The sequence below is a fragment of the Meles meles genome, chromosome 20 (genome assembly GCF_922984935.1).
Source record: "Meles meles chromosome 20, mMelMel3.1 paternal haplotype, whole genome shotgun sequence".
Lineage (NCBI taxonomy): Eukaryota > Metazoa > Chordata > Mammalia > Carnivora > Mustelidae > Meles > Meles meles.
In genome coordinates, this window is record NC_060085.1 from 5,130,397 (window position 1) to 5,199,224 (window position 68,828).

General features: G+C 50.6%; 4 protein-coding genes and 1 non-coding gene across 21 annotated transcripts in view; 2 read left to right on the forward strand and 3 right to left on the reverse strand.

Moving 5' to 3' along the window:
* The first annotated feature begins 750 nt into the window (after positions 1 to 750).
* On the forward strand, positions 751 to 4,439 carry ZNF414 (zinc finger protein 414). Of its 4 annotated transcripts, XM_045989747.1 has the most exons (9): positions 751 to 869; positions 1,565 to 1,877; positions 2,190 to 2,297; positions 2,389 to 2,494; positions 3,045 to 3,388; positions 3,469 to 3,519; positions 3,822 to 3,869; positions 3,975 to 4,148; positions 4,263 to 4,431. In XM_045989747.1, the coding sequence occupies exons 1-9, from the start codon at positions 867 to 869 to the stop codon at positions 4,334 to 4,336; spliced, it is 1,221 nt and encodes a 406-aa protein (XP_045845703.1). In that variant the 5' UTR covers positions 751 to 866; the 3' UTR covers positions 4,337 to 4,431. The 4 variants fall into 4 exon arrangements, with proteins under 4 accessions (XP_045845703.1, XP_045845700.1, XP_045845704.1 ...); XM_045989744.1 differs by having other exon boundaries at positions 3,975 to 4,439; XM_045989748.1 differs by lacking the exon at positions 3,822 to 3,869 and having other exon boundaries at positions 4,263 to 4,427.
* Positions 4,440 to 7,223: 2,784 nt separating this feature from the next.
* On the forward strand, positions 7,224 to 16,274 carry PRAM1 (PML-RARA regulated adaptor molecule 1). Of its 4 annotated transcripts, none has more exons than XM_045992239.1 (10): positions 7,224 to 9,156; positions 11,009 to 12,332; positions 12,417 to 12,480; positions 12,557 to 12,633; positions 15,147 to 15,201; positions 15,307 to 15,415; positions 15,556 to 15,718; positions 15,799 to 15,832; positions 15,925 to 16,010; positions 16,089 to 16,274. In XM_045992239.1, the coding sequence occupies exons 1-9, from the start codon at positions 9,154 to 9,156 to the stop codon at positions 15,965 to 15,967; spliced, it is 1,872 nt and encodes a 623-aa protein (XP_045848195.1). In that variant the 5' UTR covers positions 7,224 to 9,153; the 3' UTR covers positions 15,968 to 16,010; positions 16,089 to 16,274. The 4 variants fall into 4 exon arrangements, with proteins under 4 accessions (XP_045848195.1, XP_045848193.1, XP_045848194.1 ...); XM_045992237.1 differs by having other exon boundaries at positions 15,925 to 15,959; positions 16,086 to 16,274; XM_045992238.1 differs by having other exon boundaries at positions 15,925 to 15,959.
* Positions 16,275 to 17,266: 992 nt separating this feature from the next.
* On the reverse strand, positions 17,267 to 59,229 carry HNRNPM (heterogeneous nuclear ribonucleoprotein M). Of its 10 annotated transcripts, XM_045991893.1 has the most exons (18): positions 59,076 to 59,229; positions 49,956 to 50,125; positions 41,926 to 41,978; positions 41,006 to 41,013; positions 40,827 to 40,920; positions 39,670 to 39,708; positions 39,517 to 39,552; positions 37,920 to 38,073; positions 37,063 to 37,112; positions 36,143 to 36,203; positions 31,987 to 32,088; positions 30,645 to 30,689; positions 30,131 to 30,208; positions 26,083 to 26,181; positions 22,785 to 22,838; positions 20,001 to 20,803; positions 19,318 to 19,369; positions 17,267 to 17,692 (listed from the first exon to the last, which is right to left on the reverse strand). In XM_045991893.1, the coding sequence occupies exons 1-18, from the start codon at positions 59,186 to 59,188 to the stop codon at positions 17,529 to 17,531; spliced, it is 2,175 nt and encodes a 724-aa protein (XP_045847849.1). In that variant the 5' UTR covers positions 59,189 to 59,229; the 3' UTR covers positions 17,267 to 17,528. The 10 variants fall into 10 exon arrangements, with proteins under 10 accessions (XP_045847849.1, XP_045847854.1, XP_045847845.1 ...); XM_045991898.1 differs by lacking the exon at positions 26,083 to 26,181; XM_045991889.1 differs by having other exon boundaries at positions 39,517 to 39,708.
* Positions 52,992 to 53,064, reverse strand: TRNAK-CUU. Its single transcript has one exon. It is a non-coding gene; the product is annotated as a tRNA-Lys (tRNA).
* Positions 59,230 to 63,136: 3,907 nt separating the features above from the next.
* The window catches only part of MARCHF2 (membrane associated ring-CH-type finger 2), a 12,028-nt gene continuing 6,336 nt past the window's right edge, over positions 63,137 to 68,828 (reverse strand). For both annotated transcript variants that reach the window (XM_045992143.1, XM_045992142.1), the window contains exons 3-5: positions 67,142 to 67,337; positions 65,541 to 65,750; positions 63,137 to 63,735 (exon numbers count right to left, since the gene is read on the reverse strand). In XM_045992143.1, coding sequence (XP_045848099.1) covers positions 63,577 to 63,735; positions 65,541 to 65,750; positions 67,142 to 67,337 — 565 coding nt within the window. In that variant the 3' untranslated portion in view covers positions 63,137 to 63,576. The remainder of the gene's footprint in view (positions 63,736 to 65,540; positions 65,751 to 67,141; positions 67,338 to 68,828) is intronic.

The window sequence follows — 68,828 nt, forward strand, 5'->3', positions numbered from 1 at the left end:
CCTCGGGACATTTGTACAGCTAACGACTTCCCAGAGTCGCCTGACCTTCCATTTGCTCACATCTTCCCGACAAGCTCAAAAGTCAACTCACAGAGAGACTTCCCTCCTTCCTGTGTGTGCCTGTGTGTGTGTGTGTGTGTGTGTGTGTGTGTGTGTGTGTGTTTCCTTTGTAGCAGTTAAAACACTAAGGTGGTTTTCTGGATTTGTTGACTCATTGTCTGTTTCCCCATTTTAAAACGTGAGCAAGTCCCTGAGGGCAAGAATGTTTTTCCTGTCCTCTGAGTCCCCCAACGCCTAGCACACAGTAGGCGCTCAAGGAATGTAGGGTGGATAGGTGACTTATTCCACGCCTGTCCACCCAGGGGTCTCCCTCCTCAGGTTACACCTGTCCGGAGGACAAGCAGCTTGCTTCCTGCCCCTGGCTATCACAGGGAGCCCATTCCAACTGCAGAACTCAGTGCACTGCAAATTTTGACGATCACTGCCAATTTCTCTCGAGGCGGCCCAATCAACACTTCCTCTTCAAAAAGGAGAGCAGCTAAGAGCTGGTGACGGAACCGGATAAAGATACCCATTTTGCAGATGAGGACAAGGGCCCGGAAGGATTTTTCAACAAGATCTCTGAGCACAGAGTATTTAACAGCTGTGCTTGCAAACCCCCAGCACCGCCTCCTCCAGGAGGACTCAGTCCTCAGGCCCCGCCCCCCAGGAGGTGCTGTGCGTAGGCCCCGCCCCCGCTCTCGCGATAGCTGGGAGGCGGAAAATGGCGTCGACGTGAGCACGAGCTCGCGGCCGCCCAGGGAGTCGCCGCAGCCTCAGCCGGAGCCGCAGGAGCCGCAGGAACAAGAGGCTGAGCCGGGTCGAGGATGGTGAGCGCGGCGTCGGGGGTGCGGGCGTGGCGAACCAGCGAGTGCTGGCAGGGCGCGGCCCTGTCGCACGCGCTCCGTCCGGCCGACCCCGCCCCCACATCCGGGCCCTCGCCCGTCGCTGGCTGTCACTTGGGGAACACCCCACCCCCGGCTTCCTGGCCCCGCTCCGACTGGGCCACGCCTACAGAGCCCAGGCTCCGCCCCTGTTCCTTCTGCATCCGAGACCCTAGCGCCTCCGGGTTTGGCTGCCCACCTGCAGCCGGGCGGCCGTATGTATATCCGTTCGCAAACAGCCCGCTTGATCCTTTCTGGCCCTTCCACGGTGTTCCTAGGAGCGCCCTGTTCGGAGCCCGGTCTTTGTAACCTGCGCCCCGCCCGCACCCCGTAGGCCACGGCCCTGCCCCCAAGTTAGGGACGAGGGATTGCTGCCTTCACAGGAGTAGTTCCTGACAGATAGCCCCTTGTGCAGCTGGGACACCTCCCAGAGGATGGAACACAGGAGGCTCAGTCCACCCTTACCCCCTACCCGCCCCTGATGGTGACTCCTTAGGGTGGGGGGCTGACCGGGTGATTTCTCAAGGGCGTTCGCTGCTTCAGGAATGTCCACAGGTCTTGGCGGGGTGGGAGGGGTTCCCATGGCTGGCCCAGGCCGACCTGGGCCCAGAGGGGTTCTCCCTGCCTTTTCCTTCCATTAGGAGGAACCCTCGGGGCCCAGCCCGGACATGCCGGCCACTGCAGAGCCCAGCTTCAGTGAGACTGACAAGGAGGTGTTGTCCCCCGTCGCCGCAGCAGCCACTTCCTCTTCCATGGGGGAGGAGCCAGGCCCTGAACGGGCATCCACACCCCCACCCCCAGCGTGGGACCGAGGAGGGCCTGGAGGGACCCAGCAGGGTGCTCCCTCAGCCCCAGACAGTGTTCAGCCCGGTCCTGGATCCAGCCTTGGCCCGACCAGCACAGTCTCTGGGACCAGCGAGGACCTGAGGCCTCCCAGACGACGCCAACAACCAGGTGATCTGTGATGGAGCCTTCTGGGGGCTCACAGGCCTTGGAACAATTGAGATGAATACAGATTAGCTCCAAACTTGGGCCCCATCTAGAGGGAGTCACATTTACTGAGCACCAAGCGTAAGCCAGGCTGTGGCTACAATGATGAGCCAGCCAACCCAGCCCCTGCCCTCTGGCAGCTCCGCCTGGTGGGGGAAACAGATGGTAAAGGCCCTGGTGAGAAACCAGTAGGGTAATTCCAGCCTCTCTGGGGCAGAACTGGACATGTAGCCAGGGGAAGAGTGGGTGACACCCCCCTTTCTGTGCATCCTGCAGGGAAGCAAATACCCTGCTCCAGCCCTGGCTGCTGTCTCAGTTTCCCCAGTGTTCGCGACCTGGCACAGCATCTGCGTACCCACTGCCCACCCACACAGTCCCTGGAAGGTAGGGCCAGAGTAGGGGGTGGGAGGCAGGCAGAGCCTTCAGGCCGGCCTTGGCCATCCCTCTCCACTCCTCTGTCCTTCATCCCTGCCAGGCAAGCTCTTCCGCTGTTCCGCCCTGAGCTGCACCGAGACCTTCCCCAGCATGCAGGAACTGGTGGCACATGGCAAACTGCACTACAAACCCAACCGCTACTTCAAGTGAGGCACTGACTATCCCGACTTCCCCCGCTGCTCGGTGATCCGGCGCCTGGCAGCTCCTCCCACCCCTGATTTGACTGCCGCTACCTGGGAACCAGGCCTTTCTCCCTTCCTAGTCCGGGGTGGGGGGGGTGAGTCTGGCAGTGGGTGTGGCCTCGGGCAAGCAAGCCCTGCCCTTACGTGCCCCAAAAGGGACTGGTTACTGGAGCGAGTCCTAGACACTCGAAGGGCGGAGCTCGGAAAGGGCGGGGCATGTCGTGTGTGTCTCCGTCCCGTCCCTCCTGACCTTCCTAGAAGAAAACTGGCCACCTGAGTCAAAATTAAGACTTCCTTCCTCGTTTTCCCAGGGCAAGGACCCGGAGGGGTCCGGAAGGGTCGCGGCCACGTTGGGGGGCGCTTAGAGCAAGCTTCTCCCCCACGCAAGTGGGGGTTCTGTGATTTGGGCCTTAGGCTCCCTTACCACCCTCGCGCGGCGCCTCCCCAGGTAGCATCGGATAGGCCCTACCCTCGCCCCCCAGGAGACCCAGCCCAGCCCTATGCCTGCCCGCAGGTGTGAGAACTGCCTCCTGCGCTTCCGCACACACCGCTCACTCTTCAAGCACCTGCATGTTTGCGCCGAGCATGCGCAGAGCCCAGCCCCGCCGGCACCCCCCGCCCTGGACAAGGAACCACCGGCGCCTGAGCGTCCTCCGGAGTCCGACACTGCGTCGGCGCCGGGCCTGCAGTTCCCGCTGCTCGAGCCCTTCACGACCCCCGCCCCTGCCCCCACCGGGCCCTTCCTGCCCTACTTGAACCCCGCGCCCTTTGGCCTAAGTCCCCCACGCCTGCGCCCCTTCCTGGCCGCGGCGCCCGGGCCGCCCGCCTCCAGCGCCGCAGTCTGGAAAAAGAGCCAAGGTGAGTGTGGGAACAGCGCCGCCTGAAGGGTGAGCTGGGCTCACCCAGACTTCTGACCTTGACCCGCCCGTTTATCTCAGGTGCCAGCGGCAGCCCGCGAAGACCCCAGGGCGGCTCGGACGCGCCTTCAGGTGCGTGCAGGTGACCACTGGGGAGGGGTGGAGGGGATTTTTCTGTCCTGCGCCCTGCGGGCCCAGGGGATGCAGAGAGGCAGCGTTGCCCGCCCCTTCCCAGGTGCCCAGAGCTGGCACCCCTGAAATACAAAATTTTTGCCTTAAAAATTATTAGCCCCTGAGCCTTCATCTGCGCCGGCGTTTCCGTGTAAAACCCGCGCCCGCTTCACAAGTCCTTCGCCCTGCGGTGGTTCCAGGGATGGGAGTGGGGGGATCCGGATAAGTCAAGTTTAGTGCCCCCCCCCCCCGCCCAATTACAGGAGGGAACACGCTCGGGAGCAATGGATCAGCCAGGCCCGACCAGCCAGGTGCCCGGGGGCTGATGGGGAGGCGGGGAAAGGTCTGACCCGCACTCGTCCACGTCTACCGCCCTTGGGGGTGGCCGGGACTGACGGGGTCCCGCCTGCCCGCAGGGCACGCGGCCCCGAGCCGCATCGTGTGGGAGCACACGCGCGGCCGCTACTCGTGCATGCAGTGCGCCTTCTCCACGGCCTCGCGGCCCGCCATGACACTGCATCTGGAGGACCACCGCCCCGTCGCCCCCGCGGCCCCGGGGCCCGGGCAGCCGCGCCCCGACGCGCGGGCGGGTAAGGCGGAGGAGCGCTCGAGTGGGGAGGGCGGGGCCCCCGAGGCGAGGGGCGGGGCCCCCGAGGCGAGGGGCGGGGCCGAGGCTCAGGCGACCCCTCCTCTGCCCCACCCAGACCCGGTCCCGCTTGCACCCAAGGTGTCTCCGCTGCTGTCAGAGGGGGAGTGTCCGGTTTTCTCGCCGTTCTGAATCCCGCCGCGGGGGGGAGGGGGGAGTTGGACTGTAGGATGGGGGTAGTTTTGTAATTAATGGGGCAGGGGATGGGGAACAATAAAGGAGGCGCGATGAGCCAGCCCGTGCTGTGTCTGGGTCCCTTGCCCCTCCGATGCATAGCCGGCCAGTCTAGCAGTCATGGGGTGCTCACACCCCGAGAGGCGACAAGCCTCCCCTCAACCTCACTATTATTACCCCTCACCTTGACACTGGGACCCAGGTCTCCAGTTCCGTGCTGCCCTCTCCAGCTGTAGCTGGGACTGCCGGTGCCCCTTGTCCCACCGTTTCCGGCAACCAGATGGGATGGAAACCTCGCTTTTAATAAGTCTCAGGACAGGCTGGGAGGTTGGTCCTGAGAAAGCTGGCCTGCTGGAGCCACCCCCCACCCGCATTCCTGAAGCCAGTTCACACTCACAGGTAACCACGTTGAGGGGATGGTGCCAGGGTTCCCAGGCCTGGGCACTGTCAGCCTGGGGGCTCTGGTTTGGTCTTCATTCCTGTCCTCCAGACCCTCATCCTGGCTGCCTGCTTTCACTTCTGCCCCCGTGTCAGCTCTGAGGAACAGGGTGGGTCAAAGCCGGCCCTAGGGATCCTGGACTTCCTCCCTCCTCACCCCTCCCTTCTCTGCCTTCCAGCCACTAGGATCTCCTCTTCCCTTCATGGGAAACCGGTCCTGGGTCAGGCTTCAAAATCTGGGGCCACACTGCTGTCCCAGCCCTGCTGTCACCAACACCCAGTGAGCCAAGCCTCCTGAATGTGCAAGTCTTACGCATGTTGTTGGCAGCCGCCCCTCAGGAGCTGGTTTTACTTCCTGCATCTTGCTCCCGTCCAGCCCAGGGTCCTTTAGCTTAGGCCCCTGACCCTCTTCCCCCACCCCCAACCCCGGTACCTGAAGCAACCCCTCCTGTCCTTACCCCCCAAGTCTGAACACCACTGAAAAAAAGGTTTCTTCTCATGCCTGCCTGGTAGCCTTCAGCGGCTCCCCGTGGCTCTCTGGATGAAGGCCTTGTTCTCATACCCACAAGGTTCCATCCTGAATCTCCCCACCCACTCCATCCCTCTCCTCTTCCTGGGGAACACAGACCTTCTCTGAGCAAGAACTCACTAGCCTCCTTGCAGTTCAACAGCTCCAAACTCTAGAGGCCCTTCTGCTTCTCCTGAAGCGGGACGCTGATCCGAGTGCCCTTAGGATCAGCCCACCTGCACCCAGGGGCCTGCCTGCCCACCCGCCTGTGTGCGGGTTGGGCGTTCAGGGCTGCGGTGTCATTGATGGGGGGTAGCGGGGACTCCGCTGGCTCAGGCCAGGGGTCTGTTCTGCCAGCACCTCTAGGCCCACGCTGAGGCAAGTATTACTCGGCACCTGCTGTGGGACCAGCTGGGCCGTCAGGGGACCTTGGGGCTCCAGCCCCCTGAGCTCTCCTCTTCCCAGTTGGAAGCTTTGGAGCCAGGACTTTGTGACCCTGGAGAAGACACAACCTCCCTGGCATCTCACTTTGCTAGTCCTTAAGATGGGTGTCAGGATGCTTCTTACCCCTGGAGTCCTTGTGAAGATTCCAACGGGGACTGGGGAGGGAGGATGGGGGCTTGGGAAATGGTTGTGATTCACATCCCTGTGGCGGCCAATCCCATGGCTGCCTAGGACACGCCCAATGGAGAACCCAGGGAGGGAGGGAGGTGGGGTCAAGGGGCCCATTTTACAGCTAGAGAAGGTGAGGCTTGGAGGGTAAGATGACTGAGCCAGGCCCAGCTCAGTTCCCTTACTGACTCCGTACCACCCTAGAAGTTGAGGGTGGTTCCCATAAGATGGTGTCTATAAGAAAACCCAGGGAGTGAGGTCCAAAGGGCACCTTCCCCTTTTCCCACATCTGCAGGGACAGGGTTCAGGGTTCCCTCTCCCCCAGGACCCCAATCTGTCTCAAGGTAGCTGTGCCACTTCTCAGTCTCCCAGGACCTTTCCAGACAGTCCCAAGGCCAATATCTTGGTCCAGGTACCCGCCCCCACCCCCCGGTCACCCATGTAAAGGCAACAGCCCCTCCCTGGGGACAGTGTTCCCCGACACCCCAGCACCCTACACTGAGTGCCCAGAGGCCTAGGCAGCTGGATCATGACGTGGCCTGTGCACCCTGCTCACTTCAAAAGCAACTTCCTACCCTTGCCCCCTCCCAACTCCTCTCCAACTTTTTCAGCTCAACTGGGAAATCTCCCAGTGTCTCTCCTGGGCTTCTGGAGCCCCTGCCCTCCTCTGGCGATCGGATCCCTGGGAGGGCCCTCCCCACCCGCCGGCGGAGTCTTCTTACGGCCCCAGCTCTGCCCAGCAGAGGGCGCCCTGGAGCGTCGGTCTTGAAAGGAGATGGAAGGACAAGGGCAGTCACCCACTTTGCCACGCTGGGCCGGGGCGGGGAGGGGGTGGGTAGGTTGGTAAGAGACTGCAGGTTTACACTGAAGAGCGAGCCTCTCCAGGCAGCTTACGTCAGCTGGGTCTGGCCAGGAGCCTGCGCACCGGCTGGCAGGCGTCCAGCACCAGCCCCATCACCACCAGACTGGGGGAGGGGAGTAAGGTTCATGGGTGCACGTCCTAGAGCCCTGCCTTGGACCTGGATGCGAGCACCCCCATCCCAGGCCCCCAGCTCCTCCGTGTGCCCCTCAACGCCCAGGATTGGCTGCCCACATGCTCAGTCCTCCTTGACTGCGTGCACTTGGACCACATGTGGCTGAACGTGGAGACCACATCGTGTCTGTCCGGGGACCACAACCACGGCGGCCAGGTGCATGACCCTGCTCTTGTGCAAGGACCGGACACGCCTGCTCTGGCTCCCCACCCCCACCCCCCCATGTTTCCGAACCCAGGGACCCCACCTTAGCCCAGAGGTCCACAGGCTTAATGAGCCGACACCTTCCCATGCCCACCCCCCACCACTGAAACCCAGGAGCAGATCGTGGGCCGCGGTCACTTCGGGCTTCAGCTTCCTCAGCTCCATCTGTGGAGCCTCCTGTCCAAGTTCATGGCGGTGCTTTGTAGACCGGGCCAGAGCCACCTGGAAAGCTCCAAACACAAAGGGGAGTGAGGGGGAAACACCTCTTCGGGGCCATGGGGGAATAGGGTTTGCCAGGGCGGGACCCTCCAAACTGTGAGTTCCAGGCTGTGGGTATGCACATGGCAGGGGCCTGGCTTTGGAGCCTGGGAAGTCACCAGCTTGTCACCAGCATTCAGTCCTTTAGCTTATCTTGATTGGGCACCTGCTGATGCTTCTGGCCAATGATTGCCTGTTTCATTCATTTCCCTCACTCGCTGAACACTGGGAGGGTCACGCAGCCTGCGACCAGCCTGTGCTGGCTGGTCCCGGAGACCCCAGGACCCTCATCATCCCTGGTCTCCCAGGACTCCTGTTCCAAGGGGGACCCACCTCTAGGAATGTGACCCAGGGTGCATGCCTACCAGTACGGGGATAGGATGGGCAGGCACTGAGGCTCCAAGCTGTGCATCTTAAAAGTGGACACAGACAGGCAGAGTCCTTTCCGATGGCACAACCTGTGGTTTCCTTGGCATGGAGGTAATGGACGGGTCCGGCTGGGAATACGCTGTCCTCAAGACAAACTGGATCCTTCTACACCCTTGCTACTCCAGGGCATCACCTGGGAGGTCTAGAAATCTGAGGCTCCACCATGGGCCTGAGGCAAAACCTGCACTTCAGTGGGGTCTTAGGGTGACTCGTGGACACAGGAGAATCAGCCCTCAGTGCTTAATCCCCAGGCTCAGGGCTCCTGGCGGGCTCAGTCAGAGGAGTGTGAGACTTGACCTCGAGGTTGTGAGTTCAAGGCCCAAGTTGGGTCTGGAGGGGCACTTCAATAAGCTTTTAAAAAAAGAAATCCCCACGCTCAGGCCAATTAAGTCAGAATCTCCAGGAGCTTCCTTCCGTCTCTTTGTAAACTCCTAAAGCTATGTCCATGTAGAGCTAAACTTGAGAACCAGGGCTCTGCACTCTCCCATTGTCTGTGTGTCCAAAGTCCCTGACCTCCCGCAGACCAAGCCCTGTGGAGAGGGCCCGCCTCCCGCTGGCTGGGCCACACACCCCCACAGGGCTGGTTTTGCCCACTCCCTCGGCCCCCCTTCACTGCTCTCCCTGCTGCCTCCGTTCTTCTCCCTGCCCTCAGCCTCCCTCCCTCCTCAAGGGGGCAAGGCCTTAGCTAAAACCCACGCAACCCACCCACCCCCCAAATCTGCCACCCCAGCCGGGCCCTCTGCCCCCCACAACTGTCCATGACCCATGTGACATGCGCACCTCAAATAGGGAAGTCCTGCTCAGAGCTGAGAACCCAGCAGTGGGGAAGTGTGGAAATGAGGCAGGCGGGTGAGGCAACGAGAGCAGGCAGAAGGGCCCACCCACCACGCTCTCTCAACTCCCGAGTCTCCGGGCCCAGAGCTCCCCCTCCCAAGGAGGCCCTCACGGCCACGCACAGCCACGCACGGAGTCCTCTCTGGAGACCACAAGTCTGCCAGCCCCCAGAACCACAGAGTCAAGCAACCGGTGACTGTGTTGGGCATGTGCTGATACATGAAGCACGGAGACCACGGAGACAGCAGCAGGCAGGACAGGAACCCAAGCGTGCGAGGCAGGATCTGGGGACAGGCAGAGGCTGTCTCCGCCTCCTTTCCTTCCTCCTCTGCCCTCCCAACACGGCCAGCATCCCCCACCCCCGTGGGGCCCATGGAGCAGAAGCCACAGTCACTTCCTGAAGACAGCAGCCCAGCTCAGGTCCCACTTGCCCTGTGGCCCATCACCCGCCTGCAGCCATGGTGAGTGAACCCCCAACCCTAGGCGCCCCCACCCCACCCCGGGAAACGGCAGAGACCATCACAAAGACCCAGAGGTGGGAAGCAGCCAGGATGTACCACTGGGACAGCGGGGGCCCCAAGGGGCCCGTGGCCCAGGCTGGGGCTGGGACTAGCCCAGACTCCTCTTTGCCCAGGTCAGCATGAATAGCAACCTGGGGATGGGCCAGGGTGAACAGAGGGGCTTCCTGCAGGTGACAAACTGGGTCATGTACCTGCCGCCCACCCCCACTCCAGCAGTCACCAAGACATAAGCCGCTGACCCTGATTTCTCTAGTCCTGTGCGTGACCCGGGAATCCTTCCCCCAACCCACCTGGAGGCAGGGTCTTCAGTAGAGGCATTTCAGGCCCCAGGTGGGAATCGCTACCCTTCCTTGTTCTCTGGATGGGGAAAATGAGGCACGGCCAGGAGCACAGTCTCCGTGGTTCTGCCCTAAGCACCCCCACCCCAGTCTCCTAGGGTCCAGGTGAAGCCAGGCCTGGAGGCCTGCAGCGGGGCCCCCTCTGGTCAGAGCAGGCCCGGCCTACCGGTGTACCCCACCTGTGTCGGGACGGAGAGCATGGGGCTGGTGGAGACGGTGTCTGGGACGTGAGGTGTGCCGCCGATGGGGCACGGGCCCGAGCGGGCCGCTGCTCGGGCCGGCCTGCTGCTTCTCCTGGGTGCCGTCCACTGTGAGTGCCCTGACCACCAGCAGAGGGTATCTGGAGCTGGGACTCTGACCCCACGTGCTTCCAGGTCTCTTGTCTCTCCACATCTCTCTACACGAGTCTATGACAATCAGACTCGGCGTGGCCCAGAGCGCGCCTGCGTACCCTGTGTATTTCAGTGAGTACCTACTGAGCGCCAGCAGCGCGCCGGGCTCCGGGAGGACAGCAACGAGGGAGCCCAGTCACCGGCCTTCCACAGGGGCTGGGGGGCAGAGAGAACAAAAACCAAAAAGCCAAGGCACACCAGTGAAACACCGTAAAATAAACCGTATGACACACAGTGGCAGGCACTGAGAGAAAAATGTAGGTCGGGGAGAACGGAGAGTTCTCCGAAGGGGAAATCGATTTTTTTAAATGAGGGTGGTCTGTGAGGAAGGCGCCTCCAGTAAGAAAATATCCGCAGAGACCTGGAGGTGGAAGAGGCAAGAAGCAGGCTATGGGGAGAAGTGTCCCAGGCAAGGGGCAGGACAAAGGCCCCAGAAGAGGGGTTGGGGCTAGTGGGGAAGGGAGCAGGGGCGAGGCAGAGGACAGGCTGAGGTCACCTGGTAAGGGAGATGAAGCGACAGTTGAGGGCCTTCCGGAGGTCTTTAGCTTTTACTGTGGGGAAACGAGGCAGCACGGCCAGATTCGGAACAGAGGCGGTTCCTCCGGCCGCTGTGGGAGAGGGTCCTGGCCAGAGATGGGGGTGCGGGGGGGGCAGGGCGGAGGCAGGACACCAGGGAGGAGCCTGTGTTCCTCCAGCCAGCGCGACAGTGGCACACGCAGTGAGGAACGGCTGGATTCTGGGTATGTGTTGAAATTAGAACAGAAGGCACTAGGGGTGTGGAGCGCAGAAGCACAGGACATCTCAAGGACACTCGGAAGACATCACCAACCGAGGGGGAGGGCGATGGGAGCAGCAGGCTATGGCGGAGCACCGGGAGGCTGAGTGCTGTTGGGGGCGAGGCTGAGGGCATATGCAGTGCCTCAGAGGAGACTCCGGGGAGCCTGGAAACAAATGTGGGAGGCCCCGGCCAACAGGAGGGCAAGCCAAGGACAAAGGATGGCCAAGAGGGCCTAGGAGAAACCCTTGAGTGAACCCCCACCTGACTGGCTCCATGTCTCTTAGGGGAGCCATCAGGACTTCCGGAGCCTTCAAGCCAAGTTCCAGGCCTCTCGGCTCGAGACCAGTGAACACCCCAAAAAACCCCCAAAGCCTGAGTTCAACAAACTTCTAAAGAAGTTTCCACCACCCGAGCCAAGCGAGCATCCCAAGAAGCTCCTGCAGCCCAGCTCCAACGATCTGCCTACGAAGCCCTCCAAACCTGAGCCAAGGGAGCCCTCCAAGAAGTTCCCACAGCTCAACGCCCCTCAGAAAGCTTTGCAGCCTGAGCCTGGCCAGCCAGCCAGGCCCCCACCAGAGCCCAAACCCAGTGCCCTCCCCAAGAAGCTCCAGCAGCCTGAGCCCAATGAGGCCACCCCAGACCCCTCACAGCCTGACTTCGGTACCCTTCCCAAGAAGCCCCCGCAGCCCGAGTTCAGTGTGCCCCCCAGGAAGCCCCCGCAACCTCAGGTCGGTGGCCTCCCTAAGAAACCCCTGCTACAGCCCGAGACCAGTGAGGTCCCTCAGACGCCCCCCTGGAAGCCCGAGTCCAAAGAGCTCCACCCCTACTCCTCACAGCCAGACCTCAGTACCCTTCCCAAGAAGCCCCCGCAGCCCGAGTTCAGTATGCCCCCCAGAAAGCCCCCGCAGCCTCAGGTCGGCGGCCTCTCTAAGCAATCCCTGCCACAGCCCAAGACCAGTGAACCCCACCCCCACTCCTCGAAGCCCAATATCAATACATTTCCCCAAAAGATCGCAGCCCCTCAGCTGAATGACTTCCCCAAGAAACTGCTGCATCCTGGCTTTGGGGACCTCACCAGGAGGTCCTCAGAGCCTGAAGTCAGTGTGTTTCCCAAGCGGCCACGGCAGCCTGAATGCAAAGCGCCCTCCAAGAAGCCAGAGCTGGGGACCCTCCCCAGGGTGTCCTCAGAGCCCGAGTTTGGCCTACTCCCCAGCAAGTTTCTGCAGCCTGAGTGCCAGGGTCCCCCCCGAAAGTTCTCGCAGCCTGAGTCCAGCGCTTTGCCCAAGAAGTACCTGCACACTGAGTTCTTTGGTGGTCTCCCTAAAAAGCCCCCCATTCCCAGCTCTGTTTCAGAGAGCTCACTCCCCAGTGCCGTCACAGGCTCCCGCGCCAGGCTCCCACTCAGCCCTGGCTTTGGAGCCAGGGAGCAGAGATCAGGAGCTCGCTCTCACAGTGGAGGGTCGAGGCTGGGCCTCAAATCCGGCTACCCACCCCGGCGGAGGCCTCTGCCCTCAGTCAGCAGCCTGGGACCCCCTCCAGCCAAGCCCCCGCTGCCCCCTGGCCTCAGGGATGTCCAGAGCTTCTGGAGAGCCACAGCCACAGCCACAGGTGGGTCACGGCAACCCAGGCAGAGAGCTGGGGAAGAGGCTCCGTAGCCGGGCCTGCCTTCCTCCCGCTTTCATCCCTCCACAGCTCTGAGGAGGACCGGTTCTGCTGGGATCCACTTCCAGGCCCAACAGACTGAAGACATCCTGCAGTGAGTGTGGGGAGTCCACGGGCCCTGGCACAGATTGAAGGCCTGAAAGAGGCCCTTATCTCAGGTATTCCCCCAGGGACCAGGAAGAGGCCTACGAGCTGTATGACGACGTGGAGCCCGTGGACAACTCCAGCCCCGGCCACAGGGGCAGAGGTTTGTTGGTGGGGCTGAGCCCTCAGCCAGACCATCCTGCCCAGGCATCTGGGGACCATTCATTGCAAGGGCATATTCTGCCATGCAGCGAGTGTGAAGCCAAGGGACAAGCCATCTCCCTGGCAGTGCCAGGTGACAAAGTAGAGGGCAGGAAGGACCTTTCAGGAAAGACAGACCAGCTCCTGATGGGCAGAACAGGGAGGTAGGGCAGCCCAGAGGCCAACAGCCAGTAAGCATGGTGTGGCCAGGGCGGGGGGGTGGTCCAGGGTGGTGGGAGAGAAGTCGTCAAAGAGCAGTGGAAGAGAAGAATCAGAGGACTTGGTGGCCATGTGATGCAGGGGTGAGTGGAAGCAAGCCAGCTCATGACGTGGATGAGGCCCAAGTTTCACCCCAATGCCTGGGTGCAGAGTGGAGTATCCGTGAGTCGGGGACAAAGGGTCAGATTCCACAGACCTGTCGTGCTGGAGGTGCTGGCTGGACGTCCAGGACAGACTCGGGCCTGAACTCAGGCGTGGGCTGGAGCCAGAGACCCCTGAGCCTGCAGGCCTAGACGGTCTGCACTCTGGGCTTCCTAGGGAGCCTTCTCCCCTCTTCCCAGCGTCTGCTCCTGGAGAGCGGGGTAATGGCAAAGCAGACATGTCTCCAGCCCAGCTGCAGGGTTAATGCCTTCACCAGTTTCGAGTGGGGAAAAAAAAAGGGACTTGCATGCAAGTCCTGTAGGTGATGGTCACTGAACATGCGCAACCACCCACCCCTGCGGCGACAGCATGCCCTACAGACAAAGTGAAAGCCTGAGGACCCGAGAATCAACCTGCCCCAGCCCATACCGCCAGCACAGTGCAGAGCCCAGGCCCCGTGCTCCCAGACTGTTTCCCTGCCCTCTCTCTGGAGGAGGAGGAGAATCTTAATTGCTCAGGCTGCTTTGGGATGCTCCGCTCCCCTCCCCTCCTGCAGAGGTGTGCTGCCTCCACTACTCTGCCCTGAGCCCCTTCTGCTTCTCCTGGGCTCTCCTCGGGGGCTGCTTGCAACACCCTCCGTTAGCAGAGCTTCCTGACAGGGCTCCTCCTGCTTCCGCTCTGGTGAGGCTCTTGTGGCTGGGGTCTGGGGGCCGCTCTTGGGGTCACAGACATGGGGAAAGGGAGTGACTGGCCATTCTTCTTCCAGCAGCCTTGCAGGCATGGCCCACCCCTTCCCCAATCCCAAACAGGCCAGGAACCCACCTCTGCTCACTGTCCCTGCCTATGGACAATCGTCTCCCCATTCCACGCCGGTCATTCTGCAAGATTCCAATCAGATTCACCTCTCCAATCTCTCCCTTCTTGAAACACTACGCGTGGGCCCTCGCTGGTAGTACAGACTGTCCCAAAGGCTACTTTGCCCTTTTCAAGTCTAGCCACCCATTCGGCCCCACTTTGGAGTGGGAGCAGCTCCACTCGAGGCTCCTCACACCTCTGGGGGCTGCCCTGGAGGCGCTGGGGCCCGTAGACCTAGCTCTTTCCCAGGATCCCAAAAGGTCCCCCTCAGAGCCTGCCTTACCGGCGTGACCTGATCAGTCACACTGCCAGCAAGTCTGGGCCACAGGTGTGCTGAGTCTGCACTGCACCGCGGCACCCGGGGCCGTGCTCTGCACTGTGCTGGTTTCTCGGGGGCCCTGGGATGCCTCTGGGAGAAGGGGGAGCAGCGGGAGGTGGTGTCCGGGGCCAGACTGTAGATGGCTTCATCATCTGAGCACTAGGCCAAGGCTGGAGTCTGGAGCAAAAAGCTGGGGGCTTCAGATTCTGGCTCCTTCTTCACCCAACTGGTATTCATGAGGCTCTTGCCATAAGCCAAACCCCTGGCCCGCAGGCTTCTCCCTGGAAGGCTGGCAGTTTGCCAGAAGTCAGCCCTCCCCGGGGTGGGGGGCGGTGGGCAGCAGGGGGACCCTCACAATGTGGTCTCAGCAGCAGCCAGGCCAGTCCAGGAACAACCCCCGCCCCCCCATGACCCCCTTCTCAGATGCCCACTTCATTTGCTCTAGGAAATGCTTTTGCCTTATTTTTGACCCAGATCCCATGACAATTCCCAGAAGCCAAACTACTTTAAGCAGACAGACATGAAATGGCCTCAAAAGCCTGCAAATAAATCCTGCCTTTATCATTTCCAGCCAGATGACCTTGGAGCAGGACTGCTTTACCCCTCAGAGCCTTTGCTGCCCTCAGCAGCAGGCTGGGAAAGACAGTACCACCTACTATCCTAAGCAGTAAGGTTGTGACGGCTGAAACGAGCTACTATAGTGAACAGTTTCTGCCGTTCCTCCATGCAGCAGGAGTCCAGAAGACAAGAGGCTATCCGTTAGAATTCACAACCCAGGAGGCAGGCCTGGGGAGGAGGACAGCTGGGTTGGATGGGGGCTGGGAGGGGATGGATGTCCCGAGAACTGAGAGGGAAGGCTTATTCAAGATCAAGCCAGCAGTGTCGAGAGGGAGGCTGAGCCAAAAGTCCTGCCCCTGACTCACTGCTGTGACTGCTCCCAGATGAAGTGCCATCTACCCAGCAACCCCCCAGGCCACCACAGGACCCGGAACTCAGGTACCACAGGGCAAAGGGCACGGAACGCGAAGGGGCTGAGCTCTGGGAGGACCACAAGGGGGTCCCCGAGGAGCACATCTTCCTCAGCAGCATCCAATTCCTCAGGAGGGAGAAGGCCCCCCAGCCACAGCACCTGCCGCCCACAGACCCGAAGACCCTGAAGCAGATCCGGAAGGCAGAGAAAGCCGAGAGGGAGTTCCGGAAAAAGTTCAAGGTGTGAACACCAGAATCCTCCAAACAGGAGCCCTGGGGGTTCTGGGCACAGCTCCTGTTGACCAAGGCCCCAGAAATTCCATCCTTAGAAGATGGGGTTCCTGGGGTGCTACATAAAAGCTCTAACATACCCCTTCCCAGTTTGAGGGGGAGATAGTGATTCACACAAGGATGATGATCGATCCCAACGCCAAGACACGTCGTGGGGGTGGCAAGTACCTGGGGATCCGGCGTGGGGAGATCCTGGAGGTGATCGAGTTCACCAACAAGGATGAGATGCTGTGCCGGGACACCAAGGGCAAATGTAAGTCAGCCAGGCCAGAAAGTCCCAGGAAACAGGCCACCACCAGGGCTGGGAGCTTACCTATCCCACTCTCTTTGCAGACGGCTACGTACCCAGAACAGCTCTACTGCCCCTGTGAGTGCTGGCCCGGACTGGGGGTGACGGGGAAGGTGGGTTGGTGAGTGGGCCAAGGTGACTCTTACTGACCAAACTGTGCTCTCTGCTAGGGAAACGGAGGTGTATGACGACGTTGGCTTCTGGGGTATGTAGATGCTCTGGGTAGGCTAGAAGGGACCACAGTGCCTGGAAGGAGGTAAACCCCACCCCATTTCCCCGGGGGCGGCTCATCGTCCAGGAAGAGGAGTCACTGCAAATCACCCTTCCTCAGCAGACCCTCTGGAGAGCCAACCATCGCCCCAGGAACGGTAAGGCCCACCAGTGTGGACACCCAGGACCACGGGCCAGCCCAGCCACCCACTAACACAGGAGTCTCGGATCCCAGATTGGCAGTCACAGAACCACCCAGGCTCCTGCCTGCCTACATACACGAACCACATAAAGCTCCTCTTTAAAGCAATTCCTGCTTCTTGTCTTTTCTCTCTCTCCTGACTGACACACAGTGGAGTCCCGATCAAAGAGCTGGGGGGTCTTACCCTTCAGGAACAAACAGCAGAGGGGAAAGTGTGGCAGGGAGGTGGCGGCAAGGGTAGGGCACGTGACCAAAGTGACAAGCAGTGGCTGCAGCTCCACACGGGCCGCAAACAGCTGTTCCGCCCACGGGGACCTAGGTATGAGATCACATCTTGGGTGGGCGGGTGGGGGGGGGGGGGTGACCCAGTTCTGACCAAGCTCAGGTATCACGCTCAGCCTCAACGGCTACAGGACTAAATGCACTCAGTAACCCGCACCTCACTCATCTGCTACTGCCGCAAGGAACAAACCCCACCCCCGCACTGCCCCCCGCCCAGCACACACAATTCCTCTGCCGAAAGCCTACCACCCAGCGTGATGCCATCTGGGGGTGACTGTGTCACATAAAACAGGCCCGGAAAGTTCCCCTGCCACTTCCACCATGTGTGACTGCAGAAAGTACAACCTACGAACCAAGATCAGCTTCCCTCACCAGACATGGAATCTTGGCATCCCAGCCTCCAGAACTGTGAGAAATTCATGTTTGTTGTTTATAAGGTGCCCAATTTATGGTACTGTTGTTATAGCAGCCAAGGAAGACTATGACAGAAGCCAAACTGGAAATAAGCCTAACAGTGTGCCCCAGAAAGCAAGCGTACAGGAGGGAGCGAGAGCGGCTCTCAGGACCACTAACCCCCCGAGTGTTCTGATGCCGGCGCTGGAGAATCCACGTCACTCGGGACTCAGTTTCCATTAAGAGCTCTCGAGTGGCCAGGGTCCATGTCCTCCATCCCCAGGGGTCCACAGACTAAGCAAGAGTAGGGGTGAACCCCACCCCCTCAGTGGTCACAGCTCGGAGGGTAAGATGACGACTGGCTCTTGGGTTAGCTCCCCAAACCGCAGGCGGGTGCCCCACAACACACACGCAAAAAGCAAGCATCTTTTCAGGAACTGGTATTTATTATCAAAGTCATATTCGATGTCAACAAGATGCCACAACTACAAAAAAAATTGCGCACATTGCAATCTCAATGCAAACAGTCAAATGGAACCCCAGTCATTAAAAAAGTAATTCAAATTACCCCAAAAAGCAACTGAATTTTTTAAACATCTTTATACATCCAGCCAACAAATTAAAATGGTTAACAAGGAAAAATACAAATTCAGAGGTCTGGTATCGATGTTTAAAAAAGGCAACTGCTTAAGCATTTCTATCGATTCGAACATCAATCTCTCGGCCACTCAGCTTCATCCCATTCATCATCCGGCAGGCTCTCTCAGCCACCTCTGGCGACTCAAACTTAACCACACCGCACCCCTTGGACTTCCCGTTCTCCATCTTGATGTCGGCATACAGCACGTGGCCTGGGCACAGGGAGGGAAGAAGAGACCACAACTCATCAGGCAAACCCAGAGCTCAGCCTCAGTCTGGGCTCCACTCAGTCCAGATCACCTGTTGGATTTCGGTGCACAGAGTCAAAAGGGAGCGCGGCCCTGGCACACAAATGCTCAGAACACAATAGCCGGAATCCGGCGACTATGGCCCTCAGCCATGTTGCCATTCTTCTGCCAACAGGACAACAATCTGACCCACGATAAGCCTCTCTGGCAGCTTCAAATGGGTACCCGTTCACTCAAGAAAGTTATAAGGGGGACTGTGTGAAGTCAACCTTACAGGCAAGTTTTACAGAGGCTTCATGTTCCAGACCCCACACCACAGCAGTTACGAGGCCGTCGTGATATAACAGACGCTTCCGCACTGTGCACTGGGACACAGGCTGCGTCCTGTCTCCCCAGTGGGCTTCACATATTCATTCAAGCACCGAGTAAGTATCCACGTATGTGTCAAGCACCACCACGAAACAAGCCTATAGGAGAAGAGCTAAGAAGGTGACCGTGCAGCCTATGCTAGGGGGCCCTTGTTTCTAAAGCCATTAACTCAGCCCAAGGGGAGGTGGACATCTAGAAGGCTCCACACGGGACACTTCTGAAATACTTAAGTTCACCAGAAGGAAGACTCTTGCTATAAAAGCTCCATTCTGGAGAATAGCACTTGCAACTCAGGGTTCAGGGACAGGAGGGAGATGAAAGAGGAGGGGCTAAGGTACAGAGACTAGTGAATTTCTCTCATTGGCAGACGGGCACCTCCAGGCATCTGAGACAGGGTAGTAGCCTGATCCAACCTGACTTTTCAGAATACCTACTACAATGCAGAGACAAGGAGTGGGGAAAGGGCAAGAAGGCACACTATGGCTCAACAGCTGCCCCAAGAGAACCAGGAGAAGGAGCAAAGTGGTGCAATCTGAGCTCCCAGTGAAACAGGAAATGAGAAACACCAAGGTGGCCTTGACCAGCAAGCCACCCGGACTTCTGGCTTAGGTCCCAGGCTCCCACCTGACACAGTTAAAAGAACAGAGGTGGTGGGAGTGAGGGGCAGGGATTCACTCTGGGACGACTTCACTTCCTTTCAGCCACACGGGGAGCCTTTCAGAATGGTGGCCCAGGTGCCAGGAAACCACAACCAGAGCCCCTCAACCTCATTCACACATAAGCTCACCCCTGGGAACTTCTGGGCAAGTGCTCTTTGAGGCATGAACCAACAGTGTGGTGGCAGAAAGCAACCTCATCTCAGATGTTTTTATTCAGCTTTGTCACGCAGAAGCCATGTGACCTTGAGAAAGTGACTTTGCCTGTCTCATCTGCAAAATGGGGACATCGCTGCCTTTCAAAAACCATAAAAGGAGAAGGATGGGGTTGAAATGAGAACACAGATGAGAAGTGTCTGACACATAAGAGGAAACTCAACAACTGGCTTGAGTATTTGCACAGGCAGAAAAATGGCAAGTCCCACTGGTCCTCAAGTCATGGCAAGTGGCTGTGAAGACCAGGATGGGAGATTCGCTGCACCCCTCAAATGCATCACTAACAAGCTAAGATTTCTGAAGCCACAACACATGGACGCAGCTAGAAAGCCTTTCTCAAACACTTACCACATTCGTTGAATTTGTCTTTTAGCATCTTCCATGTAAAATCAAATGGGAGCTAAAGGGAAAGGAAGAAACTGATGAGTGATACAACCAAACCCTAATGTCCTAATGCATAAACACCAGGGTTTCTCTGAGGAACTTTCAGGACTTGTTACACCGAGAAACAAGGTGCCCTTCAAACGGAGATGATCAGCAGAGAACAAAACACGCCCGTCTGGAATGAGATTCAAAACCAAGAGTACTCCCTTGTGGAGTTAACTAAGGGAGAACCATGCAGACGACAGTCACCCGTGGTCAGCGGCCTAGAGACCACTCGGTAGTAACTGAAGGTGGTCACGCTGGTGTAAAGACACTGCAGATAACCACCCTCTGTCCCCCGTCCCTCTGTCCCGCCCAGATGCAGCGGCTCTTCAAGCCAAGGGAATCAAGAAGCTAGGGTTTCTGAGCTCACTGTTGGTTTCCACCTAGCAGTCTGAGAACCCGGGGCTCCTGCTGCACCGAGTTCCTTGTGCTCTCCCATTCCCTCCTCATGCTAGCAGCACCAGACTCTGGAGACGGCAGCAAAGTGGCCTTATGCGCTGCTACTGTGCTTCCCTACGGAAGGCACCAAGTCTGACTCCAACCTGCCCCCCCTCCTCCCTCTGTGCCTACCACCAGCATCTCCAAGGTGCTGAAGAGCCACTTACATTTCTCACAAATATCTGGCAGGCCTTCCTGGCCACGCCAGGAGCATGGCCTCCAGCTCCGCCAAAGGAACCGGCGAAGCTTCCTCCAAAGTTGCCACGCTCCATCTCGATGGCGCGGTCAAAGCTGGCACCGCCACCTCCACCCATGGCCAGGCCCATGCGCTCAATGCCAGCGCCTAGGGCTGGACCCATGGCAGGACCCATGCGCTCCAGGCTGTTGGCGCCCATTCGCTCCAGGCCCATGCGCTCCAGGCTGTTGGCGCCCATTCGCTCCAGGCCCATGCGCTCCAGGTTGTTGGCGCCCATGCGCTCCAGGCCAGTGGCCATGCGATCCATCACAGGGCCCATGCGCTCCAGGCCAGCCCCCATGCCTGCGGGCACCATGCGCTCCATGCTCAGGCCCATGCGCTCGATGGCAGGGCCCATACGCTCCACACCGGAGCCCATGCGCTCAATGGTCTGGCCTACGCGGTCGATGGGCGCGGCCATGCGCTCAAGGCCAAAGCCCATGCCGGCACCCATGCGCTCCACGCCAGAACCGATGCGCTCCATGGTCTGGCCCATGCGCTCGATGCTGGAGGCCATGTGGTCGAGGCCCAGTGGACCCATGCGCTCGATGCCGGAGCCCATGCGCTCAACTGAGCCCATGCGGTCCATGACCAGGCCCATGCGCTCGATCTCAGAGCCCACACGATCCATGCCATGGCCCAGGCCTGCGCCCATGCGCTCCATGCCGGCACCCCCAATGCGGTCAATGCCAGGGCCCATCCTCTCGATCCCAGGGACGCTGCCTCCACCTCCACCTGTAACAGGGACACAGAACACAGGCAGGTATCAGGGACTTGCACACTTGTGTGCACACCATGCCAGGAGGGTGACCTGGGTGCAGAGGCTTGGGTACTTCACAAGCTCAACCACAGTTCAGGAATGAACTCCCCCAACAATTTACCATCAGACATCCCTCAAATGTCAACAACTGTTAAGGCGGGACAGTGAGGACATCATTCTTCCTATTTCTGTGACACAGCTGAAATTTCCACAGTAAAATTAAAAAAAAAAGAAAACCCACTCTGGAGGACTTGCGTCCACCTGTATCCCGAGTTACTCTGAAGCACCTAGTACTTGTAACTAGCTTTGTGAACCATGGCTGTCAATTCCCCAAAACTATGAGGTCTCCCACCGAATCTAACTGAGAAATGCTCTCCATGAAGGAGGCTTGGAAATCCCACCCTGAGCTGTCAGCCTGCGTGACGGATTACATGGATTATGTGTGACAATTCAAGTCACTCACAACCTCTACCTCTCCCAGCTTGTCCCTGCTGATGGCCAGTCTGGCTGCATTTCCTTAGCACCTCCAGGCTTAAAGAAGCTAGTATACAGCCACATAATTAAGAGGAGATAAAGAAAATAACCAACAGAGATCCTCTGTGGAGAGGGACAGAGAGCCGCTCCCAGGGAGCCTTACTCTGAGGAAAACCCCCGAATGACCTGTGTATAACTCTGCGGGCTCTGGAGGAAAAGGAGTCGATGCACTGCAGAGCAGATCCTGGAAGAGGCCTCAAATCAGTTCTCAATGCCTTGGCTGAGCCAGACACGTGCTGGCACGCCAGCAACGCAATGACCCCGTCTGTGATCCTGCTAACTCTGGAGGAGCGTCTGGCTCCACCCCCAAGGCCACCGCCCGCCACCTCTCCATATGCGGAGCATGAGGGTCCTTCTCACTCAAGCTTCACCACCGCCACTACCGCCACTGCCATCTGCCTCTGGAAAAGGTCCCCTGAAGCCCACAGCCAGCCCACTACTGACCCAAGCAGCCCATCCAAGAGGTAAACTCAAGAAAAGGAAACTCCGAAGTTTGAGTCTCTGACTGACCTCACATACCCCTCCACTTGTCCATGACTATTTCCTTAGTCATGCTAAAGAACAGCACACCAAGGGGCAAAATAGGAACACAATTTTAAGAATATTAAGACTTTCCGAGCAAAGTTTCTCAGAAACTATTAAAAAAAAAAAGGCAAGATAACTAGAAAGGGCAGTAGCATGCTCAAGAACATCAGAGATCGGGCTGACCCCCTGGATGCCCAAAGCAGCAGAGAACAAGGGGAAACAGTGCCCATGTGGAATTTTAGAATGAGGGCACCACAGAAATAACCAGCAAGCAGAGTTACCAAGGAAATGCCAAGACACTCAGAGCCACTGGGGGGTGGGGGGGAGGTCAAACTGAGAAAAGTGCATTTAGTTTTAAATACCCATAAAAAATGTGTATTAAGGGAAGGGTACGTTCCAAAATGTTTACAGCACTCATCACTGGGCAGTGTGACTGCAAACATTTACTTTCTGCATAATCTTCTGAATATTTATCAGTACACACGTACACTTTGGTAAGCATTCGCTAGGGATGGAACTAGTATGTTTTCATAATCCGGCATTTACTTTTAGGAGTCTGCAGTTCTATAGTGTGTAAGAACAGCGAAGCCCCCACACCGTGCAGATAGTATCCTGACGGCAATGGCTAGCACTTACGCGGGTGCCCTCTTCTATGCATTAACTCAGTTACTCTGCACAACAACCCCATGCGGTAGGTACCATTCTATCCCCATTGACAGTATGGAAGACACAGAGGTTCAGTAACTTGCCAAATGTCACACAGCTAGGAAGAGACAGGTTTGGTTCCCACCCAGGCAGTCTATTTTAGAGCCCATGCTTTCCACCACTACACTCTACGATCCCCGGTAATAACAGCCTATTCTAAAAATCAAAACATCAAAACTAAGCGTTTCCTACCTCCTCCCTGCTTTGCAATGATCTCTCCTCTCTTCAGTGCATTACTTAGGATTTCTAAGGAAATCAGGAAGAAAAAAAAATTAGCCAAATTTCTCTATGGTAACAGAAATTTGTTTATTACAGATTCCAGAATAAGAATATTACTAATTTAAAAATAAAACAAGGAAAGGGGGAAGGGGTTAAGAAATACACATACACAGACAGATTATTTTACTAGAGTAAGAGTCCTTGATGACGGGTCATGATACCAGGATCCCATGTAGCTCCAGAGTCTGAGGCCCAGTTGGCAACACCATCTGGGAATGCGCCCAGCAGAGCTAATAAGTAAGAGCCAGTGTGCACCAATGAAGTGAACTTATTAGAAAATCAGAGCAAGAATGAGGCCAGCAGTACAGTTTTCTAAAGCTGGTCCAGACCCTCAGTACTCGGGCTGAAGCCTGCACTCCCCCACCAGATGCAATCAACACCTCAGTTACCCTCCAGCGAGCTAAAGCTGTGGCTATACTTACTGCCAAAACCCTGACAACCAGCAACTGCGCGCAGTGCTGAAGTATGACCTCGTTACCAAGTCGTGCCTGGAAAGACTCCAGCAAGCTGAGCCCACCGGCCCCACCTGGAAGGAGCTGGGTGTGACGACGACTAAGTGACAGACAAAGCTTCAGGAAAATAAAAACCCAAACTCATCCAAAACACGTTCAACACCTTGTCCAAAGCAGAAAACATTGTCGCCTGTTTGCCAACAATTCATCCAAACCTCTTTCAAGTTTGCCTAATGCTATACGGTTAGTACAGTAGCTTTAAAAAGATTCCTCTCAGCCTTTCCTTGTGTCAGGAAACATGTACCCACCCCCCTTCTCTGCTCCCAGAGTGTGCTCAGCAATGTGGACAGAGAGCCACAAAGCACGTCTCATGTTATGACCGAGACCACAGAGATTAACCTTAATCCCACAGACGTTTCTGGTACTACAACGACCTGTGACAGGAAGGACGTGGGAAAGCATACCAAGAAACAACAGACCTCCGGCCTGCGAGCAAGCAGAGCTTACTGACTTGGGGACACCTGCAATCTTGCTCAGCATACCCAGGCCCGGCTTCACGTTCCTAAATTGGCACTGAGATCAAAATATTCTTTGCAAAAGCTCCACAACTGGCACACCACTGATTTGAAGAGAAAGAAAAAATTCTTTTCAAGGCCATTCACAGACCTCCCTGCTCTGACTCTGAACTTGAATCTATTCTTCCTACCCCAGGCAGACCCTCACCTCCAAGCCTCAGCATCAACCCCAGTAGACCCCTCACCTCCCAGCCTCTGCACCTGATGCTGTCAGTCCTCTCCATCTGCCAGTACACCCTCTAGTTACACTGAGCCCTCTCCTCTCACACCCAGCCTCCTCTAGCTTAAACTCCATCTCCCACCCAGTCCTGCACTCCTGCTCGGACCCAGTGCTCTCAGCAGAACACTTCTATCAACCCCATAGAAAATGATCACCTTTGTGTGTTCCTCACCTTGGTGGCCAAGGGCCTGGGAACCAACACCTTCATTGGCACCCTCACTAAGCCACTTCTATGTACGGGTGCTGCCCTGAGTCACTAAGCACCATCTCCTCAGCTGTACCACCTCCTTCAAGATGAAGGATCACATATCTACATCCCTGCACCGCCCAGAACAGCGGTTTACAGAAACATGGGCAAAGATCTACTGCCTTGATAGCAGAGAAGGGACACTGAATGGGGAGACACTACAGAAGGTAGCACCAAAACGATTCAACTTTCAAGTGAAAAAACCGAGAGCGAGAGAAATCAATCACTGAATAAACAAAACAAAACACCTATCCAGGCCAACTGGTCCAAAACCCCAACTTAAACTCAGACACCTTTCACTAAATTGGGCGTGATCACAAGTAGCAGCAGGGACTTCCAGAACAAAGCCCTTTGCTCCTACACCTTGGGAGGTCTCAGGACAAAAAAAACAAGACAGTCTCAATCAGAGAGAAGGTGGCTAAGTAGGAGGAGAGAGCAAGGTCTACAGATGACATTTCTATTCAGATCGGGACCAGGAGTTTCCTGTTGCCATGAGAAATGACCTCACCAGATCTACCCCTTCTCCACGAACCAGGACAAGGCCACCAGCCTCCTCACAGAGGCTGAGAGGCACCACAGAGTGGTGGTGAATTAAAGGCCTACAGCAGGAAGAAGTGCCTATGAAAGCAAAGTCATGTGCCATCTTGTTCATCTCACCCTCGTTATCCACAATTAGCTACCTGCAGCCAAATGACAAGTTCTTAAATATTTTTAAAAATATCCTGCTGCTGCAGGACACAAAAACAAAATCAATCACAGACAATGAGAAACTTCTGGCTGACCTAGTCACATAACTCATTCCCCAAATCCTAAGCTTTGGAATAATCTAAAGCAGAATCAGTCAGTCATATGAGACAAGTACAAGGGGAAAAAAGGGGTCATCTTCCTTACCAGCCTAGTAAGACACAAGAAAATCCTTCCAGCTACCTAACTGCCAGCAGGGAAAAAGAGAAACAAGTCTCCACCAAACAACTGTTTAACTCTACTCTGAGGGAAACAGTCTCCGATAGTTCCTGATTTTCTTGGAGAACACAACACAAGGAAGATGGGAGTCCCAGAGATAACCTGCAGAACAATCTGGTCTCACTGATGAGCTGGATGACAAATCTTTCTAGGACCTTCATAAATTCTAAGAATGTATCTAATACAAACTTTAAATTTTTAAAGTTTTAAGCCCCACAAAAGGGCTTAAAATCCGCACACCTAACTCAATGGGTCCCCCAAACACAGAGGCTGAGCACTCTGAGGCGGTCACCTAGAAGCTTCACTACGGCCCAGTGCTACACTGAGGCCTGCCAGCATCAGAAAACTCCCCCAGTTCCCTGAGGCCTCTTTTAAAGCAACAGCAAGCACACCATGCCATCTGTTAACTAGACCACAGCACCCCGGACCAGGGACTGACAAGCCGCTCGCAGGGTCTCAGAAGCTCTGCCACTCCGGAGAGCCGGTGCCATGTAAGCGCAGCGTCTCAACTCCCATAGCAAGCGAACACCTGACACCAACGCAACCAAAGAAACCGCCTGGAAGGACTAAAGACAATCGGTGCCATTGATACCAGTAAAAAAATTCAAAGACCAAAAGTTTTTACCTAGGTCTAGAAAACGCTGGATTTTTTAAGACTATGGAAAAGCAGCTGACTTTGCCTAAAAAGAACCTCTGACCTGAGCGTGAGCCTGCACCCCAGGGGATGAGCCCCGCCCACGTGAGGCCTTCTTACCCATTCCTCTGCCAAGGGGCTCGCCAAAGCTTCGAGACATTCCCATCTTGTTTCTGGCAAAGTCTCTCTCAAATCCTCCACCCATGACACGCTCCATCTCTGTGGAGAAAAACAGTACCCTAGGCCTTTCCAGGAATACCACTGGGTTTGACATGACAATGCACTACAGGTACACCACAGCCGCCACCAAGTCAGGACGTTCACTCTTCCTAGAGAGAAACCATCATCCGCCCTCTTTTCCTTAAAAGTCACCTGAAGTGAATCCCTGAAAACTACCTACCTTTAATCCACGAAGGACTAACAACTTCCACTAGAGCCCCGCAGCGCGGAAGGCACACCAAGCACCTGCTCCCACACCACGTGCCACCGGCGCACGTGCGTCCAAGGCAGGCTGCAGCAGCCCCGCCCCCCCCAGGGCTCTAGACGGTGCTAGGAGTACATGGAATCCTCACACCAGCCTGCAACATCATGCCCCTTCACAAAGAAAGAAGCTCAATGCCTTAGTAACTTGTCCGAGGCCACATGCCTGGTGAAGGGGTGAGGCCAAGGCTGGAACCTAAACCCAACGCAAAAGTCCACGCTCTACTGACACAGGCACATCCACACAGAACACAGAACCCGCCTGCGTGTACTGGGCCTTCTCTAACACGTGGTTTCATCTACACACAGGTGCTGGTAGCAACCTCATTACTTTTTTCTACACGGACATCAAGACTTCTGTTTTGCCAAAGTCTGTTAAAAACAAAGGTCTTGGGGACACCTGGGTGGCTCAGTGGGTTAAAGCCTCTGCCTTCGGCTCAGGTCATGATCTCAGGGTCCTGGGATGGAGTCCCGCGTTGGGCTCTCTGCTTGGCAGGGAGCCTGCCTCTCTGCCTACTTGTAATTTCTGTCAAATAAATAAATTAATTAATCTTTTAAAAAAAAGGTCTTGGGCGCCTGGGTGGCTCAGTGGGTTAAACTTCTGCCTCCGGCTCAGGTCATGATCTCATGGACCTTGAATCAAGTCCCGCATCGGGCTCTCTGCTTGACTGGGCGCCTGCTTCCTCCTCTCTCTCTCTCTGCCTGCTTCTGATCTCTGTCAAATAAATAAAATCTTTAAAAAAAAAAAAAAAAAAAAAAGGTCTTGGGGCACCTGGGTGGCTCAGTGGGTTAAGCGTCTGCCTTCCACTCAGGTCACGATCCCAGGGTCCTGGGCTCCCCACCAAGCAGGGAGCCTGCTTCTGCCTCTCCCTCTCCTCTGCCTGCTGCTCCCCCTGCATGTGCTCTCTCTCTCTGTCAAACAAATAAAATCTTTAAAATAAGTAAGTAAATAAATAAATAAAAAGGTCTTTTAGCTTCTGTGGGGAAAGCCTTACTACAGCTGTCACCTGCTGGAGAAAGCCTTCGATGATCCCATCACTGGCTACTTCTTTCCTCTCGATCAAGACAAGATGTGTATCTTACTGTGTCTCCCTCCCACAGAGAGGTCCTTGAAAAATCTAGTTAATTACTGTTGCTCCTTAGAAATCTGGTAAACAAGTGCTATATAATGACCCCCTTTTATTGCACAACTACCAAAAATGGTTACATGCAGCTCCGGTCCCTACACTTTCAAAGTGAACACGTCTACCAATGGGGTGGAAGCAGGCTAGCCATTATGAATTACGCAGCAGAGGGGCACCTGGATGGCTCAGTCTCTTAAGCGTCTGCCTTCGGCTCAGATCATGATCTTGGGGTCCTGGAATCAAGCCCTACGTCAGGCTCCCTGCTCATCAGGGAGTCTGTTTCTCCCTGTCTGCCTCTGCACTCCACCATTCATGCTCACTCTAATAATAAAAGTAAAAATCGTAAAAAAAAACAAAACAAAAAAACAATGGTGCACTTGCAATGGTGAACTTTCTGTTCATAGTCTGAACTGACCCAACTGAACCTCGTAGGTTGGTGCCATGCCATCTGCCGAAAATGTAACCATCTTGCACAAGCTTGCATGTGGTCGGTCCGCAGAAGGGAAATCCCAGAGTGGCACTCTAATGGACAATGCTCTGCTGTACTCCTTTAACTCCTTACCATAAAGGAGGCAGCACTCTGTCCCCTTGAGATAAGGAAGTCACATGTAGGTACTAATTTGTCAGCAAAGGCCTCAGAACTCATCTTCCCAAACAGAAAGAAAACTAAACAGAACTCATCTTCCCAACTGTTAACAGGCTCTACAGTTCAGGGAACCCTCTGTGAGGTCCAATGAACTACCCAGAAAGAGAGTTCTCCTAGTCAAATATTGGTCATATTACTGTCTGGCGTTCGGTATTTTTTAATTTGTAATTTTTAACATCCACTCTATCAGGACTTGACCTGTACTGCTGATTGGCCCTGAGAATGATTTCTAATTAGTCTGATGTCAACACCTACCACCCTGGTAGATACGTTTTGGTCACCAACTAAACATTAAATTAAATCCAAAACATCTTTATCAATTCTTCCTCTGATAAAGTTGACTGAAGCTCAGAACACACAGCTCAAGCAGAAGCCCCTGCTGTCAACTGCAGAGGGTAATGAGGAAGGACTCAGAGTACCTGTATCTGAGAACATCTAAGAACAAGGCATCAAAACACATCCTCTCAGTGTGGCTCTCCAAGAGAATCAGCTCTTTGAACCTTTGATCACCAAGTGGAGAACTGTGACTGTCCCACATGCCAGGTTATGGGGGAGTTTGCCCACAGGGCTCAGCACAGCCCCACCCCACCCCCATCCACATCTAAATCGCATCACTCCACTCCTCAGAGCAATGACCCCATCTCCTAATGACTCATCTGTTTTGAGTAAACACTTTACCAAGCCAGACAACTCCAACTCTCACTTTTTATTAGAATCCCTGTACACACACTATGAGCTACAGGCTAGCCTGAAAGTACACTGGAAATGCAGACCTTTGTCCTCCATTCCTAACGGTGAGGACTTCCCTACTTCTTTTTATATCACCTAGAACCAGGCAAACCCATGAAGGGCAGTTTAATCATCAGAATTTTCTTTCTTTCTAGTCTGACAGTTACAGTCTATCCTAGGGCAGATGCTCTCTTGCTGTCTTCACATTAAAGGATACTGCAGGTCAGCAAAGAAACATTTAAATGCAAAACTTTAAGGACTTTCCATCCCAGGGAAGTTTAAGGGAAGCAACATCCCCACAGGTTGGGGGGGGGTGGTCAAAGAGTCAACTAAACCCCACAAGATTCAGAAACACAGTGTGCAGGGTTTCTCAAAGCACACTCTACAGCCCCACTGAGAAGGGGCTGACGCCCATGCTGGAGGCAGTCGTGACAAGGTAGGATCACAGTGTGACTAAGAGCCAGGCTCTGGAGCCAGAGAGCCGGGATCCACATAAATCCCATTATTACTAGCCATGTGACCTTAGGCAAGTCACTCTCTGGGCCTCAGTTTCTGATGAAATGGTGATACAAGTACCTACAAATCATGTGGTTCTTGCAAGGACTAAATGAAACACCATTACTACAATAATATATTTCTAAGTCGAAAGCTCTGTTAGATGTGAGGGACAGTACACCAAAATGTGCACTATGTAACTGCTAAATTAAATCAATGTCTCTGCTCACGACTCAGAGTTAACAGAGCAGACAATCCAGAGCTGATGCCATCCAGCACTCTGGGAAAGACAGGAATTTGCTCAAAAACCCCGAAGAAACTAAAACGACTCCGTTACACCTGAAGACAATTTTAAAGTGAGTAAAACATAACCACAGGTAGCTACAAGATGCTTTCTAGTGCTGGAGACAAGAAAAAAGCTTTACTATTTTACTGGGTAATTATCGGGGCGGTTTCGAACACAGGACACACAGTTTAGTGACTAAGGGGATTAACACTTACCTACTAGAAGTCTGGCTTCTGAAATACAAACTTGTGATTTTAGTAACACTTAAGGCAATTCAGAGACATCTAATTCAACAGAAAAGTGGAAGGGGCAATTTATTCATTAAAAATGAGTGTGCTGCCTCAAGGACACCCAAGAGCCAACAGCCAACAGGGGCAGGTGGAAGCAGGAAGGAAGCATGACACTTACCATTTATTCTGCCCATGTTCATCCCTGATCCAAATCGACCCATGTTTTCCATACCACCACCAAAAGGTCCCTCCATGCCTGCAAGAGACATTCCCATCTGAGTACCATTCCAATGACACCACTTACACTCATTAGGAGAAGAAAGATGTTTTCACAAGTTTCACCCTGAGCATTTCCTGCCAGGAATTTCCTTACCAAGTTTAAGGGCTTTTGGGAAAAAATGCTAGTCCCTTGCCTAAAAATCGCCATCAAAAAGCTAAGCTGATCCAACCCCTTTAACAGACAAGCAAAGAGAGGCCCAGAGAGATGGAGTGATTTGCCCAAGGTCACAGAGCTAGTTAGTGAGAAAGCTAGAACCAAAAGCCAAGATACCCGCTGTAAAGACTGATGGGTATTTCTAGGCTCAGACATTTTGGAAAACAAAGAATTCATGCAAGGCTAAGGGAAAAGAGAAAGGTGAGAGAAAACCATACCTAAAAGTGATTACATTTGTACTTGATTTTAAATCTCTTACCTCCCATTTTATTTATTCCAAATCCTATGCCTTCCATTCCCATTCCTTAAAAAGAAAAAGTCAATGCAAACTAAAATTATGTCAAAGCAGTAACGTTTGAACTTAAAAAGCACAAGAAATTCCAAATCAGCAAATGAACAAAAATTACCCTGGTTATGAATATATTTTAATTGTCAAGGAAAAGGGGACGGAAGGGGGCCTACCATCTCACCTGTCAAACTATCACGTTCCAAGAAACTATGTCTTTAATGAAAGACTAACAAAATAATCACCACATGTCTCAAAATTCTTTAGGGCCCACATACAGTTTTAATAAATAACCAAGTCAGACCACTTTAAACATGATAGATAATCACAAACTGAACACTCACTTTTTGAGAAGTTTATTTTAGGGAACGTAAGTTTAAAAATCTCTTTTGAAAGATAAAATTCCATAAATAAAAAGCAGTTCCTAAAGACACTGAGGCTTCCCTCCCCACCGTCCCTTTCTTCTTAGGCATTAGTCAGGGGGAGGGGGAGGGGGTAGGGGCAGGACACTCATAGGGCCACGCGAGATGATGGTCCAGGGTGCTGAGGTAAGCCCAGAGTTTAACCTGGGAGGGAGACAAGGGATATGCAGAACTAACAGCAGCAGGGTGAAGGGACATCCATCCTGCAACTCAAAGGATTTCAAGAGAACCTAAGTCTGTGGTCATAAAAATGAAGTAATTCTTAATAGTATATAAATGCCTCATTGCACAGAACGAAAATGCTAAACAGACTTTAAAGCCTATTCTCACAGAGCTTTTATTCACCGATTATTGCTCACCTTCTTGAACAAAGACAACACTGAACACCATGCCTCTGCCGCCTGTGACAGCGATGCTGTCTTGTAATGAATGAGGCCCTACACGCCTTTTTATATCCATCAATGCCCCTACCATAGTCTAGAAGCTGTATCCACACCAGGCAAGAGCCCGAGGGGTGTCTGAGTAACATAACACACTGGCAGTGCTGTGGTCCCATGGTCAGAGACCTATAGTCTCTGTCACTAACTGATGGTGTGACCTTGAGCAAGACCAACTCTCTGGCTTGTCTCCTCTTATCAAACAGCTTAACTACCTCCGCTCGGAAGGTCATGAAAGGCTAAAATGCAACGTATAAATAACTTTAGAAAAAAGGATTCAATTAATTAAAAGTACAAAATACTGCTTTTATCAAAATGAATCAGATAAGTAAGGAGGGAGTTCTGCCCCAATGAAATCTTTATTCCATTTGAAGTACTCGATGTCCAATTATCCCAACAGTTCACTTGAGTTAACTAACTTGCCCAGACACCTCCAAAGCACACTGCCGTTCTCACCTGCGGGTCCTATGTTTCCCATGCCGATGCCTTTATTCAGGTGATTGGCATCAATAGGCTGTCCTCCTGGGCCTAACCCCATGCCAATACCACCAAGTCCATCTGAAAAGAAAAGAGAAAGTTGTAAGTGTAGAGTCCACTTAGAAAACTGTAACCTTCCAAGGGAAAAAGTCTTTGTTTACTGTGTTGTAAATGTCACACTCCATTCCCATCCTCCCACCTCCACAAGCAAACCCAGAACCTAATTCATATTTGGGAGCTACCCTTTCCAAGACAGAATTTCTCATATGCAGACTGGAGTTTGTGGTATGTATAAAACAAGGACAAATGAAAATCAGTTACTTGAAAATTACAGAGAATAATGAACAACTCAAATGTAAGAATCACGTATACTTATTTGTTTCCCTAAATCTCGAAATGAGAAATGCTTGATTAAAAAAGGCTATTAAAGGGGCGCCTGGGTGGCTCAGTGGTTTAAGCCACTGCCTTCGGCTCAGGTCATGATCTCAAGGTCCTGGGATCAAATCCCGCATCGGGCTCTCTGCTCAGCAGGGAGCCTGCTTCCCTCTCACTCTCTCTGCCTGCCTCTCTGCCTACTTGTGATCTCTCTCCGTCAAATAAATAAAATCTTAAAAAAAAAAAAAAAAAAAAGGCTATTAAAGCGCTGCCTAAATGGCTCAGTCTGTTAAGCATCTGCCTTTGGCTCCGGGTAGGATCAAGTCCTCTATCAGGCTCCTTGCCCAGCAAGGAGCCTGCTTCTCCCCCTGCGTGTGCTCATGCTCTCTCACTCTGGCAAACAAATAAATAAATCTTTTAAAAATAAAATTAAGGGGGGCGCCTGGGTGGCTCAGTGGGTTAAGCCGCTGCCTTCAGCTCAAGTCATGATCTCAGGGTCCTGGGATCGAGTCCCGCATCGGGCTCTCTGCTCAGCGGAGAGCCTGCTTCCCTTCCTCTCTCTCTGCCTGCCTCTCTCGTGATTTCTATCAAATAAATAAATAAAATCTTAAAAAAAAATAAAATAAAATAAAATAAAATAAAGGGGCACTTGGGTGGCTCAGTGGGTTAAGCCTCTGCCTTCGGCTCAGGTCATGATCCCAGGGTCCTGGGATCGAGCCCCACATCAGGCTCTCTGCTCAGCAGGGAGCCTGCTTCTCCCTCTCTATCTGCCTGCCTCTCTGCCTGCTTCTGCCTACTTGTGATTTCCTCTTAAAAAATAAATAAATAAATAAAATTAAAAAGGCAATTAAGGGCATCGGGTGGCCAGCAGCACAAATATGTCCCATCTCCACCTCCCAACCTGGAGCCAGAAGGACTTTCCCCAGAAAAAACAATGCTATATGCCAGCCAATTAACGTACTGGTCATATATTATTCTCTGACTCCACTGTGGGCTGTTTTTTTTTTTTTTTTTTTAAAGATTTCATTTATTTATTTGACACAGAGAGAGAGAGAGATCGCAAGTAGGCAGAGAGGCAGGCAGAGAGAGGGGGAAGCAGGTTCCCTGCTGAGCAGAGAGCTGGATGTGGGGCTTGATCCCAGGATCATCCCAGGCAGAGGCTTAACCCACTGAGCCACCCAGGCACCCCGTGGGCCATGGGCCGTTTTCTTAAGAGTGAAGCTAGTGTTCTCTTCTGCCCAGAAAGTTTCCTAACCTGTGGCTCAATACCCAGCCTACCCTCAACTCCACATTCCACAAACAAGCCAGCAAGGGAGAATACAGACCAGTCTCTAAACAGCCAACAAAACCTGAGAGTGTAAGACACCTGCACCACTCTGAGTGACCTTGGTCAAAGGCTTAAAACACTACAGGGTGAGGGGCGCCTGGGTGGCTCAGTGGTTTGAGCCTCTGCCTTCGGCTCAGGTCATGATCTTAGCGTCCTGGGATCGAGCCCCACATCGGGCTCTCTGCTCAGTGGGGAACCTGCTTCCCTCTCTGCCTACTTGTGATCTGTCAAATAAATAAAAAATCTTAAAAAAAAAAAAAAACTACAGGGTGAGATATTTTAAAATGGAAACCAAGTTCATTTAAAAAAACAAAACCAGGGGTGCCTGGGTGGCTCAGTGGATTAAGCCGCTGCCTTCAGCTCAGGTCATGATCTCAGGGTCCTGGGATCGCGCCCCACGTCGGGCTCTCTGCTCCGCAGGGAGCCTGCTTCCTCCTCTCTCTCTGCCTGCCTCTCTGCCTACTTGTGATCTCTCTCTCTGAAAAAAAAAACAACACAAAATCCTAATACCAGTTCCCAGAAAATCTATTTAACAGCTCTGTTTTTCAAATGCATAGAAACAGCAGCAAGGGATCAGAGATCACCGAGGTTACTTACTCCCCAAAGCAGTCTCTGAAATGTGCTAGGAGACCAAAAGTCACGGATAATAGGCTCCCTGGGGCCCAGGGTGTGCCAGCCCAGGCTCCCAAATAGCCCTCAAAGTCAACAAGAACCATCGCTCTGATCCTTGGGTGATCACTGCCAACTGGCCAAGCTGATTAGGACAAAGAAATGTGGTCCTTCTCTAAAAAATGTTCATTTTCAACAGAGAAGCCACCTTCTACTCTTGAAGCCACTGACATCCCCTCAAAACCCACCTCCATTATACTTCCATAACGTTAAACTACAAAGGCACTCGTTTTTTGTTTTTTATTTTTTTAGGATGTAATTTGACAGAGAAAGAGAGAGGTCACAAGGAGACAGGCAGGCAGAGAGAGGGGGAAGCAGGCTCCCCGCCGAGCAGAGAGCCCAATGTGGGGCTCGATCCCAGGACCCCAAGCCTGACCCAAAGGCAGAGGCTCAACACACTGAGCCACGCAGGCGCCCCCCGGCCCACAAAGGGATTCTTGTTAGTGTTCTAGTCTAGGCTCCCATTCAATTCTATCTGATCTGGGCCTTAGGCTTGAGTCCCTCTCCAGACCAGAAACAGTCCCTGGCCCCCAAACAGACCCACCCCAAATGCGCCACCTGGAAGAAGTTCTCCCAATACAGCATAAGCAAGCCCTCCTCGCCTGCCACTTACCCGCCAGGCTTCATCCCGAGTCCCCCGCACTCCCGCTGCTAGAAGCACTCACTCTCGCCGCGTGCCTATGCTCGGGTTTCACTCAGCCCTGTGGGCTTGCCAGAAAATGTGCCTAGGGCTTCACCAACACGCACCATCTCCATCTGTGAGGTGACCAGTCACCTAGTCTTCCACAGGGATTTTCACCTGCATGTTTCAAGTGACCCTGTATAAAAACCTGGACTGCTATACTTCCCATAGCGTGAGATGCATCCGAAGCGTGTGGCCGACAGGGTCTCGTTTACTTGGAGTTGCACACAACTATCGCCACCACCTCATTCCGAAACCCTGTCATCGCCTCGAAAACAAGTCTCCAGTTACCCTTCTCCCCAGGCACCACTAACCTACTTTCTGTCCAGGATTCACCCATTCTGAGGATTTCCTGCAGATGGGGTCCATGTCCAGCCACGCTGGGGCAGTCCCTAGTACTTCATTCCTCTGTAGGACTAACACCCCGTTCTGTAAGTTTACCACTTTCTCACTGACCAACTGCAATCACGCTGCTAGGAACACCAGTATGTCAGGCTCTCTGGGGCCACAGTTTTTGGGTCTCTGGCGTATACCTAAGAAAGGCACTATTGGGCCATAAAGTATAACCAATCTCTTCTGAACCCAAGTGCAATTTGGTTTTAATTTCCTTTGCAGTTCCTGGTCCTTCCTTCCACAGAACACTTTAAAAACGCCCAACTATACCCTCTAGGATGTAATCTGCCTTACCACAAAGTAATCCTAACAACCTTTCCTAAGCCGTGACTCTGCTCATTTTCTATCCTGAGAAATCTATAGAAAAACAAAAACCAAACCCTTTTTGAAGCTTTCCCTCAAGAATCATCAAGAGAACTACAGAGTAACACTGCACAAGCTTGAGGGTAAATGTAATTTTCTGGATTTGGTGTTTGTTTGTTTTTAATTTTATTTATTTGAGATAGCAAGAGACAGCACAAGTAGGGAGAAGAAGCAGGCTCCCCCTCTGAGCAGGGAGCCTGATGCAGGGTTCCTCCTGGACCTGAGCTGAAGGCAGACGCTTAACCTACTGAGCCACTCAGCAGAAAGGGACCTTTCTGGCTGATACTAATCAAATTCAAAACCTAAGCCATACTGAGACTACTTACGGGGAAGTTGCTGTGGACGCTCAGGAGGGAAAAAATCTCCCTTTGGTAAGGCCCTCTCATCCTGAAAAGAAAGGTAATAAATCTTAGTATTCCTTGAAGCACAGCTCTGCAAGAGCAAAAGATGGAAACAACTCCCAACAACAGAGAAACAGCTAGAAAATTACGATCCACCTATGCCATGGAACAACATGTAAGTCTTAAAAAAAAAATTGAGAGAGAAATACCTTTTGTGTAGAGGAGGGAAGGATAAAAATATACATCCCTGTTTCTATGGGGAATGAATGGGAACTGGGTACAAAGCAAGGGCAAGACTCTCGCACTGTATCCCTTTCATGCTTTTGGGTCATATAAAGCAATTATCTACTCAAAAAACCAAACTGATGTTTAAGGTAACTACAATACCTCTTTACAGTTCCTTTTTTCTTTGTGAATTTGAGCCCTACCTAGACAGTCCTCAGCATGTTCCAGTCATGCTTGTATGAATTCATTATGTCCCACGGCACAGCCACGGCAGGGCTAAAGGTGATCACTGAAGTGCTTCAAAGGCAGCCCAAAGGCTGTCTGGATTAGACTGAGTACGGTCACAACACACACAACACTGGCTCAACGCTCTAATGCAATACTAGAAGTAGAAGTCGACGTACAAAACCGTCCTTTGAAACCGATCACTTGCTTAAAGCAGGACACTCAACTGGCCACCTGCCCATGCCAAAAAGAGGCAAGCGCACAAAGGATAAACATCCCAAGAGCTGCACAGGCGAGCAAAAAGTGCTCATGAATTTGCTCATTATACTGTGCGCCCTATTTAGTGCACACTGATCCATAACCACCGCAGAAGGCCTGTGTACACTCTAAGTCATCTCATATTTTTGCTAGACTTATTTGAATATGTTGTGCAGGAAGAGACCCTATTAACTTACCATTTTCACGTGCATTGGTCTATCAAATAGCAGTTGACCATTAAACATAGCTGATATTACAATTAAGGTTATTTCTCACAATTCTAAAAACACGCGCAGCAAGAGAGAAATACAGAAGGAAAAATACCCCAACTGCTAACAGCCCCTCTAAACAGTGAACTTTTGAGTTTTGGTTTTTCATTATACTTATAAAATACCTGTTATCTACAATAAGCATAAATGCAACAATAAAAGGAACTCAGGGCTGGGCAGGGGAGTAAGTATCGGCTTATGCCTCAGGTGCAGAGCTTCGTTCGCATAACCTGAACTTCTCACCAAGCCATCCTCTTCAGTACCGGCATGAGTTTTCTGGAGGAGTCCACTGGGACAGGTACCCCACCCTTTCTTGAACTACCATGTTTTCTGGGTAAGATACACAGGAACAGCCTTATCTGAGTTTAGTGACTGTGTTCATGTGTGACATTTTCCGCTGTAACTACAAAGATAAAACTCTAGAGTCAGAGAGAAATGCTGCTTCTAGAATGAGGTCAACTCATTGGAGAAATAGGGCCTAGGACTTATACATGAAATAACAATGGAATTTCTCTCCAGAGGCACATTCTTTATAGACATCTCCCTTCAAACCAAACTTCTCTAAAAAAAGAACATTGGAAAAGATCACTCATGAACGTGTGCCTCTCTTCTCCCTATGCAGTATGGACTGAATGAATTCCATCACAACAACTTTTAAACTCCACAGTAAGGCATTCCCTCCAGCCACTTAGGAAATATTAATACATAAAGTTACCACTTCCCCTAAAAAAACCTATATTGTTAATACAACATTTAGGCCAAATTGTTCACCCAAGAAAGGATACATATAGCCTGCACAGCTTCAATGGACTGTTCAAAAGTAACAGTGCCTATTCCACGACTCTTTCCATCTTTATCTTCAAGAATGTCTGCTCGGACCACCACACCAGCCATACTAAATACTTCCTTCAGTTTCTTCCAGCCAACTTTATAATCCAGCTGATCAAGAGAAAGGAGAGAAAATCCTCAATGCAAACATCTTTAGAAAAAACATTTTCACTGTATAAGCACAATATGCTTTGGTTGGAAACAAACATCTCAAAATAACACGTTATTTTTATTACACTGGGCACAGGCTCGGCCAACAGAGCATGTAGCTCTTAATCTTGGGAGGCATGAATTCAAGCCTCATGCTGGGTGTAGAGTGAACTTAATAAAAGTAATAATAGTAATATATAATAAATAAATAAAAATAAATAAATAGGGGCGACTCTGTGCCTCAGTCAGTTAAGCAACTGCCTTCCGCCCAGGTCGTATCTCAGGATCCTGGAATCGAGCCTCACATCAGGCTCTCCGCTCAGTAGGGAGCCTGCTTCTCCCTGTCCTTCTGCGCCCCCCCCCCAAGAAATCGTGCTCTCCTGAACAAATAAAATCTAAACAAATAAATAAAACGGCACAAAAACTTACCACCTACAGTACAATTTCTTGGACAGGATTATGAAGCCAGGTCTTAACTGCTATTTACTGTCTCTTTTCTCTAAAAGAACAGATCAACTCACCTCATACCTTTCAAATTAATGCTTACTTCGTGAAACATTAAAAAACAACTTTTTTTAAAATTTTTTTAAGACTTTATTTGACAGAGAGAACGAGCAAGAGGGGAATATAAGCAGGGGGAGTGATAGGGAGAAACAGGCTTCCTGCTGAGTAGAGAGCCCAAAGCGGGACTCGATCCCAGGAACCTAGGATCACGCACGACCTGAGCAAAAGGCAGAGGCTTAACTACTGAGCCACCCAAGGCACCCCTAAAAACAAATTTTTTTTTCTTGGTTTACCATCATCCTCCCCAACTCACTTTCCTTTAACAGTAGTTCCCCTTGCAAATGGCAAGGGTATACCTTTCACCCCAGACACAAGAGGGAGGGAAATGTCAGCCTTGCTCATATACTTTTTTGACTGGCACCTAAATAAATCCACTTCTGTAACCAGCAAATTCAGTAAACATGGCCCCAAAAGGACCACGGTCAGGCCTGTGACTTATCACGGCAGTGGTCACTATCGGACAAAGTCCAACCTCAAAATTAATTTTTTAACAGATCAAGAAGAGAACATAACCCTTTTTCCTTAAGATTTTATTTATTTATTTATGAGAGTTGGGGGAGGGAGAGCACAGTGAGCGAGACAAAGAGAGAGAAAGAAAGAAGCAGACTCCCCACTAAGAAAGGAGCCCAACGCAGAGCTCAATCCCAAGGCCCTGAGAGATCATGACCTGAGCAGAAATCCAAAGTCAGATGCCTAACCAAGCCCCCCAAGCATCCCAAGCATAACCCTCTTTTTAAAATTTTTTCCTCTCAAACAGAAGAATGACTTTCACGACATATTGACAAGATGATTTCATAGAGTTCTGATTTTCTACTTTAGACAATAGTTCCATTTACTTACATTTGCTACAAATACTGTGCTTCCAAGTCTTCCAGCCTGCAATGCATGGATAATCTCATTTGGGATGTTAGGATTATTTAGGATACTGGGTGGGATATTAATCATTCCTGGGCCACCTGGTCCCATACCCATCCCACCGGTCGTAGCCATCACCTTTTGCATTGCTCTCCTGGCATGTTCACCATCAGGATCCTAAAACAAGCACAGAAGTGTTAGATTTAACTGACCCAGTGACAACTAAGACCATGATCTCACAAAAAGTGATATTCCCAAAACTCCAGAGATTGAGAGGTCGTTGGAAAGCATGTCTCGAAATCTATAACAAGAAATCCAAATGAACTCAACCAGCAGGCTAGGAAGAGTTCCAGCCAAAGGAATAGGAAGAAAGCAATGTGTAAAATTTAGCTCTCAATTTAACTTAAAAAAAAAAAAAAAAAAAAAAAAGAGAACAGGGGAGGGGAGTGGTTTGATGACAGAATTAGTTGGTAGAACATAGAACACTTCCAGACGGAAATAAGATCTTCACAGGCTTGGTATAGTTGAATCTCACTAATTTTCAATGGGATTTTGTAATTTCTGATAACCCCATCAGTGATTTTTTTCCAAAAGTTTGAAAACGCAGTTCTACATCACCGAGGTACTCCGGTCCTTCACGTTTTTCAGGCGTTGGACTCGTGTTAAGGTCTGAACAGGTTTATGAAACTCTGGCATTGGCACTAGTCTTCAACTTTTGCCCTTTCATGTGTCTCTTCAACACACAGAAACCTTACACCCTATCACGCTCTCCTGAGTTCTGAATATACTCATCTTCCTTTAAGATGTCAACATAAGTCAGGGAGCACCCTCATCAACAAAATCTTCCCTCTTCCTCAAGGGAGAAAAGATAATCTGGTTTGGATTAGATATCAAAGTAGATTAATGATAAATTCACTTTAGAGAAGAAAAAAGATTGGCTAGGTAAGAGCAGGGTTCAGGATGGGTAAAACTGGAGGCACAGAATCCCTTAACACGCATACGTACACCCCATGGGCTCGGTCTGAGCACCCCTGAAAAAAAAAACCAAGGCAGGCTGCTCTCAGACAAATGAGACGTTAGGAAGGCAGTAAGCGGCTGCTCAGGATGTGCTCGGCCACTATTCCAAAGTTCTTACAGGAGTGACTACTGCAGCCTGTGACTGACCCTCTTCATTCAAAACAACAAGCTGGTCTGCTCCATAAAATGTAGTCAAGGAATATTTCTGTCTTTTCCTAATTCCAAACAGGGACAACTCGACAATTATAAATGGTATCCACATTGTTTCAAGAGCTTACTTCTTTGACTTTCAGTGGTCTTCCACTCAGACTATGCTTGTTTAGAACTTCGGCAGCTTTTTTCATGCTTTCTTCCATCTTGAATTCAACAACGCTATGAAGAGTCAAAAGGAGATGAGTGAAACCAGTCCTACAATTTAGGAGGCTCAATTGCCAGTAAGTAACTAGACAATACTTACGCACATCCCTTTGGAGGAAGCCAGAGACCAGTCAGAAGAGCAAGGAAAGGGGGGGGAAAAAGAAAAGAAAAACACAGTAAATATCAATGACAGTTACATAAATTACAAATATGATTTATGTAACAAAGTTAGTTTTTAAATTAACCCTTCTAAGGGGAAGCTCACAGGAATGTCTTGCCTCGCCTTCCTCATTAAAAGCTGGACTCCTCATTATCTCCTCTGCCTGCACATTACCAGCATTGCACTATCGTTACTGAAGTTGTAATAAGCAGACCTAAATTCAGGTTCTCCAAGAAATCACACAAACTTTAGATCTGCTTCTCTGTACTCAAATCAATTCCTTATCATACTCCTCCTAAATCCATTCCTTCCATAAATTAAAGCTCATCCTTTGATTATTCTAAGCCATTCTATTGCACAACAAAATAATTTATTTTCTCTTTAAACTAGGCCAATTTGAAACGTTCAGGTTTTAATGTTTGTTTTACAATTTACTGCCACAAAGGCAACTTTTCGGAATCTTTGGTTCACACAACTTTCAAATTCAGCAAACGACCAAGAGTAACATTTTCTAGACAAAAACACACGTTTTACATTAATATACCACCGCTAAAATTCCATGCATAATTCACACACAGCCAATTCCTCTGTTAACAAAGAGACAATGCTGCTATTGGTCCCCAGTTATCCAAATTGGGCATCCAAACAGAATACCAAAAAGCTCTTTGGCCAGCCATTTGGAAAAGCGGGACTCCCGTTTGCAAATCCCCTCCCACCCCACTCAAATGTTTGGCAAAATCAAACATAGCTACTGTAACGTGAGCACTCACTGCCTTCCTGATTTCATTCGATTCCACGCCACCATACAGTTACATTTTTCAAGTAGTAAATCCACAGAAGAAATTCTCTCAGACACTTACCCTTGACTTTCCTTCAGCGTCCATTAAGAGCTCCACGTATGTTACCTCACCAACTACAAATCAGTTTCCAGACGACACATAAACCAAGGGAGAAAAGCCAAGAAAACAATGGGAATTTAGAACAATCATCAGCAACCTTGTATGGAGCCTCTGCCTTATAAGAAAGCCCAGAAACACTCCATATTCTCTAAACCACCAAACTAGGCATTACAGGTGTGCAGTAAAAGTAGGTGAGACTCGTTAACAATTATGTCCTTGATTTTCCTCCCACCGCAAACACGCTACTGCCACAGATTTCCTATCACCTTCCCTGTCTGAAATACTCACTCATGACTAGAGGCAATCCAAATCTACAGGAAAGAAGTCTGCGTGCTTCACTTTTTTGGGGGAAGGGAGGCAAACATTTTACACAATATACTTTCACAGTGAAAGCAGGTAAGCAGCGCACAAGCTGCAAAGCCACTGAACTGAGCTCAAATACGAACTACAAGGACGTTCAAGTGTGTATATGCTCAAACGCGCCACATGGTGTGGCCAGCCACACAAGTACAACCCGTGCGACTGCACATGGCCCTGCACTTAGGAGGGCCACACACTTAGTTTAATCCTCTGATGTTAATCTTGAAATCCTTCATATTTTAACAAGAGGTCTCCCGTTTTCATTTTGCACGGGGCCCCCACAAAATCCGCAGCTGGTCCTGCACACGGCACCAAGCTCCAGAACTGCCAGAGCAAGATGTTCCAGTATCTGATCATAAACCAGAGCAGCATCTGGATTCTCTTCAGTGAATTAATAAGCCAGGCTTTATTCTTCCTGCTTTCTCAACCTCCCCATTGAAAGACACAGATAAATGCAAATGTAGAGCTCAGTTTGCAACTAGACAAGATTCACATAATTCCCAACTACATAAGGGGCGGGGGGGGGGGGGGGGGGGGGCAGAAAATAAAGCATTTCAAAAGATTTCGCAGATTTTCCTCAAGGTTTGGATTGCCCATTCATGACCACCATGACCAAATGTTAGAACCCATCAAGAAGACAACCACCAAAATGGCTGCTGAACTTGAAGATGGCACAAAAGAACAGAAATTTAGGGTTAACTTGGAGAAAACAACCCCTTAAGCAGGCTCTCCAGAGTCAAGAAAGTGCTTCTGTCCTCAAAGGATTATTTTTATGGTAGTAATGCCTTCTCCAATTCTGTATTCAAGTTTGGTTTGACAGTACAAGGGTAAAAAGTAAACCTCTTAATGGCCTCAAGTCGCACCTATTCTAATTCCTTTGCTCAAAGGAATTCGAATTATGAGGATTTTAAAATAATAGCAAGGGAAGTTTAAATGTAAGATAAAATTACTTTTAAAATAAAATTAACAATTTTAAGGGCACATTTATTACTAATATATCTGCACTGCAGTTGACAACATGAAGGACAAGTGCCCAAAGTCACCTCCCCTTGTCCTTTCTTGGACTGTTACAGAACCAAACCAGCACTTTGCACAAAACAGGAAGGAGAATCAGTGCAAAGAAATGAAGAAATAAGGACTGGTATAATTTAATTTTTGGAGGATGCACTCCAGTTGGGCAAAAAGAAAATGATCACAGCCAAGGGACAGACATACAAATTGGCTTTAAAAATTTTACTCTTATAAAAGGAAAGCGATTCCAAAAAAGGTGCAGCCATTCCTGAGGCCATGTTTTTAAAAAGCCATTCATTTCAACAGCAGCAGCCATTTGAGGACCAACAGCCTTATCTCCACTTTGATAAAATGCCAAATAGTGTCAATACAGTGAAGAGACCTCAAATTTATTTTCTACAAGCTGTTAACTACCATCTAGTAACCTTAAAAATGAATCATCACAATATCTAACTCAAGACAACTGTAACTATGTTGTCGGAATTCAAATACTGCTGCATTTCTAAGTTTCTAGTCTGTGTCCATAAAGCTGTCACTGACTGCAACCTAGACACCAAGCAAGTCCAAACCAAACTTTTTTTCCCAAAAAGCTAGGTTTAGAAATTGGGACTTTTTCCACCTAACATTCTAGTGATGGCACACATCCAACTTCAATCCTCTGCACCAAAACTCTGCTTAAAATATCCCTTTTTGTGTTTCCCCAAATGGCACAGCTGATTGGTAAAAAACAAAAAATTTACATTTAAAAAACCCTCCATCCTATCAGTTTAGCCACAGGTTCGCATGAGCAGTAGTGTTCCCAAGGGAGCATCAACAACAACCAGGTCCCTCATACACTCCCAACCTCTACCCTGAGAGTCCACATCAGTTCAGAGATGGAAGCAAATCAGGGTTACAGGACCTGCCGGAAGTGCTAGTTCACACTCCCTACAGGAAGATTCGAACAGACCACCTCTCCGTTAGTGCTACAGTATTAAAACAAAAGACCTCTCTAATGTAGTCAGTACAACTAGCAACAAAACACTGAAGGTGAAATTTGCCACCTATGCATAGTCTAGTCACATCCAAAGAAAGGAAGTTTAAAAGACCAAATCAAGCAGAGCACACGAGCCAGGACTGAGAGGCAGAGTTAATAAACTGGCAGCAGCAACAGTCTCGCCCAAACGGAACCCTCGGGTTATTGATGGAAAACTACTGTTGCTCCTCTCCCTTCCTAAACACGGATGGGATCTAGGGAATCCCAAAAGAAGGTTCTTGGAAATTCTACTGCAGCTTTAAATACCAAAACATCTAAATGAAAGAACTAAAACTGTAAAATCTAGTGCCCAATGTTTTCACCTACCTTGATTTTAAAAATGCTTCAACAAATCACCTTTAACCAACATTCATATGATTAAAAACACCGCCTCAAGCATCAAACACATCAAGAGGATAAGCAGAATGAACAAGTAACCCAAAAAGAGTCAGGCGGTCACTCAGAGCTACCGTGATTTAACACACCTGCACATATTTTTGTAACAAACACTATGTGTGTCTGGATTCTCATTTCCTTTGAAATGGACCCAAAAAATAGAGGGAGGACAGAGGCCAAAGCTTCACTGAAGAGAATTCGTATGTGAAAAGGCCTGTAATTTAAAGGCAAGGGTGGAGGCAGAAGGCTCCACAGAGCAGGGCAGGGTATCAAACACACCCCTCAGGGGGCACCTGGGTGGCTCAGTGGGTTAAAGCCTCTGCCCTAGGCTCAGGTCATGATCTCAGGGTCTTGGGATCGAGCCCCGCATCAGGCTCTCTGTTCAGCGGGGAGCCTGCTTCCCCCTCTCTCTCTCTCTGCCTGACTCTCTACCTACTTGAGATCTCTCTCTCTGTCAAATAAATAAATAAAATTTAAAAAAAAAAAAAACAAAACAAAACACACCCCTCAGGTAGCCATGCTTTAAGTGGGGTGCAGAGAACAGATGTTTCTTTTAATTTGGAAAGCTTGTGTCTTCAATATACAGACAGCCTGAAACCTGGCAAAATAATTACTCTACAGAAGGACTACCTGACTAATGGACGAGTCAGAAAATTATTTTGCCCAATCTTGCTCCTACTTCCACAGTAACAGAAGAGCACTCACTACCAGGCTGGGGGGGGGGGGGGGGGCGGGGACAACTCAAGTTGCCCACAGACACAAATGCGTTAGCCTAACAGGTCTTCACAAAATGCAGGCTGAATTTTCAAAAAAGGAAAATACGAAGGAACAAAGAGACTGGATATGGATTTTTACTTAAATTAAAAATAAAGTTTAGGGCGCCTGGGTGACTCAGTTGGTTGAGCCACTGCCTTTGGCTCAGGTCATGGTCCCGGAGTCCCGGGATAGAGTCCTGTGTTGGGCTCCCAGCTCTGCGGGGAGTCTGCTTCTCCCTCTGACCCTCTCTCCGCTCATGCGCTCTCTCTCTCTCACTCAAATAAATAAATAAAATCTTAAAAAAAAAAAAAAAAAAGAAAGAAAGAAAAGAAACTTTAGCTCCATAAAACCCACAATGTAGGTTGTCTTCAAGAGCCAACACACACTTTCTTTTGGACTACACTTGCTCTCTGAGCCTCAGTTTCCTAATCAGCTGGAATTTGAAATTTACTTAAAACAATTCTATCAGGGCGCCCGGGGTGGCTCAGTTGGTTAAGTGTCCAACTCTTGGTTTTGGCTCAGGTCATGATCCCAGGGTCATGGGACCAGGCCCCACATTAGTATTCCTCACTCCACATGTGGAGTCCGCCGGAGACTCTCTCTCCCACTGCCTCTGCCCCAGCACACACACTCTCTCACGCGCACTCTAAAAGGCGATCCATTAAATGAAGACAGAGGATTAAGTGCTTAAAGAAATCTTTGCTTACACAAGTTAAACTGACTGCTGGTAAACTTGGGATTGAGAGCAAACTCCATCACTGATGTTCCTTTATTCCTCACACGGTGCTCCCATGTTTACTCACTGCAGGTCCAGCTCAGGCCTGTGTCTCTTTACAAATGCCCCACCTCGATGGTGCCAACTCCCTGGTTAAGTTAGGAGAATAAGCAGCCCAAAAATGAGCTTTCTTCACCCACAGAGGACTTCACAGTAATGCAGCACAACATGATTTAAGTTTAAAATTTCCAAGGTTACCTTTTTCACCTAGTCCTTAAGGTCAAACACTTTTCATGTGATCCCAGCCTGTCTCCAGTGATGAAAATCACTGGCTGTGAGACTGTGAAAGTATGCAAACTTAACGTGACAATCTCCAATCCTGATCTCCAATTACACTGGCTCTCAATTTTTTTTTTTAATTTAGCAACTCTGTGGTGTTCACAGCAGCCATTTGTCCCATGTACTATCCCCGTTAAAAAATCAGCATGATCAGGGCACCTGGGTGGCTCAGTGGGTTAAGCCGCTGCCTTCAGCTCAGGTCATGATCTCAGGGTCCTGGGATCGAGTCCCACATCGGGCTCTCTGCTCAGCGGAGAGCCTGCTTCCCTTCCTCTCTCTCTGCCTGCCTCTCTTGTGATTTCTCTCTGTCAAATAAATAAATAAAATCTTTTAAAAAAAAAAAAAGATTTTAAAAAATCAGCATGATCAAAAGGAAGGACAACAGAAACCCTTCCTCTGTTCCATGAGGACAATTAGGGCAGGAAGGGCAAAGCTCACCACATGATTCTACAAGCTATGAAAGCTGTTTAATCCACATCCGAAACTTGGCGGGGGAGAGAGAGGGCGGTGCATGAGCTAAAAAAAAAAAAAAAAAAAGATAAGAAAAGAAAAGGGTAGCATGGCTCAGAACAAAACAAAGTTCTCAACACTTATTTTTTATTTTTCTCTTTAAATTCAGCAGTGCTGATTTCATGATACTGCCACCAAACAGCTGGACCCCAGACAAGCTCTGTGATCCCATCCAGGAGAAAAAATAAAGTGACCAATTCACACAATCACTGTATCATTAATAGGATCTCCCAGAATGTTGCTAAATGTTCAAATTTAAGACAGAGTATATACACTTGGTGGCCAAGAAGGGGGGAAAGATCAGGAATGAGGAAGGGGTCCATGAGGCATCTTAGGAAGGGGGGAAAGATCAGGAATGAGGAAGGGGTCCATGAGGCATCTTAGGCATGGTTAGCCTTAGAAAAGCTCCTGTCTTGCCACTTGGAAGCTACTAGTTCACTTAGTGTGACATTAACAGGACCCTTTATAGACCTTCAAGTTGAAGACAACTAATTCTAGTTTATTCCGCTGGTTTCCTGAAATAACAAAACTCTTAAGATGCAGACCAATAAAGTGGCAGAGTTGTAGTAAGTCAGGTATCCACAGCTGGCCCACTCTGGAGGTGACCTTGAGACTGGAGGAGACCTTGAGATGCTTTTAGGGTGGTAAGTGCTCCCAGCTGCAGTAACAAGTCTTCAAAAAATGAAAACTTACTCACAACAGGCTTCAAGTAAATACTTCACATTTCCGATGACCACCTAACATATTATCAGTATGCCAAAGACATGAATAAATGCAATTTTAAACCTAACAAAAAGGACATTTTTGAGGAGACCTGTATATGTGAACAGTAAATTTCTTCAGACCTCACGTGCTAAACAGAAGCATTACCGTAAAAAAGTTCTCTCTTATGACACTCTTTCACCCACAATACAAGTAATTTAAACAGAAAAATAATTTAACCTATACAGGGGAGCTCTAAACAAGAACATTTTAAGATTTGTTTAAAATAACATATTTACTGCACACCTGTAATTCTAAATTACACCACCAAAAAATACACTGAAAGGGCTGAGCCAGGGCATTCGTAGCAGTAATGCCAGGGGAATATGAGAACCAGTTTGGAAGTATCCAAATAAACCACCAGGCCGGCCCCACACTTAATAGGAAATTGAGGTGAACTGCTTCTACATCCAGAAACGTCATGGCTGCTGCTGCTACCAGCTTTAAGGCTTCCAAAACTGAATTACTGAATGGTAAAGCAGTAAAAATGTCACCTACTTTATCCATCATGTCCCAAAACTGGTTCACACACTCCTAAAAATAAAAAAATAATTTGGCCTGCAATCTCGTACAAAATTCTAACAATTGCGTTTTCAAAGCCACATTCCTGGTTCTTGGAACTACTATACCTTATTATCAATATAAGTATCAATTCAGCGGTTCAACCAAATCACGAGAACACAAATTTGGGGATTATTCCAAAAACTAATTCGAATGAGACCCAGCCATACTGTACAGAAATTCTAAGCTTGTATTGAAGCAGCAGTCCCAAAAACCAAGAACACTGCATCTGGGATGCCACGTGACACGCCCTTCAGACGAAAAGAAGAAACTTCACTCTTGCCCTAGGAGCATTGGCAGGAATGATTTGGCTGATCAAGGCAGGAAAACAAATCTCACACCAAACGTTTTTCCGTCCATGTTATCTGGAAAACTACTACATGGGAGCAGCCTACATGAATGTACAGAGAAGTTCACAGTGCCTAGTGCTTCTGGCATGTCATGGTCAAATTAAGTGATGGGACAATGATGGCAGTGGGCCAGTCATATTTTCAAAACCCAATGCTGGGCGCACCAGCACACATACCAAAATGGCCTATCCAAGTGGCATCTCCGCCACTGAATGTTAATCATTGGACAATTCAAGCTTGAATCTCTTTTCATTATGAATGCTCCAGAAAACCAATACCTTTCAGTCCTTCAAAAAGACTCCATTTAAGGGTAATTTGATTCTAGGTTTCCCTTGGAGACCTCAAGGCATCAGACACATTGTTCTCTATCAGTAGTTTTGTCTAAACCAGGGCTGAGCAATCTCTTTTGCCCTGAGTGCCACCAGCAGGGCCAAGAATCAGGAAAGAAAGGAAGACAAAAGCACAGAACAAGAATGTAGAAAGAAAGAGGATATACGTGGTGTGCACAGGGGGTGAGGCAGAGGACCACAGGGACAACCAGCCTCCTAGGACCTCCTGGTGGCAGCAGAGCTTCAGTTGCTTCCCCTGCCCGAGGCCAGAATCTGGACACTGGGCTGCTACCGAAGTGCGCCTGGAAGCAAAGAGGAAGCAAAGCATCGTGTAGCAGATGCCTTATCTGGAGCTCTCCCACTGCCGTCCTAATCCAGGTTTCTGCCCGGGGGGAAGAGCCTAACAGTTTAAATACAAGCTAATGGTTTAGAATTTAGAATCTGAGCAGCACAAGTTCCAACTACCAAATTTTGATCCCAGGAAGACATCCACAAAATTTAAACAAACTACCTTCCCTCCAGAATTAAAAAGCTTTAAAAAAATTTTATAAAAGAAAAGGGAAAACCTCTCCCACCTAATATGAAGAAATCAAAAAATTTCCTCAACACAAAGAGGTTCCCCTCAAGCTTAATCAAAGCCCTATTAACCATAGTAAGCCAGTAAAATCATTTGTAGGCCAAAGGACCATACAAACCACCCTGTTTGACACACAGGTGCATGACCACACAAAAAAGTAGGGTGGGTAAAGCGGCTTAACTCTCAAGCGTGGACAGAACACATGCTCTACCCAGATCAACTTCCACTGACAAAAAAATAACCAAGGAATTAGCCACAGAAAAGATGACACATCAACCTTCTTACCCTACTCGACCACCAGTACCATTACCTTTTTCTTTAACCAGGTCTTTAAGTGACTGCCATTTCACATCAAAAGGTATGTTTGTAATGAAGGCTCTGTATCTTTTAGTTGGATTGGCATATGGCTCAAAGCGATTGCCTCCTCTTTTTATGTTTTTCTCCTTCCTCTTCTCATTCTGAGTAGGTCGCTCTCCTTCACTGAATTCGAAGGGAAAAAAAGGGTCCATATGTTAGCACAATATGAAAGACAGTATTTGATTTGCCAGGTTTACAATTCCACACAGTTACATCCAACACAAGACTAATATTGACTTTGATCTGACACATTCAAACTCAAGTGCTCATAGAACAGAAAGGTACAGTAGTGCACTCCTTAAAACCCACCTATCAAGAAGCCATTCCCAAGAAACTGCTCTCCTACACCTTCATACATTCCTAGGGGCTTTAACAGAGATGGGAAAAAGAGGCCAACTCCTGGCCTAAAGTGCTTTAACTTCATGCCAGAAACAGGAAAAGAGAAGGGAAGATTTGCAAGACTCCACGGAACAGAAATGAGCTGGTGCCTATAGGCCCAACCAATTTTAACTTCACAGAGAAAACTATCTTTTTGTTCTGGAGGAAAAAAAATTTTTTTAAATAGGAATATAAAATGGTGCAGCCACTACAGAAAATTTGGGCAGTCACTCAGAAAGTGAGAACACATAATTACCATATGACCCAACAATTCCACTCCGGGGTATAGATCCAAAAGAAGTGAAGGAGCAGATACTTGTACGCCGAACAACAGCGTTCTTCTTAATAGCCAAGAGGTGGAAACAACCCAAGTGCCCACCAACAGATGAAGAGAATAAAGAAAATGTGGCATAGCCATACAGTGGAATATCATCCAGCCACAAAAGGCATGAAATGCTTGCTGATAGCTGCTGCAACACAGATGAAGTCTGAACACTATACTAAGCAAAATAAGCCAGGCACAGAGATAGAAGAGAGGTTACCAGAAGTTTGGGGGAGGTGGGAATGGGGAGTTACCGTTTCACAGATGAGAGTTTCTGTTTGGGATGATAAAGTTCTGAAAATGGATAGTGTACAGTGCACAACACAGCACTTACTGCCACTAAACTATACACTTAAAATGGTTAAAATGACAAATTTTATATATATATTTTACAATAATAAAGTTTTTGTTTTGTTTTTACCAGAGAAAAAAGCCATTTTCTACACAGCCCTAGGAAAACTGAAGTCTAACCAACCTAAATAGGTAAGACAATCCACAGGAAAATATCCCACCTGCAGCTAAGGCTGCCTGCTTTTTCGGCATGGCTTTACCTGTAATATTCTTTACCTTTGTGTGTCCGGCATCTCCACACTAACACTTCATTTCTAAGCTCCACAGATACAAATTCGGTTTAGGTTAGGACATGACCTAAGTTTCAGAAGAAAAACTTCCAAAAGCACGGAACCAGCCATCAGGCTGGAAGGCTAGGCCACAGCAGAGAAAGAGCTCGAAGCATGCAGCCAGGGGACCACGCATGGGCGGGCCACGTGAAGCTACTCCATGAGCTGCCCACTCAGGTGCAGTGACCACAGGCAGAGACACTTGTGAGAGGTGACCAGGAACAACTGGGGATCTGGCAGACACAGGAAGTTCCTCCACTTCCTGCACTGTGTCCTGCACTTTCTGCTTACCAACCCCTATACTTTCCACCAGTGAAGATCCAGCAACTCCCAAACCACAGAGCCTACTAGCAGAGACTTTGTGATCCATGACAAAAATGGAAAAACAAAAAGCCAAGATTATGGTATTATTTATAAGCCTACCTTTATTTAATTAAAGGGCTGATATTTATTCTAGGATATGTCTTCCTTGTGTGGGAGAGGTAATGTTCAAATATGAGATGACAGCTAGAGGACTGTGTTCTTGTAACATATTTACTTGGATCTAAAAAATAATTTTTTTTTAAGTAAGCTATACACCTAATGTGGGGTTTAACCTCGGGACCCCGAGATCAAAAGTCACATGCTCTACCGACTAAGTCAGCCAGCCACTCCACTTGGAAAATTTTTCAAGTTAGCAACTTTTTGTAGCCCCAAGGTTTGGGGTTCCCCCCCCACGTTGGTCCCTCCTATCCAAACACAAGGGTTCCAAGTGGTAACCCAGTGAAGGTATCCTCCTAGGAAAAAGTAAGGAAAGCAGTTTCCTCATGATTTCACACCTGTCAACATGCAATAAACAGACTTCCTTTACAGAGGCTAGCAGATATGGAGGGATACAGCTACTCTAATCTGCAAATTCCTAGACTTCTACTCTGTCTACCCCGAGTTAATAACAGATCCTCCTCAGTCTGGCTGCACAGCACAAGCAGATCTCAAAGGAAACTCTCAACCATCACAGAGGCCACCTATCTACTCCACATGAAAGTTCCACACCAAAGTCTGCCAAACAGAGCATACTTGCCAACGTGTCTCTTGCTCCTGGCAGATAAGAAGGCAAGTGTTAGTAAAAATTCATAAAATGCAGAGTACCAACCATGGACCTCCAGAGAGGGTCTGTGGATAGAAACGTATTTTAAGATAACTGGTCTTTTGAAACCTACACACTCTATAATTACATTAAAAACCATTATTCTGACACAAGGTCCATGACACAGTAATACTCCCAGTCTGTGTTTTCACCGACCTGCTTACCTCATCTATCAGTTACAAAATATATAACTAACTAATTACAGTCAAAGCAGGTAACGAAGTGTCCAGCCCATATTCTGTAGATAATTATGGCTAAGAATAGGCTAGTCTAACCACAGAAGCTGCGTATCTGGTTTGGGGTTAATCCACAATCACATGGCTCACCATCAAGAAAGCAGCTCATATGGATTATGTCCAAGATGTGAGCACAGCACTCTACCCAAATCCTTCTCTGGCTAATCATTTCCACTGTCTGAGAAATTTCATCCCAAGTAAATGGAGTGAGAACTGTCACTTCCAGCTTCTTAAAAAATTTACATTTTCATAAATTCAGTGATCACCAGCAACCTTTTCTTTTTCTTTTTTTTTTAAGTAATCTCTATGCCCAATGTGGGGCTTGAACTCACAACCCTGAGATCAAGAATCACATGCTCTACCGACTGAGCCAACCAGGCGCCCCCTTTTAAATTTTTTTTTTCTTAAATAATCTCTATACCATCAATCCTTCTTAACAAAGAATTGTAAACCACCCTCGAAGATATCTCACTCAATGTACATATTCAAACACAGCTAATATGAGAGTTCTAAGAGTGGTATTCTGAAAAGTTCATTTTTAAAAATGTCCAGGAGCACCTGGGTGGCTTAGTGGGTTAAGCCTCTGCCTTCGGCTCAGGTTATGATCCCAGGGTCCTGCTCCCCCCGACCCCCACCTGCCTCTCTGCCTACTTGTGATCTCTGTCAAATAAATAAAACCTTAAAAAAAAAAAAAGTGAAATAAAAATGTCATCATGCGCCTGCCTTCGGCTCAGGCCATGATCTCAGGGTTCTGGGATCAAGCCCCGCACTAGGCTCCCCTGGCTCTCTGCTCACCGGGAAGCCTGCTTTTCCCTCTCCTAATCCCCCTGCTTGTATTCCCTCTCCTGCTCTCTCTCTCTGCCAAATAAATAAAAATCTGAAAAAAGTAAAATAAAATGAAATATCCAATCCCATTTTCTCACCTGTCTTCAGGATAAAATTTGGGGAACAGTCTTCTCTAGTCCTAAGATATTTATAACACTTAACTCCAAAAACTTTTTAGAAGTACGTGGCTTTTGTTTGTTTCCATGTGGTTTGAAGATTTTATTTCTTTATTTGACAGACAGAGATCACAAGTAGGCAGAGAGGCGGGGGGGGGGGCAGGCTCCCCGCTGAGAGCCCTACGTGGGACTCCATCCCAGGATCCTGAGATCATAACCTGAGCTGAAGGCAGAGGCTTAACCCACTGAGCCACGCAGGTGCCCCCAAGAAGTACATTTTTTTAAATTATATTTTGACAACACTGACAAAATTGCTCAATCCCAAACACCCCAAATTTAATTATAGACATTAAAAAGGTTAAACACACACCTACCATATGACCCAATCGTCTGCAGCCAGATACTTTTCCAAGAGAAAGTGAAGTGTATATCCATGTAAAAACTTGAACCTTAAGTGTTCACAGCAACACTATTTGTAATATCCCAAACCCGGCTATCCATGCACTAAACAAGTAAATGAAAAACGAAGTTGTAGTAGATCCATAAATTTGAAATACTACTCAGTAACAAAAAGTAACAACTACATGCAACAAGAAACACTCAAAAAAACCAAAGGGTTACAATACAGTATGACACCATCATATAAAATTTTATATTTGACAAAATCTAATCTGGCAAATTAATCCACAGCAGCATTTCTCAACCTCAGCACTACGGACATTCTGGGACAACAGCTCTGTTCTGTGGGTCTGCCACATGCATCCCCGACTTCTACCCGAGAAATCTTAGTAGCAACTCAAGCAATCCTTCAGTCCTGAAGGTAAAAATCAAAAATATCTCCAAGACACTTCCAAATGTCCCCTGGACAGAAATGCTGCCTGGGGATGGAGAAATGGAGGACTGAGAAAATTACAGAGTGAGAAAAAATTGCTGGGGGTCATGGACATATTTATTACCTTGACTCAGTGAGGGGTTCATAATATTGACACTTAAGCTGCACATTTCCATTACGACATGGCTTATTGTGCCAAGAATACAATACAATTTTTTAAGTTTCTCCTTATGTTCATTAAATTTCAAACCTGACCCAATAACTTACTTGTAACTCCAACATAAACTATCAAATACGGAATCTTTCAAAGCAACAGAAACCACAATAAGAGACCTACCTAGGCCAGCTAAATCTCTTACTGATGCTCTCCTTGCTAACTGGCTCTCAATTCCCAAATACCAATGAACACTGTCTATTCTGGCACCCAATCATCCACCTTAAGGTCTAAGTAGACCAAACAGAAATAAAATTTTTTTCTAACAGTCTATCAACCTATTTCACGATACATCAAAACACAAGCCTAAAATATCTGTAAATACCTCCGAGTCATGAAAATGATGTCTAATAACGGCTTGGGAACTATTTCCCTCACTGACTGCATTCTTTGAAAATCCATTCTTTCACGTCACTGCTCCACCGAACGAGAATTATACTGTACCTGAACACCGCCAACTATAAAGACAGTTCCTGCTCCACAAAAACTGCTCCATTTGCTGAATCCCTAACCCCTCTTAGGCTTCACAGAGTTCAATACTCGCACCACTTTCAGTTTTTCAATGAAGAGTACAGTCTGAAATGGCAACTCCCAACACCCTGATCACCTCTCCTGAGAGCAAAGACTCCTCCTCCCCCCAACAAGCCCCCCGAGAATCCGCCCTTACGTCAGGCCCTGAGCTCTCTAATGTATTTAGTGCACAGAGCACTGGTCCCGGCACTCTTCTAGCTCCAGATCCACCACTCAACCATCCTTGCAACTCACGCTCTGTACCTGTTTCTTTCCTGTTTCTTTCCGTACCTGTTTCTTTACCAGCAAAACCAGCATAACCTGTATCCAGGGTGGCCCCCAAGGACACTGTGGGAATCAACAAACAACCTAACAAAAAGCAGTTTTGTAAATGTCCAGCACAATATCCAAAAGGGCAGCACTACAGGTGACTGACTAAGCACCACCCATCCAGGTCTATACAGCAACACTATGGTCTTTGCTAGGCTTCAGCTCCTTCCTCTGTAAAAGATGACCATCCACACCTACAGGTTTAAAGACAACTTGGCACCCAGTAAGTGGGGCACGGATATATTTCTGTACCAACAATTTTCTTGAGGGGGACTGATCCATTCCTAGTCTTTTCCCTTTACATAGTGATTAAAACAAGTCCACCAGGGTGGTGGCTGAGGACGCTTAGGCACTGCACTCATTACGGACTGCCCAAAGGAGCAGTTCAATGCTTTCAACTCTGTGACTGTAAAACATGATCATGGGAGAGTCCATGAAACAAACAACCTAATCTTTGCAGACTAGTATCTCTTCGCCTAGCCATGAATAAAACCAAAGAGCAAAGTCAAAGTCAAGAGCTGGCAGCATTCATTGAAATAATACAGAACCCTCTCCGAAGTTCAGTTCACAATCGACTGTGCTTCAAAAATCCTTTATCAAGTACACAGTCACTTTTTAAAGTACGGCAGACACTCAAATCATTGCAAAGTGAAGAATGTGGTTTAAATAAAACACTTTCAATGACTGTGTTTAGAGAGGTTACCAGGATAGCACTGTGGAAGCAACTAGGGCCTTAATAGTCGAGATGGTCACCCCTAGTTTCTGAGTCAATTTCCTTAACCCAAGTTTTCTCGACTGCTTAAAAATTTTTTTCTCAGTTCTAAAACAGAGTTATCACAATGTTACCTCCCTGGAAATCTATACTAAATATAATTTTTTATTTTTAAATAACCTCCATCTCTCAATTTTCTGGTTCAGTCACAAGTTTAATCTAGAAAAGAATAGGTTAAGTCACTGATTTTAAATATATGGTGCAACCTTTACTTATTGGGGTGTGGGGTGGGCAGACAGACACACACCTAAACCCTCGAACAGTTCTCCAAAATGAATACTTCTTCCCCAACTAAATATAGTCTTAACTCTGAATCTTATTTGCCTTTTAGATGGAAGATTTCTCATCTCATAAAACAAATCCACCTCCCACACCCAGAAAAAAATGAACTGGAAAAAATAAGCTTTCCGATCTGGGGTCCTCAATCAAGCCTGCTTGCTCATGGCTCCACTCCTGGGACACGCGATCAGAAGAACTAAGTTTCACTCAATTCCCATCCCTCAAAGGCTTTCAAGATAAAAATCTAGATTCTTTAGCCTGGAATTCACTGCCCACCAGCTGGCTCCCAGTGAGTGTTTTAGCATTCAGTGCCACAGCAGCTTCAGATTTTTACTAATATGCAAAGCATATACTCAAATCCCTAGTCTTTGGGCACTCACTCTCCTCTCAGCCTCTCCCCAATCATCCATCTTTCATCCCTCTCCAACCAAAGGTACACCTCCTGGCCCCCCAGCAGGTTAGGTCGGAGAGACAGGGGCCTTCCCGGCTTCCCGCCAGGTAACTCCTTTTACTTCTATCACAGCCTAATTACCCTACTACAGAAATGTAAATTGCTTCCTCCTCTGGGTCAAGGCTTTATTCTAAAGAGCTGTTTCCAGAGCTTCCTCATACCAAAAAAAAAAAAAAAAAAAAAAAAAAAAAATCCATAAGCCCTACAAAATAGATCTAAATGTTACTATCTCCCCAAAATATCCAAGATTAGGCAGTCCTAGGCTCTAGGTTCTTTTCAACAGGGCTATTTTATCTCTAAAATCTTCTGGTTCTTTCTAACTGTGCACATGTTAAGTGAATCAGCCACAAAATGACTACCTGAAAATGAACAGGGGAAAAAGGGAAATCGGAAGAACGTACCCCAGCCGCTATAACCTATAACCAAACTCACCACCTAACCCGGTTCTAGCAGTACTTCATCCTGTAATAAATGCTTTGAAAGAAAAAAGAAACACCAGAAATAAATGTATCTTAAAGGCCCCCAAAAATGGCCTTCAGAAATCCAACTAGGCTCCCCAAAAGATGATGAAAAAAGTCCACATAAGCACATCTCTTTCCCGTTTTCAAGAGCAAAGTGTTGGGAATACTTCCAGGATGCCTTTCTGTTGATTTCTCAGGACCAGTAACCATGGTATTTTGCTCCTCCCCACCTAAGGAGAGAAAGTTTAACAAAGCCAGTATTTACTGAATGCTCATTCACATAAAGCCAATTTAACCGCAGAACCTTTCAATCTCCAAACTAGTTATACACCCTAAAACTTTGTGGGAAGGCAAATTCATAAAAGACGGAAACCTGTAACAGAGGTGACCAGCAGCTGCGGAAAGAGGGAGAGTAAGTTCACGTGTAAGCGCTCCAGTTTGGGACGATGATAAAAGTTCTGGACGGGAACAGGGGATGATGGTCGCACAACACTGTGAATGCGCTTCACGTCACTGAATCGCACAATCAAAAACGGTTAAAGCTGTAAATCGTACGTTATGTATGTTACCACAATTTTTAAACAATTTGTAGAAAATCAACTGTGCGCCCAGGCGTCCCCTCTCCTCCCAGCGGTAGGTTGTAGCCACGGTCTCTCCGCTTCTTTCAGGTGACGGCTATGAGAATGGCTGGGTCTCACGGGGACACAAGATGATGCGTTAAAGCTTTAATTAAACTTGAAAAACCAGGAACCCCAAGACAGAGCCTTATTCTGGACGAGAAAAGGTGACGAAGTTCGCAGGTCGGCGAGCCCGCCTAACGAGGGAAAAATCCGCTCCTGGAACACGGAAGAGGAGCTTTCTTCCCGCCCCCCCCACCCTTTGTTTGGTTGTTTCTAAGGGTGAACACTGAGCAGCAGATGCGAACTCTCTACAATTACCTACTGCGCACCTGGGAGGCGCGAGGGACGCCGCGAGGGACTCGAGTCGGGGCCAGAGCATGGGGCTAGCGGCGGTTCCGACCGAGGCACTCCCGCGGGGCGGGGGAGGGGAAAAGGAAGAGGTGGCGCCCCGCACCGGCCTCGAGGTCCCTGCCGAAAGCCAACCGCCTCGCCCAGGCTGCCGTTTACCGGGGCTCACCGCGCGCGAACTGCTGCGCGCGCACGCCCTCCCCTCCCCCCACTTTACGGATCGCGAAACTGAGACCCGGGGCGGTAGGGGAGGGGAGTTGTGAAACCACGCAACCCAAGGTCACTCGACACAATAGCGGGCGGCGGACTCCGTGACTCCCCGGCTTCCCGAACCCGCGCCATCATCCCCGTGCGCAGGGACCCGGCCTCAGGCCTCGGCGACGGGCCCGGCCTGCACGGGCCGGCGGAGCCGAGGTCCGCGTCCTGGGAGGAGAGGGCGATCCCTGAGGCGCTCACGGGCGGCCCGGCTTCACTCCTCACGGCCAAGGCCGCCCCCAGAGGCCGGCCGGGCTAGGAAGGCCCGGGCAGCGGCCGCGCCGGTGGGAGGCCACCAACAGACCTAACGGAGCCGCCGCCAGCCGCCGGCCGCCGCGAAGGTGCCGGGCCCGGGACAAGGAGCTGTGGAATACTCACCCCTTCGGACCCGGAGCCCCGTTGCCGCTTGGCACGCCGGGCGCGCCGCTCTCCTCCTCCATTTTGGTCTCTGTCGTCGCCACCTCGGCCGCCGCTTCGACCCCTGCCGCCATTTTCTCCGCGTCTGGGCTTTGTGTGAGGGAGCGGGATGCAAGCCGCTGCGCCTGCGCGCTCACGTGACTCGGCGCGACCAGTAACGCCTGCGCGCGCCGCAGCCCGCTCCCGCCTTGTCCCCTCCCGCCACGGGCCACGCCCCTGCTCGGGGCCACGCCCCCGCCACGCGCAAGCGCGGACCGGCAGCTGTTATTCATTCATTACCGCAAACAATTTGCGTTAGGTACGTACGGTACTTCACCCGGTCTCGAAGTTGGGCAGGGGAGGCACCCCCCCCAACTCTCTACAGGGACCAACTCACTCCCAGCTTCCAATCTAATCAGAGCTGGCGCAGAGAAGCCGCGAAAGTTTTGTTTACTAGAATATAAAGGAGTTCCCTAGGACCCGGGCCGGGCCAGACAAGACAGCTGTGCAAAATGCTCTCTGCCTAAGCAGGTATCATCCTGCACCAAGAATATCTGGGCTCTGTCTGGCCTGTCTCCCCGCCAGGTTGGGAGCTCCTGGGTGCGGAGTTCATGGCCTAAGTTCCTCTCACTGAATGCATTAACCAAAAACTGAAACATGTAGCTGAGGACTTAGTGTGTGCTCATGGATATTTCTTGAGTGAATGAACAGGCAAGAATCCCAACATGACAGAAGAAATTAGTCACTGGCCAGACGAGCCCATTAACCTTAAGGGTGGCTCCTTTCTGCCTGCCCCTGGATCCCTTTGTCCTGAAGACTTGGCTCTGTCCAGAAACAGGTTTTCAAGGGCGCTAAAGGTTGTGTCCTGGGGCAACCACGCTGGCCTAGGAAGAAGCCAGAGCAGGGGTTGGGGGAACGTTCAGAAGCCTCCAGCTCCCTTTCCCCGCAGCACCTCGCTCCCCAGTGTCTCTGGAACTTTGAAATGCTTCACTGGATCTTGGAGAAGCTCCCATTCAACCACCGAACTCTCTCTAGGTTTACAAAGGTTAAGTTTTCTTTACCCCCTCTCTCACAGAATGGCTGCATATCAACAGGCTCTGGGGGAATATCTCAACTGCCACACCAGCTGCTTAATGTGGCCTGGCGATTCTGACCCAGACTGAGAATTCCAGGCCCAGAGACGAACTCCCAACCAGCCTGACACAGAGGGTAGGCCCCATTCCCACGTACTCCCCAAACTCCTCTGTCTCATAGAATTTCCTTCTGTCAACCATCTTCAAGGATCTCCTCCCCCCACACCCACCTCTGCTAAATTAAATTCAGCTCTGCTGCTCTACTAAATTCCCTTGTGCACGTCAGGTCTTCTCCTGGGGCTGCACAGGTATCTAAGCTTACCTTCCTCGCCCTTAGACCTCTCCTAGACTCAAGGGGTCCCTGGGACAGATGGAGCCTCACCAACCTCTGAATCTGCCTGCTCAGCAAGGCTCAGAGATGATGGAAGAGGCCCCAGTAGTCTGTTAGAATGAGGGAGAAGAGTCCAAATGCAAAGCAGCGGGGCCAAGAGGCCACCTGTCTATCCAGTCCCTCTCCTGCAGTGAGTGTAATCGGAAATCAGGAAGAAGCCAGGCCTTGGTTGAGGAGACAAACTTCCAGGCTAGGTTTCTATGGGCTGGTTGACTTAACCCAATGCTGCCCACATTCCTGGGTCTTGCCATCTCCTGAACCATGATTTTGTTCATACTTTCCTTTAATTGACACTTTTTTCCCCTTAAATATGCTTTTAAATTTTGCCTTACATCACACTACATACTGGAAACTTGCTATAAATAGCTTATTGTAAAAAATAAGAGGGTGATGCCATTAAAGTACAAATTCAGGGGCGTCTGGGTAGCTCAGTTGAGTGGCTGCCTTCAGCTCAGGTCATGAACTCCAGGTCCTGTGATTGAGGCCCACATCGGGCTCCCAGTTCAGTGGGGAGTCTGCTTCTCTCTCTGCCTCTCCGCCTGCTCATGCTCTCTCTCTCAAATGAATAAACAAAATCTTTTTTAAAAAAATAAAGTACAAATTCAGTCATGCGGCACTACCAACAGCTCTGAGCCCAAGACTTGCTCTCTCTTTTGCTAGGGTTAAGGGTCATTAAAGACTGCCTAGGGGTGCCTGGGTAGCTTGTGGGTTAAAACCTCTGCCTTCGGCTCAGGTCATGATCTCAGGGTCCTAGGATCCAGCCCCACATTGGGCTCTCTGCTCAGCAGGGAGCCTGCTTCCTCCTCTCTCTCTGCCTGCCTCTCTGCCTACTTGTGATCTCTGTCTGTCAAATAAAATAAATAAAATCTTAAAAAAAAAAAAAAAGGCTGCCTAGCACCAAACTGCAATTTTCTCCTCACTATAATTAAAAGTATCGGAAGAGGGGCACCTGGGTGGCTCGGTTGGTTAAGTGGTCAAGTGTCCAGCTCTTGGTTTGGGCTCAGGTCATGATCTCAGGGTCCTGGGATCCAGCCCCCCCCCATCGAGCTCCTTGCTCAGCGGGGAATCTGCATGAGACTCCCTCATTCCTCTCCCCAGCTCGTGTGCGCATGCATTCCCTTTCGTTCAAATAAATCTTTTTTTTAAAAGATTTTATTTATTTGTCAGAGAAAGAGGAGGGGGCACAGGCAGGCAGAGTGGCAGGCAGAGGCAGAGGGAGAAGCAGGCTCCCTGCCAAGCAAGGAGCCCGATGTGGGACTTGATCCCAGGATGCTGGGGTCATGAGCCGAGCCGAAGGCAGCTGCTTAACCAACTGAGCCGCCCAGGCATCCCAAGTAAATACATCTTTAACAAAACAAAACAAAAAAAAGTGTTAGAAGAGATTTGCAAAGGATCTTTTTTTCATGATGGCTCATCCTGGGGCCTCAGCACTGTCTCCAGGGACAGCACATCCCAAAGTCAGCCCATGAGAGGTGGGCGCCAGAAACACGCGGCATAAAAACCTACAGAAGTTTAAAAGGGCCCTGATCGCCGGCCGAGCTGAGGCACTTGGGGATGAAACTGTTCTGCAGGCCCCCAGAAGCCTGCAGAGGCCTACTCATCTATCCATCTGCCCCTCTGCCCCTCGGTTACAGGGCTCCAAGCATGGCTCAGCGGCTCTGCGGCTCCTCCCCTGGGCCGCATAGTTTCCAGCCTTCAGGCCTTTGCCCTTTGCTGTTCCTCCCCGCCCCGTGGCCAGGCTGGCTTCCCCATTAACTACCTACGGCAGAAAGGGTTTTCCTCCGTCTCCGGGTGAGCCACAGACCCGACAGTCGCTCGTACAGCAAACAAGAGAAAACACCAGACACTGTGCTGGGCCCATCAGGCATGCGTGGCCGTGGGTGAGTAACCCCACGGCTCTGAGCCTCTGTTTGCTTATTTGCAAATGGGATTCACAAGAGAGCCCCGGAAGCCACCTTGTGGATCTGCTCTGAGTAATAACTGTGACTCCACGGAGGGAACCCTCAAATGTAGAAAGCTCAGAAAGAGCTGGAGAAGCGGACGCCGCTGCTAGCATGACTATTCTGCGGCTTTTCCCGAGGACGCAAAACGCTTGGCATTAGACCAAGGCCCCGGGGGTCAACCCTAACTCTGCTTCCTAGAGCCTTGTGGCCTTAGACAAAAGCTTCCCTGCTCTGAGCCTCAGTCTTCTCTGTAAAAGGGGGGTAAGAGCCATTCCTGCCGCTGAGGATGGGCAGAGGGAGGACACCTGTGAAGGCTCAGACACAGGTCACCCTCGCTTAGTACAGACGTTAGTGATTCGGGGTGTGAAAGGGCCCGGCGTGATAACTTGGCCCGCTGTAGATGCAAAGTAGACGGAAGCTGTTCTTCTTACGTGTGTTTACTTGAAATCATTTATTATATGACCCTGCCACCTGCTCTTTGCTCGAAAACTCCGGCTTTGTGTCTTCCGGGCGTACACAACAGATCCCTCAAAATCAGCTGAGTGAGGGTCCGTTTTGTTTCTTTAACCTGATGCCCTGAAGGTCCCAGGTGCCTCCCTTCGAGGCCTCGGCTCAGAAATGTAACTGACAAGTCCACTCTGTCCAGCAAGGGCTCCTTTTATTCATTCAGGGTGGGTTTTTGAAACACAGTGCAACGTTATAAAGTCAAGGGGTGCCAGGAAAGCGAGCCTGCCAGGTGCAGAGAAGTGCAAGAAGCTTGCGGAACCTCCCAGCCCCATGGGCGCCCTGGTTCACCTATGGCCGTGGCTGCTGGCTCCCCCACGGGGGCCGGGTGGACCTCAGAACGAGATCAGGGTGCCTGCTCTGTCCGAAGCTCAGGACCACGTCCATCTGTCCTCATGTACCACAGTGTGCAAAACCACTGGAGAATATCTTCATGTGGGATCACAGAAATCAGCTCTGCTTGGTGTCTCTTGGCCTAAGAAGCATTCCGGCCGTGCAGGAAGGGTCGGGCGGTTTCGTCCTTCCAAATACCAGGGCGTCACCAGCTGCCTCTGGCCCTGCCAGCCCAGCCTTCACACTGGCGTCTCGTCTGGCGCCTTCTTCAGGAGTCCAGCTGCCAGTGAGGAGTGCTGCGCGCCCTCGGAGCCGTCGGCATCACGGATCTTCAGGCGAACTTTCTGGTTGGTCCTTCTCCACTCCGAGTACAGCTGGCAGTGGTAGCGGAAGGAGACCTGCAGGGCAGGGCGGGGGGTGGGGGAGGAGTGCCAGCCTCTGGTCTCCACCCCTAGGGGAGGGAAGCTGAGCCCAGGGGGCACCTGCTTTGGCCCAAACCAGGGCCGGGCTCCTGCTTCCAGAAACAGAGACAGCATTCAGACATTTCTCATTCGGACTGCGTACACACACCCGTTCACTCTCCCGGGAAAACTCCCCACCGGCATTGGGGACCCTGCAAAGTGCAGGGATCGGCGGCAGGGAGCAAGGAGTTTGTCTTAGAGTGGGACTGAAGTGGGACAGCTTCTTGGAAGGGTTTAAATGTCACCGGGTCAGAGAACTGCCCGAACTCGGAAGCCAGCAAGAAGTCCTTCAGGAGATGAGTGCACAGATAAACTGCGGGACATCCACACAAGGGAAGATTAGCCAGTGCTAAAAAGAAATGAGCTCTCTGGCCATGAAAAGACATGGAAGAACCTCAAATGCAGGTTACTAGGGAAAGAACCCAGTCTGGAAGGCTACACGCTATCTGACTCCAACTCTGTGACCTTCTGTAAGGATGAAACTATGGAAACGACACAAAGACCAGCGGTGCCCGGAGTTGGGGGGGGGGGGGGCAGGGACGAACAGATGGAGCACAGAGGACTTTTAGGGCAGTGGAATTACTCTGTAGGATACCATAATGGTGGCTACATTCGTCCTCCCATCTGTCCGAACCCCAGAGAATGGACAGCACCAAGTATGAACCGTAATGGAAGCCACGGGCTCTAGAGGACAGTGATGTGTCGATGTAGGTCCCTCTGTTGTAACAAAGGGGCCCCTCTGGTGGCACATTGCTAGTGGGGAAGGCTAGGGATGGGGATGGGGTTGGGGATGTACGAGAACTCTGTGTATCCTCTTCTCAATTTCGCTGTGAACCTGAAACTGACCCAATATAGTCTATAAAAAAAAATTATTTTGAAACCAATGCCAGTGGTTCAGTCTTTGATCAAACAAGTTCCAAGAAGGCATTTGCAGGCGGTGCTCAGTGCACTGTTCATAACAGTAAAAAAAAAAAAGGAAGGGAAAGAAAACATGAGAAAGAATCCCGGTGTCCGTCAAAAGGGATTAGTTAAATAAATACTGTACATCCAAACCATGATTAAGTGTTGGGTGGCTGCCTTTTTTTTTTTTTTTAAAGGACGTTAGCAAAGTGAAAGCAAGCAGACTACAAAGCCGTAGGTATGGTTTCATGCTGTTTGCATTAAAAAAAAAAAAACAACAGAACAACTGTTAGGGGACACCCAGTACTTTTTGAGAAGGGACTGCTCCCACAGCTAGACAACAGTGCTTATCCCTAAGGGGTGAGACTGGGGGGCTCCTCTCTGGGCGAGGGTCCCAATGCCTGCCAGCCTAGTCCCGCTCGATCCCAGTGGCCTTCCCTCTTCATCTCTTTAGCTTTCTGTCTGTCTGTCCTTCTCCTTCTCCCCGCTCTTTTGCTCCCACTCTTCTGGGCTCCCTCTTCCTCTCATCCTCCTGCCCTCCCTCTCCCCGGCCCCAGCGGGTCCTGCTGGGCTTGTGGAAGGCCAGGCCTACACTTGACACTGCCAGTCAGGCGCCCTCATCTTTCAGGAGCCGAGCTCACGCCTGACTCATGGCTTCCCTGGCCCTTGGTTGGGCTCAGAATGTGGAGCTCCATGAGATGCCAGGAATTGCTTCCCACCCCCGGGCAGAGGCACAATGAGCCGGAGGCAGGCAGGGAGGCCCCCAAGCCATTGTCCAAACCTCTGGCCTGCCTGCCCTAAACCAGAGACCCCCCAGATGCCTCCAGCCGGCAGCCACTCACCAGCGTCCAGAGGACATAGATGGTAAACAGGGCAATGGTGAGCGCAATGAGCCCCACCGCCTCGAGCCGGCTGTGGAGCCGGAGGTGGTCCTGGGCGCCGCGCAGGCACAGCCAGCCCGAGATGGCAGCCAGAGGCGTGATGAACAGGAAGCATACCATGTCACAGCACAGCGTCCGCTTCTCTGTCCGAGGCCCTGGGTCCTTCAGCCACTGCAGGGGGGTGCGGGGAGGAGCTGCTGAAGTGGGCTTCATATGGCCCTCCCACGAGACCCCTGGCCTAGGGATGGGGCGCCGGACCTCCAGGCCTTGCGTCTCTGCCTGCAGACCCGGCAGGGGGTTGGGTGGGTCCTGCGGGACCAGCCTCCTCCCGGGTGTCTCCCTCTGTCCTCTCCTTCCTTCACGTACTTACTGAGCCTACAGTGAGCTCCCGGTCCCAGCTAGGTGCCCCCATTGTACGGATGGGGGAAACTGAGAGGGCACAGAGGGACGGACTCATTTATGCCAGCTCACACAACTAGTCACACAAGTGGTGACCCACAGGGCCAGGACTGCAAGCCGGGGCGCGGGGGGTCCGGCTAGTGGGTCTGGCTGCAGGGCCCGTGCGTCTGCTGCTGCTGTGCTCCACGGCGCGCCGCAGAGGAAGGGGCGAGAGAAGTGGGCTTCGCTGATGGTAATTCTGGTGAGCAGAACAGAAGGGGCCCTGCCCTCCCGGAGCTCCCGGGCTGATGCAAGAGGTATGAAATGGGGTGCATGGTTGGGGAGGGGATGGCCTTGCTGAGGAGGGGAGCGTGAGTTGAACCGAATGAGCAGAAGCAGCCACATGAAGAAGGGCGGGGGGAAGGGGGGACGGGGACGGTACCCCAGGCAGCAGAGCAGCAAATGCGGGGCCCTGATTCAGGGCCCTGATTCGGGAGTGTGTGGCCTGGACAAAATACAGCAGGGAGGAGGCCCGTGCGGCTGGAGGGCAAGGGGAAAGGGAGAGGGGTGCTGCCTCTCATACACCTCACTGTTCTCCTAAATCCCACCCCCAGGGCCCCCCACCTTCCCCCTGGGCAGGCCAGAGGCCTTTCTAAGTCAGGCCCAGAAGAGTCCAGAGGGCATCCATGCAGCCAGCAGAGCTCTGGGGGGCAGTGCGGCACCCACCACACCCGAGAATGCTCATCTCGGTCCTGACCCATGCCACTTAGGCTGAAGTCTGAGCTCCTGGGCAGAGCCCACAGAGCCCGGAGTAGCTGCCGCGGTCGTCTCCAGTAACTCGCTCCACTCCAGCCACCCAGGCTTCATCAGGAATGCTAAACTCTTCCTGGCCCCAGGGCCTTGCCCTTGTGCGCTCTACCAGGACCGCCCTTCCCCAGGTTGGGTCCTTGGCATTACTGACTCTTCATTCTTCGGGTCTCAACTTTAGGGGTGACTGAACAGGGAGGGGGCACAGGGTCTCAGGCCTGGTTCCCCACCCCCATCTGCAGAATCTACCATGGGGGGAGGTGGTGGGGAAAGAGGTCCGCTCTATAGAGAAGGATGCTCCTGGGCAGTCCCCTCCTCCGGCCCTAGGCCTGTCTGCCTTCCCTCTGCCCGCTCCAACCTGGGGCTCCCAAGCATACCTCTGTGAGGGGTCGGGGCCGCTTCTCCACTGCAAACTCCGTGTGGCACAGCTCACAGTAGCTGGTGTTGGACGAGGAAAGCCACCTCTCCAGGCAGCTCTTGTGAACGGCACCCAGCGTGCCAGTGCAACCACAGGGAGAGAGCAGGCTTTCCCCATTTGCTCCCTCGTGGCAGATCCGGCAGAAGGGACCATCGCTAGACACAGAGACAGAGCACATGACTAATAAGCAAGCCTCCTGCCTATGCCTGCTCCGCCACCCGCTGGAGCACAAGCTCAGCATTGCCCCTATGCTGCCACTTGGCAAACTCCTACTCATCCTTCAACGCCCAGTTCCCGACCTCCTTTCCTTTGTAAAACTCTCCCAAATTCCCAAAACTGTAGCCATGTGCTCCCTCCCTGGGTTCCGGTGGCCCATTTCTGGCCCAGGCTAAGCATCTCTTACACACACCCATCTAGCGTCTGCTCCTCCTTTTCCTGCAATACTCCCTTGACTGTCGCGGGCAACCAACAATTCCCGGTCCTCGAGGACTAGAGCAGAGCTGACAACGCCCCCGATGACCTCAGGCCTGACCAGTCCGAACACCACGCACCCCTGGTCACCGGACTGATTCAGGGAAAGGCATGTATGAAGCAATCAGAGCCACTGTGAATTAATTTCTGAAATTCTTCCCACCCCCACCCCTCCAACTCCAGAACTAGAGACAGCAAGGCTGATGCAAGTCAGGAGCCGATGGCAGCGTCTGGTCCCCACGTGGAGTCTGTGAATGGTGCCAAACAGAGAACAGCAGAGCCAAGCAACAGGGAAAGACAGATTCTCAAGGACACCGCCACAGGCTCTGGATCTAGCCGCACCTGAAGGCCACGCTACCTGAAAAACCTGTGCATCCAAGGAGAGTAGTTCCCCTGCTCTTGTGTTTTAGGTGGGCTCAGAAGACATAACAAACGTCCACAGGAAACCGCTTCAGGGAAGCCTCAGCCCCAGCCTGGTCTCTGGGGATACCAGGTCCTTCCTGGGGCAGCTCAGAGCTGGGGGTGTGGCCTCGGTGGGCGCAGAGGCTGTCCAGCACATGAGTCATTGTTTTCCAGACATTTCTGCCCGGAGAGTGGACTGCAGGAACACTCAAAGGAGGCAGACCAGGAGGGCTGCTTTCCAGATAACAGCAGTTTCCCCTCAGAAACTATTTTCTATCCTCTCCTCAGTGTCTCCTGCTGTGGGGCAGAGCGTGGCTACTTTGAAGCCAAAACCACGAGCGGGCCCCTCACGGCTCCCTTCTGCCGTCCTCTACCGTATCACACGCTGTACGGGGCTCCACCCTGATCCCACAGCGCCCCAGCCCAGAGTTAACAGGAAAGGAATCCCTGCTCCGGAAGCCAACCCCGGGAAGTGGAAGAGACGAGAACCTTGAGGAAGAGTCATGTCAGTTTGGGGTTTGTCCCAGGGAACCCTACTTTTTTTTTAAGAATTTTATTTATTTATTTATTTTTAAAGATTTAATTTATTTGACAGAGAGATCACAAGTAGGCAGAGAGGCAGGCAGAGGGAGAGGGGGAAGCAGGCTTCCTGCTGAGCAGAGAGCCTGATGCGGGGCTCGATTCCAGGACCCGGAGATTGTGACCTGAGCCAAAGGCAGAGGCTTAACCCACTGAGCCACCCAGGTGCCCCCAGGGAACCCTACTTTTTTTGG

What these genes read in the sequence shown, in the direction of transcription:
- ZNF414 (XM_045989744.1), top strand. An exon ending in CAGACGACGCCAACAACCAG is followed by an intron (nt 1,878 to 2,189) that starts GTGATCTGTGAT and finishes TGCATCCTGCAG; the next exon opens with GGAAGCAAATACCCTGCTCC. An exon ending in CGGCTCGGACGCGCCTTCAG is followed by an intron (nt 3,520 to 3,821) that starts GTGCGTGCAGGT and finishes GCCCAATTACAG; the next exon opens with GAGGGAACACGCTCGGGAGC.
- PRAM1 (XM_045992237.1), top strand. An exon ending in CAGACTGAAGACATCCTGCA is followed by an intron (nt 12,481 to 12,556) that starts GTGAGTGTGGGG and finishes GTATTCCCCCAG; the next exon opens with GGACCAGGAAGAGGCCTACG. An exon ending in CCACAGGACCCGGAACTCAG is followed by an intron (nt 15,202 to 15,306) that starts GTACCACAGGGC and finishes CCAATTCCTCAG; the next exon opens with GAGGGAGAAGGCCCCCCAGC.
- HNRNPM (XM_045991889.1), bottom strand. Translation starts at nt 59,188, where the DNA reads ATGGCGGCAGGGGTCGAAGCGGCGGCCGAGGTGGCGACGACAGAGACC. An exon ending in TGGAATAAATAAAATGGGAG is followed by an intron (nt 30,209 to 30,644) that starts GTAAGAGATTTA and finishes TGTCTCTTGCAG; the next exon opens with GCATGGAGGGACCTTTTGGT. An exon ending in CATTGCAAAGCAGGGAGGAG is followed by an intron (nt 20,804 to 22,784) that starts GTAGGAAACGCT and finishes TCCCTGTTACAG; the next exon opens with GTGGAGGTGGAGGCAGCGTC.